This window comes from Leptopilina heterotoma, unplaced genomic scaffold, assembly GCF_015476425.1.
Source record: "Leptopilina heterotoma isolate Lh14 unplaced genomic scaffold, ASM1547642v1 Lhet_267, whole genome shotgun sequence".
Classification (NCBI taxonomy): domain Eukaryota; kingdom Metazoa; phylum Arthropoda; class Insecta; order Hymenoptera; family Figitidae; genus Leptopilina; species Leptopilina heterotoma.
In genome coordinates, this window is record NW_025110976.1 from 1,262,959 (window position 1) to 1,335,047 (window position 72,089).

General features: G+C 31.5%; 4 protein-coding genes across 4 annotated transcripts; all 4 read left to right on the plus strand.

Moving 5' to 3' along the window:
- Positions 1–12,586: 12,586 nt before the first annotated feature.
- On the plus strand, positions 12,587–13,282 carry LOC122503666. The gene has a single exon (XM_043614293.1). It carries the CDS (start codon positions 12,587–12,589, stop codon positions 13,280–13,282), a length of 696 nt encoding a protein of 231 aa, XP_043470228.1.
- An 11,111-nt stretch (positions 13,283–24,393) lies between these two features.
- On the plus strand, positions 24,394–25,614 carry LOC122503667. The gene has a single exon (XM_043614295.1). It carries the CDS (start codon positions 24,394–24,396, stop codon positions 25,612–25,614), a length of 1,221 nt encoding a protein of 406 aa, XP_043470230.1.
- A 276-nt stretch (positions 25,615–25,890) lies between these two features.
- LOC122503668 lies at positions 25,891–27,348 on the plus strand. Its single transcript, XM_043614296.1, has one exon. The coding sequence runs from the start codon at positions 25,891–25,893 to the stop codon at positions 27,346–27,348; it is 1,458 nt and encodes a 485-aa protein (XP_043470231.1).
- Positions 27,349–66,767: 39,419 nt separating this feature from the next.
- Positions 66,768–67,610, plus strand: LOC122503669. Its single transcript, XM_043614297.1, has one exon. It carries the CDS (start codon positions 66,768–66,770, stop codon positions 67,608–67,610), a length of 843 nt encoding a protein of 280 aa, XP_043470232.1.
- The last annotated feature ends 4,479 nt before the right edge of the window (positions 67,611–72,089 follow it).

Genomic DNA, 72,089 nt, shown 5'->3' on the forward strand with positions numbered 1-72,089 from the left:
GAATGGCCATCGAACAAAAACAAACCTATTTTCTCCAATTTCTAAAATTAAATTGTAATTCTTCACATATCAAACTGCTTTTATTGTTCAAAAATTATTGTTTATAAATATCTTTTATAAATAATTGAAGAGTAATAAAAAAAATTATTTTTATTGAATATTAAGTCGTTCAATGGTCTTCGATACGTATAAATCACCCTTCGAACACTCTCCAATGTATTTTCTTCAATTTCTAAAATTAAATTGTAATTCTTCACATATTTAACTGCTCTTATTGTTTAAAAATTATTGTTTATAAATATCTTTTATAAATAATTGAAGAGTAATAAAAAAAATTATTTTTATTGAATATTAAGTCGTTCGATAGTCTTCAATACGTATAAAACACCCTTCAAAAACTCTCCAATGTATTTTCTACAATTTCTAAAATTAAATTGTAATTCTTTACATATTCAACAGCTTTTATTCCTCAAAAATAATTGTTTATAAAAATCTTTTATAAATAATTGATGAGTAATAAAAAAAGATTTTTTTTATTGAATATTAAGTCGTTTGATGGTCTTCAATATCCATCGAATGGCCTTCGAACAGTCACAAAACTATTTTCTCCAATTCTTAACATTAAATTGTAATTCTTCAGAATATCACCTGCTTTTATTGTTAAAAAATAATTGTTTATAAATATCCTTTATAAGTACCTGAAGATTAATAATAAAAATTATTTTTATTGAATATTAAGTCGCTCGATGGTCTTGAAAAAGCATCTAAGATGCTTCGAACACTCTCCAATGTATTTTCTTCAATTTCTAAAATTAAATTGTAATTCTTCACATTTTTAACTGCTTTTATTGTTTAAAAATTATTGTTTATAAATATCTTTTATAAATAATTGAAGAGTAATAAAAAAAAATTATTTTTATTGAATATTAAGTCGATCGATGGTATTCGATACGTATAGAACACCCTTCAAACACTCTCCAATGTATTTTCTACAATTTCTAAAATTGAATAATAATTCTTCACATATTCAACAGCTTTAATTGTTCAAAAATAATTGTTTATAAATATCTTTTATAAATAATTGAAGAGTAATAAAGAAAGATTTTTTTATTAAATATTAAGTCGTTCGATGGTCTTCAATATGCATTGAATGGCCATTGAACAGTCACAAACCTATTTTCTCCATTTTCTGAAATTGAATTTTAATTCTTTACAGTTTTACCTGCCTTTGTTGTTCAAAAATAATTGTAATAATTAAAAAAAAATTAATAAAAAAAAAATTAATAAAAAAAAATTAATTTGAAAAAAAATTAATAATTTTTTTTTCGAACAGTCCTAAACTATTTTCTCCAATTTTTTACATTGAATTTTAATTCTTCACAATTTTACCTGCTTTTGTTGTTCAAAAATAATTGTTTATAAATATCTTTTATAAATAATTAAAGAGTAATAAAAAAAATATTTTTATTGAATTTTAAGTCGTTCGATGGTCTTCGATACGTATAGAACACACTTCGAACACTCTCCAATGTATTTTCTACAAATTCTAAAATTGAATATTAATTCTTCACATATTCAACAGCTTTTATTGTTCAAAAATAATTGTTTATAAATATCTTTTATAAATAATTGAAGAGTAATAAAGAAAGATTTTTTTTATTGAATATTAAGTCGTTCGATGGTCTTCAATATGCATTGAATGGCCATTGAACAGTCACAAACCTATTTTCTCCATTTTCTGAAATTGAATTTTAATTCTTCACAGTTTTACCTGCCTCTGTTGTTCCAAAAATAATTGTTTATAAATATTTTTTATGAATAATTGAAGAGAAATAAAAAAAAATATTTTTATTAAATATTAAGTCGTTCGATGGTCTTGAATACGCATCAAAGAGCCTTCGAACAGTCCTAAACTATTTTCTTCAATTTCTAAAATTGAATTTTAATTCTTGACAATTTCACCTGCTTTTATTGTTCAAAAATAATTGTTTATAAATATCTTTTATAAATAATTAAAGAGTAATAAAGAAAGATTTTTTTTATTGAATATTAAGTCGTTCGATGGTCTTCAATATGCATTGAATGGCCATTGAACAGTCACAAACCTATTTTCTCCATTTTCTGAAATTGAATTTTAATTCTTCACAGTTTTACCTGCCTCTGTTGTTCCAAAAATAATTGTTTATAAATATTTTTTATGAATAATTGAAGAGAAATAAAAAAAATATTTTTATTAAATATTAAGTCGTTCGATGGTCTTGAATACGCATCAAAGAGCCTTCGAACAGTCCTAAACTATTTTCTTCAATTTCTAAAATTAAATTGTAATTCTTCACATATTCAACTGCTTTTGTTTTTTAAAAATAATTGTTTATAAATATCTTTTATAAATAATTAAAGAGTAATAAAAAAAATTATTTTTATTGAATATTAAGTCGTTCGATGGTCTTCAATATGCATTGAATGGCCTTCGAACAGTCACTAAACTATTTTCTCAAATTTTTAAAATTAAATTTTAATTCTTGACATATCAAACTGCTTTTATTGTTCAAAAATAATTGTTTTTAAATATCTTTTATAAATAATTGAAGAGTAATAAAAAAAAATTATTTTTATTCAATAGTAATTTGTTTAATGGTCTTCAATATGCATCGAATGGCTATCGAACAAACACAAACCTATTTTCTCCAATTTCTAAAATTAAATTGTAATTCTTCACATATCAAACTGCTTTTATTGTTTAAAAATTATTGTTTATAAATATCTTTTATAAATAATTGAAGAGTAATAAAAAAAAATTATTTTTATTAAATATTAAGTCGTTCGATGGTCTTCATTACGTATAAAACACCCTTCAAACACTCTCCAATGTATTTTCTACAATTTCTAAAATTAAATTGTAATTCTTCACATATTCAACAGCTTTTATTGTTCAAAAATAATTGTTTATAAATATCTTTTATAAATAATTAGAGAGTGATAAAAAAATTATTTTTATTGAATATTAAGTCGTTCAATGGTCTTCGATACGTATAAATCACCCTTCGAACACTCTCCAATGTATTTTCTTCAATTTCTAAAATTAAATTGTAATTCTTCACATTTTTAACTGCTTTTATTGTTTAAAAATTATTGTTTATAAATATCTTTTATAAATAATTGAAGAGTAATAAAAAAAAATTATTTTTATTGAATATTAAGTCGTTCGATGGTCTTCATCACGTATAAAACACCCTTCAAACAATCTCCAATGTATTTTCTACAATTTCTAAAATTAAATTGTAATTCTTCACATATTCAACAGCTTTTATTGTTCAAAAATAATTGTTTATAAATATCTTTTATAAATAATTAAAGAGTGATAAAAAAATTATTTTTATTGAATATTAAGTCGTTCAATAGTCTTCATTACGTATAAAACACCCTTCAAACACTCTCCAATGTATTTTCTACAATTTCTAAAATTAAATTGTAATTCTTCACATATTCAACAGCTTTTATTGTTCAAAAATAATTGTTTATAAATATCTTTTATAAATAATTGAAGAGTAATAAAAAAAATTATTTTTATTGAATATTCAGTCGTTCGATGGTCTTCATCACGTATAAAACACCCTTCAAACAATCTCCAATGTATTTTCTACAATTTCTAAAATTAAATTGTAATTCTTCACATATTCAACAGCTTTTATTGTTCAAAAATAATTGTTTATAAATATCTTTTATAAATAATTAAAGAGTAATAAAAAAAAATATTTTTATTGAATATTAAGTCGTTCAATGGTCTTCAATATGCATCAAATGGCCTTTGAACAGTCAATAAACTTTTTTCTCCAATTCCTAAAATTAAATTGTTATTCTTTACATATTCAACAGCTTTTATTGTTCAAAAATAATTGTTTATAAATATCTTTTATAAATCATTAAAGAGTAATAAAAAAAATTATTTTTATTGAATATTAAGTCGTTCAATGGTCTTCGATACGTATAAATCACCCTTCGAACACTCTCCAATGTATTTTCTTCAATTTCTAAAATTAAATTGTAATTCTTCACATATTTAACTGCTTTTATTGTTTAAAAATTATTGTTTATAAATATCTTTTATAAATAATTGAAGAGTAATAAAAAAAAATTATTTTTATTAAATATTAAGTCGTTCGATGGTCTTCATTACGTATAAAACACCCTTCAAACACTCTCCAATGTATTTTCTACAATTTCTAAAATTAAATTGTAATTCTTCACATATTCAACAGCTTTTATTGTTCAAAAATAATTGTTTATAAATATCTTTTATAAATAATTAAAGAGTGATAAAAAAATTATTTTTATTGAATATTAAGTCGTTCAATGGTCTTCGATACGTATAAATCACCCTTCGAACACTCTCCAATGTATTTTCTTCAATTTCTAAAATTAAATTGTAATTCTTCACATTTTTAACTGCTTTTATTGTTTAAAAATTATTGTTTATAAATATCTTTTATAAATAATTGAAGAGTAATAAAAAAAATTATTTTTATTGAATATTAAGTCGTTCGATGGTCTTCATCACGTATAAAACACCCTTCAAACAATCTCCAATGTATTTTCTACAATTTCTAAAATTAAATTGTAATTCTTCACATATTCAACAGCTTTTATTGTTCAAAAATAATTGTTTATAAATATCTTTTATAAATAATTAAAGAGTAATAAAAAAAAATATTTTTATTGAATATTAAGTCGTTCAATGGTCTTCAATATGCATCAAATGGCCTTTGAACAGTCAATAAACTTTTTTCTCCAATTCCTAAAATTAAATTGTAATTCTTTACATATTCAACAGCTTTTATTGTTCAAAAATAATTGTTTATAAATATCTTTTATAAATCATTAAAGAGTAATAAAAAAAATTATTTTTATTGAATATTAAGTCGTTCAATGGTCTTCGATACGTATAAATCACCCTTCGAACACTCTCCAATGTATTTTCTTCAATTTCTAAAATTAAATTGTAATTCTTTACATATTTAACTGCTTTTATTGTTTAAAAATTATTGTTTATAAATATCTTTTATAAATAATTGAAGAGTAATAAAAAAAAATTATTTTTATTAAATATTAAGTCGTTCGATGGTCTTCATTACGTAGAAAACACCCTTCCAACACTCTCCAATGTATTTTCTACAATTTCTAAAATTAAATTGTAATTCTTCACATATTCAACAGCTTTTATTGTTCAAAAATAATTGTTTATAAATATCTTTTATAAATAATTGAAGAGTAATAAAAAAATTATTTTTATTGAGTATTAAGTCGTTCCATGGTCTTCGATACGTATAAATCACCCTTCGAACACTCTCCAATGTATTTTCTTCAATTTCTAAAATTAAATTGTAATTCTTCACATTTTTAACTGCTTTTATTTTTAAAAATTATTGTTTATAAATATCTTTTATAAATAATTGAAGAGTAGTAAAAAAAATTATTTTTATTGAATATTAAGTCGTTCGATGGTCTTCATCACGTATAAAACACCCTTCAAACACTCTCCAATGTATTTTCTACAATTTCTAAAATTAAATTGTAATTCTTCACATATTCAACAGCTTTTATTGTTCAAAAATAATTGTTTATAAATATCTTTTATAAATAATTGAAGAGTAATAAAAAAAATATTTTTATTGAATATTAAGTCGTTCAATGGTCTTCAATATGCATCAAATGGCCTTTGAACAGTCAATAAACTTTTTTCTCCAATTACTAAAATTAAATTGTAATTCTTTACATATTCAACAGCTTTTATTCCTCAAAAATAATTGTTTACAAAAATCTTTTATAAATAATTGAAGAGTAATAAAAAAATATTATTTTTATTGAATATTAAGTCGTTCGATGGTCTTCAATATCCATCGAATGGCTTTCGAACAGTCACAAAACTATTTTCTCCAATTCTTAACATTAAATTGTAATTCTTCACAATTTCACCTGCTTTTATTGTTCAAAAATAATTGTTTATAAATATCTTTTATAAATAATTGAAGATTAATAAAAAAAATTATTTTTATTGAATATTAAGTCGTTCGATGGTCTTCAATATGCATTGAATGGCCTTCGAACAGTCACTAAACTATTTTCTCAAATTTTTAAAATTAAATTTTAATTCTTGACATATCAAACTGCTTTTATTGTTCAAAAATAATTGTTTTTAAATATCTTTTATAAATAATTGAAGAGTAATAAAGAAAGATTTTTTTATTAAATATTAAGTCGTTCGATGGTCTTCAATATGCATTGAATGGCCATTGAACAGTCACAAACCTATTTTCTCCATTTTCTGAAATTGAATTTTAATTCTTTACAGTTTTACCTGCCTTTGTTGTTCAAAAATAATTGTAATAATTAAAAAAAAATTAATAAAAAAAAAATTAATAAGAAAAAATTAATTTGAAAAAAAATTAATAATTTTTTTTTCGAACAGTCCTAAACTATTTTCTCCAATTTTTTACATTGAATTTTAATTCTTCACAATTTTACCTGCTTTTGTTGTTCAAAAATAATTGTTTATAAATATCTTTTATAAATAATTAAAGAGTAATAAAAAAAATATTTTTATTGAATTTTAAGTCGTTCGATGGTCTTCGATACGTATAGAACACACTTCGAACACTCTCCAATGTATTTTCTACAAATTCTAAAATTGAATATTAATTCTTCACATATTCAACAGCTTTTATTGTTCAAAAATAATTGTTTATAAATATCTTTTATAAATAATTGAAGAGTAATAAAGAAAGATTTTTTTTATTGAATATTAAGTCGTTCGATGGTCTTCAATATGCATTGAATGGCCATTGAACAGTCACAAACCTATTTTCTCCATTTTCTGAAATTGAATTTTAATTCTTCACAGTTTTACCTGCCTCTGTTGTTCCAAAAATAATTGTTTATAAATATTTTTTATGAATAATTGAAGAGAAATAAAAAAAAATATTTTTATTAAATATTAAGTCGTTCGATGGTCTTGAATACGCATCAAAGAGCCTTCGAACAGTCCTAAACTATTTTCTTCAATTTCTAAAATTGAATTTTAATTCTTGACAATTTCACCTGCTTTTATTGTTCAAAAATAATTGTTTATAAATATCTTTTATAAATAATTAAAGAGTAATAAAGAAAGATTTTTTTTATTGAATATTAAGTCGTTCGATGGTCTTCAATATGCATTGAATGGCCATTGAACAGTCACAAACCTATTTTCTCCATTTTCTGAAATTGAATTTTAATTCTTCACAGTTTTACCTGCCTCTGTTGTTCCAAAAATAATTGTTTATAAATATTTTTTATGAATAATTGAAGAGAAATAAAAAAAAATATTTTTATTAAATATTAAGTCGTTCGATGGTCTTGAATACGCATCAAAGAGCCTTCGAACAGTCCTAAACTATTTTCTTCAATTTCTAAAATTAAATTGTAATTCTTCACATATTCAACTGCTTTTGTTTTTTAAAAATAATTGTTTATAAATATCTTTTATAAATAATTAAAGAGTAATAAAAAAAATTATTTTTATTGAATATTAAGTCGTTCGATGGTCTTCAATATGCATTGAATGGCCTTCGAACAGTCACTAAACTATTTTCTCAAATTTTTAAAATTAAATTTTAATTCTTGACATATCAAACTGCTTTTATTGTTCAAAAATAATTGTTTTTAAATATCTTTTATAAATAATTGAAGAGTAATAAAAAAAAATTATTTTTATTCAATAGTAATTTGTTTAATGGTCTTCAATATGCATCGAATGGCTATCGAACAAACACAAACCTATTTTCTCCAATTTCTAAAATTAAATTGTAATTCTTCACATATCAAACTGCTTTTATTGTTTAAAAATTATTGTTTATAAATATCTTTTATAAATAATTGAAGAGTAATAAAAAAAATTATTTTTATTGAATATTAAGTCGTTCGATGGTCTTCATCACGTATAAAACACCCTTCAAACACTCTCCAATGTATTTTCTACAATTTCTAAAATTAAATTGTAATTCTTCACATATTTAACAGCTTTTATTGTTCAAAAATAATTGTTTATAAATATCTTTTATAAATAATTGAAGAGTAATAAAAAAAAATATTTTTATTGAATATTAAGTCGTTCAATGGTCTTCAATATGCATCAAATGGCCTTTGAACAGTCAATAAACTTTTTTCTCCAATTCCTAAAATTAAATTGTAATTCTTTACATATTCAACAGCTTTTATTGTTCAAAAATAATTGTTTATAAATATCTTTTATAAATCATTAAAAAGTAATAAAAAAAATTATTTTTATTGAATATTAAGTCGTTCAATGGTCTTCGATACGTATAAATCACCCTTCGAACACTCTCCAATGTATTTTCTTCAATTTCTAAAATTAAATTGTAATTCTTCACATATTTAACTGCTTTTATTGTTTAAAAATTATTGTTTATAAATATCTTTTATAAATAATTGAAGAGTAATAAAAAAAAATTATTTTTATTAAATATTAAGTCGTTCGATGGTCTTGATTACGTATAAAACACCTTTCAAACACTCTCCAATGTATTTTCTACAATTTCTAAAATTAAATTGTAATTCTTCACATATTCAACAGCTTTTATTGTTCAAAAATAATTGTTTATAAATATCTTTTATAAATAATTAAAGAGTGATAAAAAAATTATTTTTATTGAATATTAAGTCGTTCAATGGTCTTCGATACGTATAAATCACCCTTCGAACACTCTCCAATGTATTTTCTTCAATTTCTAAAATTAAATTGTAATTCTTCACATTTTTAACTGCTTTTATTGTTTAAAAATTATTGTTTATAAATATCTTTTATAAATAATTGAAGAGTAATAAAAAAAAATTATTTTTATTGAATATTAAGTCGTTCGATGGTCTTCATCACGTATAAAACACCCTTCAAACAATCTCCAATGTATTTTCTACAATTTCTAAAATTAAATTGTAATTCTTCACATATTCAACAGCTTTTATTGTTCAAAAATAATTGTTTATAAATATCTTTTATAAATAATTAAAGAGTGATAAAAAAATTATTTTTATTGAATATTAAGTCGTTCAATAGTCTTCATTACGTATAAAACACCCTTCAAACACTCTCCAATGTATTTTCTACAATTTCTAAAATTAAATTGTAATTCTTCACATATTCAACAGCTTTTATTGTTCAAAAATAATTGTTTATAAATATCTTTTATAAATAATTGAAGAGTAATAAAAAAAAATTATTTTTATTGAATATTCAGTCGTTCGATGGTCTTCATCACGTATAAAACACCCTTCAAACAATCTCCAATGTATTTTCTACAATTTCTAAAATTAAATTGTAATTCTTTTCATATTCAACAGCTTTTATTGTTCAAAAATAATTGTTTACAAAAATCTTTTATAAATAATTGAAGAGTAATAAAAAAATATTATTTTTATTGAATATTAAGTCGTTCGATGGTCTTCAATATCCATCGAATGGCTTTCGAACAGTCACAAAACTATTTTCTCCAATTCTTAACATTAAATTGTAATTCTTCACAATTTCACCTGCTTTTATTGTTCAAAAATAATTGTTTATAAATATCTTTTATAAATAATTGAAGATTAATAAAAAAAATTATTTTTATTGAATATTAAGTCGTTCGATGGTCTTGAATATGCATCAAAGAGCCTTCGAACAGTCCTAAACGATTTTCTCCAATTTCTAAAATTGAATTTTAATTCTTTACAGTTTTATCTGCTTTTGTTGTTCAAAAATAATTGTTTATAAATATCTTTTATAAATACTTGAAGAGTAATAAAAAAAAAATATTTTTATTGAATTTTAAGTCGTTCGATGGTCTTTGATACGTATAGAACACCCTTCGAACACTCTCCAATGTATTTTCTACAATTTCTAAAATTGAATTTTAATTCTTCACAATTTCACCTGCTTTTACACTGAGAAAAAAGAGGGCGCGTTACAGCACATTTTCGATTCATGTTGCGCGACTCAACCCTGAATTCTTCTACACACTTTCTGGGGCGTGCAGCACGCCCCAAAGAGCGTGTAATACGCTTCAAATACAGCTCGCCTCGACTCAGGGGTCCGCTGCACGCCCCAGAAAAGTGTCTAGCAGAACACAGGTTGAGTCGCGCAACATGAATCGAAAATGTGCTGCAACGCGCCCTCTTTTTTCTCAGTGTATTGTTCAAAAATAATTGTTTATAAATATCTTTTATAAATAATTGAAGAGTAATAAAAAAAAAATATTTTTATTGTATATTAAGTCGTTCAATGGTTGTTTGGTTTCTCAAAATTTAAACTAAAATTGCTTTATGCCTTTTTGTATGATACATATATATTACAATAGTTACACACTTTCTACAAATTCCAAGAGAAAAAGGAAACATCTGCAAATCATAAAATTGTAATGATTTAAAAACTATATTACCTATGTACAAAAGTTTTGAAAAACATGTTATCTTAGGATTTTATACCTTCTTTACTTAAGCTGCTAAAACCCATTAAAGGCACGTAAACTTAAGATAAAAATCAACCTAATAAAAAGATTAACCACTCGAGACCCAGGTAATAACTGCAGGGTTTCGCATCCCCAAATGAAACTCGCCATTTTTACCTTTGTGGGTTTTTCCAAAATTTTCGGGTTGTTTCGGTACACATCGGAACTCTTGTAATTCCAATCTAGGTATATACCTCAACTTGCCTTCAGCAAAATATGAAAGACACTTACTTACTTTTCGACAATTGACTTGTACGGTTCGTGCACAAGTCTTCACAAAATGTATCACATAAACCTTTTAGTTAATTTTATTGTATAAATTACAGTATGCATTTTATTAAATAAATACAGTTGTTCAGTAATTTAACTTACTTTCAAGTCTTTTATTGAATTACAACCTTAATTCAATTTTAAAAACAACTACACACAACATGTTGGTCCTTCGAGCCGGATTTCTTACAGTGAAAAGTGAACTTGTGAATAATTGTTCCGGAAACTGCAAGATATTTCGTTGAAAATTATATCAATAATACTTCAAATGAAGTTATACATATATATGTATATAAGTTCACTAGTGATTTCAAAATTAGTGATCGAATAAGTGTTTAATGATTTCAAAATCTTGCACAAATACAAGTAAATACCAAGCTGTTTTAGTAATTCCAAAACTAAAATTCTGCAAATTAAAATAGACTTTCATATGAACACATGTTCCTTGTGAAATTGCAAGTATTTGAACATTAAAATTATAATGTTCAAATTGAGTACATATGAACTGTGACTTTTAAATAACTAATCAGTTATTCAGTGACAAAATTAAAGGAGTTTTTGATACCTTTAAACAACTGAAAATTTTTAGTGAACTTTTAATGACAATTAGTGAGTGGAACCCTGAACGTTTTTACGGTTTCTATAGGGACATTTAAAAAAGACAATTTCATAAGAATTACAATTTCTTGAAAATTGATTAACAAATTTTCATCGAAGAAACCAGCAGGATTCCAAGAGGAGGTGAACTTCACTACATCAGGTCATGAATCTTCAAATCAATTCCAATTGAAGAAATATTTCATTATCATCAATCGGCTGACTTCGAAGTAGTAGGGGAGTTTGCTGCGAGTTGGACATAGTTTTGTTTTTCGGTTATAACTTTTCACTAAATTAAGCTATCGACATGTTTAAAGTCTTGTTTAAAAGCCAGAGAGATTACCTATACTTCTGTAAAAGCGGCAATTTAATTTTTGAAAAAACTTTCAAAATGTAGCCAATTTTCTAAAAAGATGATTTTTGGACTTTTTTTTTTCTTTGCTGCAAGTTGGAAACCCTCACAAAATCCACTCAAAAAGCATAAAAATTAAATAAAACCTCTAGTAATAAAAAGTGTATGCAAAATTTGTATTTTATAAAATATATTGTATTTTACATATTATAAACTATAAATTTCGAATCAAATATTTTGCAATGTTTACAAACATAAAATAGGTTAAACTTGAAAACAAAAGAAATCTCCAGCATATAAATCATGACCAACTCGCAGCGAAAAGGTGTGTCCAACTCGCAGAATTAACAGGATTTTTTTAGACCACAAAAAATAGTTTTGGCAACAATATATGGAGCTAATTCTTTTTGCATCCTAAAGAGCATGAAAATTAATCCAAAAATACATGTACGAAATTTTTATGAACAATGAATAGTAGTCTTTTTATTAACACTTAAAAGACGTCGTTTCCACTTCTCAAAAAAATTCTTACACTAAAAAAATGTTTTTTTTATAAGAATCTTAAATAATGCAAGTATTTTTTTCAAAACAAATATAAATATATCTTATCAATAAGGCAAACATTTTACAATTTTAATTCTGGGATAAACTTTATGTATTCTCGAAATATCAAGGGGTGTCCAACTCGCAGTAGTGACCAACTCGCAGCAAACTCCCCTAAGTCTAGTGGTTGACCAATATTCCTAATCCTTTTTTACATTTTCATATGTTATCTCTATATGTCAAGTGTTAATGTTCTGAATTAAGAGTGAGATATAAATTTTCAATTATGGCGTTGACTCTTGAACAATTAAAAATTAAACGCGGTAGTATAAAAGCATCGGTGACGAAATTTGAAACTGCGTTGAGAAAAATAAACGATGATACTGATTTATTTTCATTAGATTTAGAAGGTCGCTTGAGCAGACATAACCCCTTATGGAAAGAATTTGATAATATTCAAAAACAAATAGAAGAGTTATTACCTGGTGAGGAAAACAAGCAAATTCATGAAACAGAACAATCTTCCTCGCGTACAAATTCAGTTCAAAATTTAGAATCCCATGAAATACCAACTCAAAGACGGACGCACTTCCCTTCTCATTTCCAACTGCTAAAAATTGAGACACCTGTTTTTCATGGTACATTTGACACATGGCTTGCATTTTATGATTCTTTTAAGTCGATGTGCCATGATAATCAGGATATTCCAAATATCAGTAAATTTATGTATTTAAGAGCATGTTTGAGAGATGAAGCATCCGAAGTCATTGCGTCGCTAGAAACAACTGCTGATAATTATTTGATTGCTTGGGAACTTTTAAAGAATCGTTATGATAATCGCAAGTTCATTGTAGAAAATCATATCAAAACTTTATTTGAACTTCCCGCACTTTCAAAGGAATTTACAGCACGCACATTGCTTGATAATTTACAAAAACATCTTAGAGCATTAAAGGCATTAAATCAACCTGTTAAACAATAGGACAGTTTAATTGTTTATTTAATCAAACTAAAGTTCAATAATTATATACGCGAAAGATGGGAAGAAGCCACGGGAACGACTCAACTTCCCACGGTTAAAGATTTAATTTCGTTTTTAGAAAAAAGATCAGTTATTGAGGCCAATCATTCCACATTCAAATCTGTTAATTCTTCGAAGACTAATTCCAAACACTCGTCTAACATTCGATCTAATTCAAAACCACCATCAACATGTTTATCAACTACAGTTTCAAATATGGAAAACTGTAAAGTATCGTGTTCTCTTTGTTCACAAAAACATCCTTTGTATTCATGTGCTCAATTTCTAAACATGTCTACCCAAGAACGTTATGATTTTGTTAAAAAGGCTGCAATTTGTCATAATTGTTTTTTACAAAATCATCGCACAATCGACTGTCGAAAACAGCCGTGTCAAAAATGTAAAAAAAGACATAATACACTTTTACACTTTGAACCCAAAATTCAAACAGAAACAAATTCTAACACCTGTGACAGCCCTGATCGCGAGATTAATTTTCTATTGATAAATCTGAATTAGATTCTACTTTAATAGTATGGGTTCGACTCGCGACGGAAAGCACAATGTACACTAACTTACTTCTCCGATAAAAAAATCCTCCGGGTACGACTACAGCATTTGCAGAGAGCGAGAGAAAGAACGTGTTGAAAGTACTATAGAGCAATGGCCATGTAGAAAGATGGACTTACCGGTGATGCTGGCTCTCTGCGACGAACAATAAATATCCAATAGTAGGAAATAAGAAGGACACTATGAAATAACTCACTACTTTCGCGAGGTTTATTTAATTTGAGAATTCAATTATTTATTCAATAAGAACCAACAGTAGACTAACAAATTACAAAGTAATAGTGAGTTCGCGAATGATACACTATTCGTGTGCCTTCAGGCGATGCTCGCAACAATCTGCCGGCTCGGCGTCTTTTTGCCTAGCACAAGGTTTTGTCGTCTGCTCTCTCGACTATGGGAAGTATCGCATCGATTCGTGCGTCGCGGTATCAATAATCGATAGTTAATAATCGAACATCGAAGACTGACATTTGAATTGTGAATGCAAAGTTACTGCGAATCCATTTCTAAAAAAATAAAAAGAAGATTAGTACTTGTTAACGTTCGTTCTCTTTTAAGAAAGTAAATCACTAATTTATCGAATTATAATGTTTTATTTAGCAAAATAGTAGAACATATAAATGTAACAAAACGTGTGTGAATTTTTTGAATTCTGGTTACATTAAACGCGAAAATGGAAGAAAATCTTATAAACTAAAATGCTATGTGATAGGTTTCTTTTTTTTTTTTTTAATTTAACGCGAAATACAAGATTTGAGAATTGGTATGTTATAAATAAACACTTAGTCTTAATCACAGCATATAATGTCCTTGTAAGGCACTAAAAAGTCTTTAAGCGATGTTATATTTTTTTTTGTTATTCGCGAACATTTTCAAGTCACTCTTTTTCTTTTTCGATGCCTAACTCATAAGCCTGAGATAGCGTCTTCCACAGTTCAATGTTATTGTCTTCCGAGTCGAATGGTGCGAGGACTTTGCAAATATCTCTAGGCTCATTTCCGGTGTCATTCTCTGAAGGTGGAGATGCTGGGGGTTGTTTTCGCGAGTTTGAACTTGCAAGTTCGCAAGCATTTTTGTCATCTCGAGAAATTGTTTTTCGCGAAGATTTCTGCTTTTGGGGCGGAGTTTGCGATGTAGTCTCTGCTCGTGGTGAAGATTCGTTTAAAGGCTCTTCAAGCTTGAGTTGGGAGACCAACTTGGGAATTGCGCCCTTCTCTTGCACGGGTAACGGTTTCGAGGTGATTTGTAGACTGCTTGTTTGCTTTATGACTTCAAGCATTTGCTGGTCGCGCTTCGCGATTCTGCGTTCCATTTCTCGTTTGCGACATTCACCGCAGTTAACGCCTGGTAGATTCTTTGGTCGTTTACAAGTCTTACAGCGTTGGTGATCTGGAATGTCGAATTTTCCTTCTGCAACATGTGGCCATGGGCATTCGTCGGTGCTAAAATCTGGGTTCGCGCACTTTTGACAGAAGCGTCCAGTGTACTCGCTTCGGCAGAATTTGAAGCTGTGTCCTGGCATACTGCAGTTGAGGCAGCCATCGGTAGCCTTGGGCCTTATTCGTATTTCGCGAAGTTCCGCTTGCATTTTAAAAACTTCGGAAATTTTATGCCGGAAGAGATTGCGGGTACGGAGTTGAAGCTTTTCCATATAGTTGTAATCGGCCAAAAGCGCGTTATAATCTGTTTCGTAGCTATCAACGATCTTCTTTAGTTTTGCGGCTTCAGCCTTGAAGTGGGCGGCTTCATCTTTGTGGTGGGCGACTTTATCTTCGTGCTGGGCGGCTTCATTTTCGTGTTTCGCAAGTTGCTCAGCGAGATTTTGCTTCTCGAGGAGTAGATCGGTAAGCAGCTTGTAGTGCGCTGCCATGTTTGGAACGCCGCTGTTGTTGGGTTTCTCGTTGATTGCAGAAATTTCTTCGCGAAGTGTGGCGATGATTTGGTTGGCTTCCACTAACTGGTTAGATAGCTCTTTACGTGAGTTAACTAAGTAGTCGAAGTTGTCTTTGTTCAACGCGATTAGACCAGTTGGCTGTTGATCGAACCCCAGTTGATTTCCATCTTCAGAGACCGTGGAAATCTGAGTCGATAAGATCTCGAAGGAGCTTGGTGAGTTGTCGATGTCGTTGCTGTTTGTTAAATCCATAACGAATCTGAAAAGAGATTTAGAAATTGTTTTGCGATCGAAGGCCCTTTTTTGCTGGTTTTAAATCGTTGACATGGTATTTGCCATTTCTTTTCTTTTGCAAATCGCTGATGACTACCACCATAGGAGATAATTTTTCTGTTATGGTAGCTGGGCCTTTATATCGAGGCGCTAATTTTAAACTGTAACCCCCAATTGCTTTGGATAATTTATTATTTGGGTAGAACACTAGATTGCCAATTTCAAAATGTAAATCATTTTTGCGGTTTTTGTTATAAACTTTCCTTTGTCTCTCACATGCTTTAGTCATTAACTTTTGAACTTTTTCACGAAGGTCATCTATGCGTTTTATCCGTTCTAACCAGTCATTGGTTGTATTGTCGATTGTCATTTTCGCGTTAGTTTCGAGTTTTTGTTCTCCCGTGCGTCTTGGTTCGCGTGCGAAGTTTAAGAAAGCAGGGGTTACACCTAAAGAGGAATGGACGGTAGTGTTGTAAGCGAATTGTATTTCTTCTAACAACAAATCCCATTCGCGTTGATCTTCGCCAAGAAGACTGGCGATCATCGTTTTTAGATTTCGATTTACGCGTTCGACGGGGTTTGATAATGGGTGGTAGACCGGAGTCGTGCGTTGGTCAGAACCAATTTCGTTTAAGAATTTTGTAATATTGCGATTAACGAATTCAGTTCCATTGTCTGTGACAAAAGTTCTGGGTATTCCCCCTTTGCTAATTAAAGTGTTTAATGACTTAACAATTTTTGGACTGTCGGCTTTTGACAGGGCGAAACATTCGATATACCGTGTGTAAATATCTTCGCAAACTAAAATGAAGGATTTTCCTGATTTAGATCGCGGAAGTGGTCCTACAATATCTACAGAAACATTGTCCCATGGTTCATTGAACTTACGCGGATACATAAGTCCTTAAGGGGAGGTTCTCATTGCAGAGGCCAAAATAAACACAAACTTTGACAATTTTTTGCAAAGAACGGCTATGACTTAGCGATTTAGTTTTTTTTCTAAATAAAGATACATTCTTGAACTTTTACAACATATATTTCATTTTCAAAAAAATGCAAAATGGCGGCCAATATGGCGCATCTAGAAAATAATGTTTTTTTAAATAAGGAAAACGGTGGGCATTCTACACTGCGCAATTTTTAGTCTAAAACAGAAACTCAAAATTTTTTATAAAGATGACATCCTAAAGAATAGGTTATACCTATAAAATAGTTAAAAAGTTAACAAAATGACAAAATGGCGGACACATTTTTAAAAAAACTGCGTTTTTGCATTATTTTTCCATATTTGACCTCTTGTAAAAATCTGTATTGTTAACAATTTTATCATATTATAGGTATAACCCCTGTAGAATTTAGTTACCTTTAATAAACCACAAACCCGAAGTTGATTGATTAAATAGTTTAGACGCTACGATGCCCACCAGTTTAAAAAATCTTGTTTCGAGAAAAACGCGTTTAGCTTGAAAAACATTTTGTGCAATAATTGTATTCTTTGCAATTCTTTGTTCAATTTGCGTATATGATAAATATCTATAGGTATTTAGGGTCTCTCTTTACGATTCTGAGGTCAGATTTGCAAAATTTTTAAAAATTGATGTGATTTGCCTGACATTTGTTACTTAGTGCTCGGGACGTCGGTTAGTTCAAGACTCTATAAAATCGAAAATATTCTTCGGATCAAAAAATCGGTATACACACATATTCTACATATATATAGCTTTCAAAAAATACAATAAAAAAGAAATCAATTTTTTTGACTCCCGCGATGGGAACCTCCCCTTAAGGAGGTTTGTTTTTAGGTTTGCATTTTAAACAAATTTCACATTCGTCGATATATCTTTTGATATCTTCGCGCATACCGGGCCAATAGTGGTGATTAATAATTGACAAGTAAGTTTTATTAATTCCTTTATGTGCGGATTGTGGGGTGTCATGATATTTATAAATAGTCTGGAGTATTTCACTTTCTTTTAACACTTTCTTCCATGCGTTGTTATCGCCTATGGTTTCTTTGAGTTGGTTTGGTTTGTAATAGTACAGTTCGCTGTTCGAGTCGAGTCTGTATCGTTCGTAACGAGTGGGGGTATTACGCACACGTGCAACCATCTCGTCGTACCAAGATACACTGTGGGTGTGACTTAGCTGTGAGGAGGGCGTGTCTTCCGAGACGTTCTCGTAAAGGCGCGATAGAGTGTCAGCTGCTTCGTTGGTTGTACCTTTGCGGTGCTCAATTTTCGCATTGTTCGCTGATAATTCTAATGCCCATCTCGCAAGTCTACCTCGCGAATCTTTTAAGTTTTGCAACCAAACTAAACTTGAATGATCGGTAATTACCGTAAATTCTGTGGCTTCGAGATAACATCGCAATTTCTTAATCGCAAAGATCACAGCCAAGCATTCCTTCTCGGTGGTAGTATAATTTAAATCTGCACCTCTCAAAGGTCTGCTTAGACATGTGATGAGATATTCAATATCTCCGTCTTTTTGAGTGAGAATTGCACCTATGACGGTGTCGCTTGCGTCTGTGTATAAGAAGAATGGTAAATTTGGTCGCGGCGGATTTAACGTTAAAGCATGTTTTAATAAATTTTTTACTTCTTGATAAGATTTTTCGTGTTCTTCCGTCCATTTCCACGGTTCAGTTAAATTGTTCGTGTGAATGTGTTCGACAAATTTTTCTTTCAGCCTATCAGTTAATTCTTGAAAAGTGGCTGGTGAGTTAGTGAGGCCAAAGGACATTCTAACCCATTCAAATTGTCCACGTCCGGGTACTACAAAACCGGTATATTCGCGTGAATCTGGGTGAATTGGAATATGATGAAATGCATCAGTAAGATCGATTGTACTGATTATACTTGCTTCGAATAACGCGTCGAGGATAGTATCCATGCGCGGTAAAGGATATGCAGATTTTTTAGTATTTTTATTTAATTTTCGGAAATCCATGCAAACTCTTGGTCTGCCATCTTTACGATAAGTTAAAACAATAGGACTCGCGAATCGGCCGAAGCTTCGAATTATAAATCTTTTTTCGATATATTTATCAATTTGATCATTTATTATTTTATTAGCTTCTAAACTGTAACGGTGAGGTTTGAGTTTAAACGGGGTTTGATCTGTCAATTCAATTACGTGAGTTGCTAAGTTCGTCATGCCGGTGTATTCTGCGAAATTTGATAATTTTTTATCTACAAATTCATCTAAAATTTTTCTTTGTTCGGGTGTTAATTCTAATAATTGCTCCGAATTTAGAAAATTACGCGAGTTATTTGCTGGGATAAAAGGATTCTGTGTTTTTGAATCTTCGATGGACCAATAACCTTTACTGGCGTCTATGACGACTTGCCATGCGGTTATGAAGTCCATGCCTAATATTATGGGCGTGGTTAGTCCATCGAGGACTGCGAACCATAATTCGCCAGTACAATCGTTAATTGTAACGTCAAATTTTGCGGAATAACGGGGCGCGGCTACGTGGTCGCGTTGAGCTAATTGTACGCCTGCACGAGTTATTGCATCTTGAATTGGGTCACGGTTCGCGAATTCTTTAATTTGGTCGTATAATTCTCCAAACATAAAGGTACGATCGCTACCTGTGTTGAGAAGACCGATAATTTGTTTATCGCCGATATTAATTGTTGTGGTTATCGTGTTCCGTTTTTGTGGCGGTAAGGGCAATGCAGGCCCTTTGTGTACTAAGCGCTTGAATTTACTGGCTGCTGCTAGTAAGCCAACAGCTGGTTGTGACAAGGGCTTCGACGTAAGTGAGTGTATGCTCGTCTCTACTGTGTCAGTATGTACGGTAGTGGGGATGAGCTCGTCGCTTGAGTCTGAGTACTCCGTCTCGGATTCCGAGTAGCAATTGTCATCGTATTCGCTTTCGGAGTCACTAGTGAAATTCCTACTGGCATGCGCTTGATTAAGCGCTGATGCATTTTGAGGAATACACGTTGAGTCCTTTGCGGTGTGACTGCAACTTGGTATTACACGGTTGTCAATAATATCGCGGTTATCTATTTTTACAGTTTTATCGTTGGGATTTTCCGAATTTTTATTTGAATTAGTTATTTGTTTGCCAGGGAGATTTAATCTCTCCTGGCATCTATCTCGTTTTTTGGCGAAAAAGGGTTAGGTGCGTTGAAACCGAGGGTGTTTGGAAAATCGCGATTGCTGAACCAAGGTGGTACTTGAGGTGGTAAGGGCATTTGCGGGGGTGTGAATGGTTGTTGCGCGTTGCCGGGTTGGCAGAATTGCGAAAGGTATTGGTAATAATCATAATTATTATTACCACGACCACGACCATTCCATCCGTTTTTATTTCCGCGTCCGCGATGGTTGCGATTTTCGTGTCTGCGTCCGTCACTGCGGTTTTTGTCTCGTTTCGAGTCGATACTGTGGTCACGAGTTCTACGCGTTGGCGATCTACGTTTTCCCCCCTTTCGTCGCGAAGACACGGAACGTGAGGAGCGAGAAGATCTAGAAGTGGATCAGCGACGTGACTTGCGGGCCGGTGGTGAGGAGGCAGGTGGCTTCTTAGCTCTCTGATCATTTTCAGATTTTTGTTTTTCGCTTGTTGGTAATTTTGCTTCTAATCTTTTAATTTGTTGTTTATAAATTTCTACTTTATTTAAACTAATTTCCGGTTCGCTTTTATTTGGTTTTTTGTTATTTTTGTGTGTTGTTGAAACGTTTTCTGCTTTTGGTTCTTTTTCCGATTTATTTTGTTGAGCGGGATCAGTTGTGGGCGAGGAAGTTTCAATTGCTTTTAATTGATTTTTACCGCGTGTGTTACGAGTTTTTTCGAGTCTTGTTCGCGAATTTTCGAGGTAAATTGCATTGTTGCAATTTTTTCTTCGTATTTGCGAATTTTGCGAATTAAACTGTCGTAATTTGTGAAACTGTCGCGATCAAATTGTAAAATTAAGTCAGAATGAAGGGCCGAGTAAATTTTGTCAAGTTGATTTTCTTCTGCAACTTTTTGTTGTAATTTATTATATAGTGACCTATTCTTATTACGAATTCTATTCCTGATTCGTCTTCGAGCTGGACGGCGCGTTGAATTTTATTCGTGATACGTTGATCGTCATTTGACTCACCAAATATCGATCGGAATTTGGTTGAAAATTCATTCCACGTGTTCCAAGAATTGCGGAATGTGGCGAACCAGGTGTACGCGGATTCGGCAAATGATTGGGACATCGTCGCGAGCGCGTCATCGGGATTAATATTTGAAACTTGTAGTTTGCGTTCAAATTCGTCGATGAATTCGTCTGCGTCGAGCGGTCCTGGGAATTTTAGGTCCCAAGATTTTATAATTTTATGCAAGTTGTGATTTTGCCTATAAAAAGTTGGTGGAGGTCTCGTGATAGGTTCCTGTGTGTTAATGTGAGATGTTTCGTAAGGATCACTGTCGGAAAGTGGAGGGAAAATGAGAATTTCTGGCGGCTCGGTGAATTGCAGTGTACGGTTGCGAAGAGTAGCGCGCACGGAAGGTGTTGTAGACAGTGGTGGGGGGAGAGCTGTTGCTATACCCGTACTAAGTGTCGCATGTGTCCCTGTGTTTGTAGTTGTCACTGTAGTAGTGGTACTTGTAGACGGTAGGGATGTAGGTTGTAATACCTGTTGTGTGCTAGCTTGATAACCGTTGTCGATTGATTCCCAGCGAGAATCATGCCAAGGAGATGGCGTGTGTCTCATCTGTAAGTCCGAAATTTTTTGCGAGAGAGATTCTATCATTTTGTTAACTTCCTTTCTATTTTCTTTAATTAAATTGTTTATTTCTAGGTGATTTGATTGGATTAATTGAAATGTTTCATTTTTAAGGGCTGTTATTTCTTTTCTATTGTGTTTTAGGTCTTCCAACCGAGCTTCTTGAATTACGCGGCGAGTTCCATTGTAAAAATGATTTAATTGATCACGAGATTCGTCCAAATTACGGTCGAGCATATGTTGCATGTGACGTTTAAATTCATTGTTTTGTGTTACTTGGGTCGCGTGAATGTTATCAAAACGTGTGAGAATTTGTTTGATTGCTGCGTTAGAGGTAGGCGTTTTATGTTTCGATTTCCGATCACGGCGTGTTGGAATTAAAATTTTTGGGGTGGTTCCCGTACCAGGTGCTGTAGAGGATGATTTATCCAGATCGCTAGTGCGATTTTCTGGATGATTTTGCGTTTCATTCATTACTGCGGGGTTTGTGTGTGGAGCCGGTGAAACGTTGTTTGTCGCTGTCTCTAATAACGCGGTATTATTTTCTACTGTGAGCACGTTTTGGTCACTTTGCGTTGAAGGATTCGGGTGGGGAGAATTCGTTTCCGAATTTTTGCTTTGATTCGACAGGGGGGGTGTCCTGTACATGTTGTTGTTTTTTGCACGCGATCTAGTTGTGATTCCTCTTTGTCTTGGCGTTTTATTTCTTTTCGTCATGTGAGAAAAGAAAATTTGCGTTTATTTGGTGATTGTGCAAAAAAGAGAAAAAAAAAAATGTTTGAGAGAAAAAAAAATAATTTTTTTTTATTTTTTATTGTATTTCGGAGAAATTATTTATTTAAGTTTGAATAATTTTTCTAATTTTTAAATAGTTTTAATTTTATACGAGTTTTTATTTTCTTATTTCTAATATTTTAATTTGGAGAAATTTTAATTTTGTAGGGAATGACCAAACATGTGAGGAACAATGGCAAGCTGTGGATGTAAACACAGCTGTGTTTTGATCGCGTTATCGAAAAACGAATCGAGTGTTCACTGAAAATAATTTGGCATGAAATATCTTACATTTGAAGAGGAATAAAATTTCCTATGGTAGTTTTCATCCGTAATTATACAAAAAATTAAGTTTCCAATTTATTAGGCGAGATTAAGCAAGAAAATTGCGTGCGTAAAAGCAGAAAATTGTAATTTTACATAAAAAAATAAGCAGTTTTATTACATAATTTTATGAAATAGAAGCCTTTTTACATTCTTTTTTTTTTTACAATTATAGCAAGCGTAGTTATTATTAAATAAAGCGGTTGATTTAGAAGCAATATATAAAAAATTGAGATTGTGCGAGCTATTTCGATTACAGTGGAGAACTTTTATCGGCAGTGTGTGCTTGTGGTTTTTGCATTTGCGATTTCGAATATGTTTATTAAAAAATTTCGATATTCACGTATTTTGTAAGAGAGAAAAAAAATGCAAAGAGGAATATTATTAATTTTGTAGTGATGATTAATATATGTCCATTTTTTGTCTCGTGAAAAAGCACTAGAGTGGTTAAGAGATTAATTTTGAATTTTAAAATTGAAAAAATTTGGACGTCATTTTGTGTGAAGCACGAAAATGGTGGTATAATTAATTTCACTATCAAAATTAACACACGTTGGGCGCTATTTTTGTGACAGCCCTGATCGCGAGATTAATTTTTTATTGATAAATCTGAATTAGATTCTACTTTAATAGTATGGGTTCGACTCGCGACGGAAAGCACAATGTACACTCACACACTTCTCCGATAAAAAAATCCTCCGGGTACGACTACAGCATTTGCAGAGAGCGAGAGAAAGAACGTGTTGAAAGTACTATAGAGCAATGGCCATGTAGAAAGATGGACTTACCGGTGATGCTGGCTCTCTGCGACGAACAATAAATATCCAATAGTAGGAAATAAGAAGGACACTATGAAATAACTCACTACTTTCGCGAGGTTTATTTAATTTGAGAATTCAATTATTTATTCAATAAGAACCAACAGTAGACTAACAAATTACAAAGTAATAGTGAGTTCGCGAATGATACACTATTCGTGTGCCTTCAGGCGATGCTCGCAACAATCTGCCGGCTCGGCGTCTTTTTGCCTAGCACGCGGTTTTGTTGTCTGCTCTCTCGACTATGGGAAGTATCGCATCGATTCGTGCGTCGCGGTATCAATAATCGATAGTTAATAATCGAACATCGAAGACTGACATTTGAATTGTGAATGCAAAGTTACTGCGAATATAATAATTAATTCGGTTCGTTACACACCACAGAGTCAAGTACAACAGCTGTTACATTTCATCCTAAAAGTCCATCTCATGTAATTTTAGGAACAGCAGTAGTTGAAATTTGAGATAAAAACGGTAAATATCATAAATGTAAGGCTCTTCTCGATTGTTGCTCACAATGTAATTCAATTACTGATAAATTTGCTACAATTCTCGGACTGCGTAAAAAACCAGTCAATTTTCAACTCAATGGTGTAGAGAATTTACAAACAAAAATTAAATACTCTACATCAACCACGATTAAATCTCGTTTCAGCAACATCAAGCGTGAAATGTCATTTCTTGTTTTCTCAGAGTTTTCTAGTCAAATGCCTTCCATATCAATTGAAAAGAAATCATTCCAAATTCCATGCCATGTTTCTCTTGCCAATCCAGAATTTCATATGCCAGCCGAAATAGATATTTTAATAGGAGCTGAATTTTATTATGAACTTTTAGGTTCCGGTCAAATTAAAGTGCCAGGACAAACGGCTATTTTGCAAGAAACTATGTTAGGTTGGATTGTCGCAGGTCGCTACACAAATCCAAATGTTAGTAACTCCAATCCTATTCAAACTTCATGTAATTTAATTAAATTCCAAGATTTACCAATTTTGTGGGAATTAGAACCAGACGATTCTTCAAAAATACGTTCGAAAGAAGAAGAAATGTGTGAAGCACATTATTCTCAGAACGTTTCGCGAGATGAAAAGGGGTATACAGTAAAACTTCCTTTTAATGGAAAAGAAAATGATCTGGGAAATTCTCGTAATTCAGCCCTATATAGATTCCAAGCATTAGAGAAAAAGTTTGCGAAAAAGCCAGAATTTAAAAAACAATACGTTGAATGTATTGAAAGTTATTTCGATGAAGGACATATCGAAGAAATTATTGGCGATGAAAATAGTGAGGGGGGATATTATTTACCACATCACGCGGTATTCAAAGAAAATAGCCTTTCTTCTAGCACAAGAGTAGTTTTTGATGGTTCAACAGAAACGTCAACCGGACTCTCTTTAAATGACACACTATTTGTTGGACCCGTTATACAGGATAATCTTGTATCTATTTTAACTAGATTTCGTTCATTTAAATATGTGCTTACAGCAGATATTCAGCAGATGTATAGACAAATTCGAGTAAGTCCCGAAGATTCCCTGTTTCAAAAAATTCTGTTGCGTTCGGATCCATCCGAACCCATAAAAATATTTGCATTAAATAGAGTAACATTTGGTACAGCCTGTGCTCCATTTTTAGCAATTCGTACATTAGCTCAACTCGCTTCAGATGAAAGTGAATCATATCCTGAAGCGGCAAGGGTATTAAAAAATGATTTTTATGTCGACGATATGTTGTCAGGATCTCAAACATTTGAAGATGCTATGAAACTTAGAGATGAATTAATACAACTTCTTTCCAAGGATGGGTTTAATTTACGCAAATGGGCGTCAAATGATCCGAATTTGATCAAAGATCTGTCCTCTGAATCTTCTGATTCCCTACAAACGTTAGATCATTCAGAAATAGTAAAAACGTTAGGATTACATTAGGATGCAAAGTCCGATTCTATTTTGTATACCACGAAGTTGTCAGAGTTAAAGGGACCCATAACACGACGTAGTATTTTAGCCGAAATCGCAAAATTATTCGATCCTCTCGGTTTAGTACAACCAGTTATTATAATTGGCAAAATTTTAATTCTAGAATTATGGAAAACAAAACTTGCATGGGATGATCCTGTTTCACCTGAAATTCAAAAGGCGTGGCTCCAATACACTAATGACCTCCCATTGTTACATAAATTTCAATTTAACAGATGTATTGTAATGACAGGTGCAACAGAATTTCAACTCCATGGATTTTGTGATGCCAGTGAAAAGGCATATGGAGCTTGTCTATATCTTCGATCATCCGATAATAAAGGCAATCATGAATCTGCTCTTATTTGCTCAAAATCACGTGTTGCTCCAATAAAAACTGAAACTCTTGCAAGATTAAAATTGTGCGGTGCCACAGTGTTAATCGATTTAGTTAATGCTACAAGCCATGCATTACAAATGCAATTTTCTAAAATTTGTTTATGGTCAGATTCGACAATTGTTTTGAATTGGATAAACACTTCTCCCCATACACTCAAAACATTTGTCGCTAATCGGGTTTCTAAAATACAAAAAAATACAGAACCTACACAATGGCGTCACGTTCCTACATCTGACAATCCAGCTGACCTTATTTCACGAGGTCAACGACCTCACGACCTTTTAAACAACAATTTCTGGTCCCAAGGTCCCTCTTGGTTGAGTGAAGATAAGAATATGTGGCCGCAATTGCATGTTGAGAATTGCAATATTCCAGAAGTTCGGAAAAGTAAGCCAATTTGTTCATTGAAAATTACACAAGGACAATTTAACATTTTGGATAAATTTAGCACATTTCACAAATTGCAGGTTGTAATAGCTCTTTGTTTTCGTTTCTTTAACAATTCAAAAAAATCGAATAAAGTAGAAAGAGATGTTGGACAATTAACTATTGCAGAACTCAATAAAGCAAAACATACAATTTTAAAAATGACACAAGCTCAAACCTTTCCCGACGAATTAATATCTTTAAAACGTAACGGGACAGTCGACTCGAAAAGTAGTCTCTTTAAATTGAATCCTTTCCTAGACCAGGATCTTATTAAGGTGGGGGGAAGACTCGAACACGCAAACATACCTGATACACAAAAACATCCTACCGTTTTACCAAAACATCACAACGTCACAAGAATAATCATTCGCGATGAACATTTAAAACGACACCATGCTGGTGCTCAATCAACCTTATACGGGGTTCGCGAATTTTACTGGATTATTAATGGACGCAATACTACGAGACATATTATCAGACAATGTGTTAAATGTTTTCGAGCGAAACCTCCAGAGACAAGGTATTTGATGGGAAATTTACCAAAAGATCGTGTGTCTTTTACGACACCTTTTACTCACGTAGGGGTGGATTACTGCGGACCTTTTTTTATAAAAGAACACCGTCATAGAAATAGAACTAAAGTAAAAACTTATGTTTCAGTATTTGTTTGTTTGGCCACAAAGGCTGTCCATTTAGAACTTGCAAGTGATTCAACAACAGATGCGTTTATTGCATGCTTAACGCGTTTCTTTTCTCGTCGCGGTGTTGCAAATTCAATTTCATCTGATAATGCTACCAATTTTGTTGGAGCAAATAATGAAATAAAAGATCTTTTTAATGTTCTTCGTGCTCATGAAGAAAGTAAAGAAGTTTAAAATTATTTGTCAAAAAGGAAGTTATTTGGCATTTTATACCACCTCGAGCCCCACATTTCGGTGGTCTCTGGGAAGCTGCAGTAAAATCTTTTAAGGTTAACTTTGTACGCACTGCAGGCAACTCACTCTTAACGTATGAACAACTTCACACGTATGTAGTACAGATTGAATCAATCCTGAATTCCCGTCCTCTTACTCCTTTATCATCAGATCCAAACGATTTTCTCCCTTTAACACCTGGTCATATTTAATTGGTAGACCAATGACTAGCTTACCACAATCAGACTTGCGCAACGTTCCAGCACATAGGTTAAATTGTTGGCAGAACGCTCAACAAATGAGACAACATTTTTGGAACCGATGGTATAAGGAATACCTTAACGAACTAACTTCCAGGAGTAAGTGGCGAGCTGTCACAGATCAAAGTACCATTAAACTTGGTACACTGGTGGTCATCAAGGAAGACAATATGCCCCCAATGGCATGGAAGTTGGCGCGTATAATCGCGACCCACCCAGGAAAGGATGGTGTTATTCGTACAGTTACTGTGCAAAGTGCAAATAGTGCTTACAAACGACCATTAACATCAGTTTTTCCACTTCCAATAGACAAGAAAATTTAAATGAATGTGAACTGATATCTACAGACTTTAATATTTTAATTTGTTAAATTTTAAATTGTTTTAAAGATTACAATTATTATCCCTTTTATTGAACGTAGGCAGTTCAAGGGGGCCGGCATGTTTAATTTCTCAAAATTTAAACTAAAATTGCCTTATGCCTTTTTGTATGATACATATATATTACAATAGTTACACACTTTCTACAAATTCCAAGAGAAAAAGGAAACATCTGCAAATCATAAAATTGTAATGATTTAAAAACTATATTACCTATGTACAAAAGTTTTGAAAAACATGTTATCTTAGGATTTTATACCTTCTTTACTTAAGCTGCTAAAACCCATTAAAGGCACGTAAACTTAAGATAAAAATCAACATAATAAAAAGATTAACCACTCGAGACCCAGGTAATAACTACAGGGTTTTGCATCCGCAAATGAAACTCGCCATTTTTACCTTCGTGGGTTTTTCCAAAATTTTCGGGTTGTTTTTGGTACACATCGGTACTCTTGTAATTCCGATCTAGGTATATACCTTAACTTGCCATCAGCAAAATATGAAAGACACTTACTTACTTTTCGACAATTGACTTGTACGGTTCGTGCACAAGTCTTCACAAAATGTATCACATAAACCTTTTGGTTAATTTTTATGTATAAATTACAGTATGCATTTTATTTAATAAATACAGTTGTTCAGTAATTTAAATTACTTCCAAGTCTTTTTTTGAATTACAACCTTAATTCAATTTTAAAAACAACTACACGCAACAATGGTCTTCAATATGCATCGAATGGCCTTCGAACAAACACAAACCTATTTTCTCCAATTTCTAGAATTAAATTGTAATTCTTAACATATCAAACTGCTTTTATTGTTTAAAAATTATTGTTTAAAAAATATCTTTTATAAATAATTGAAGAGTAATAAAAAAAATTATTTTCATTTAATATTAAGTAGTTCAATGGTCTTCAATACGTATAGAACACCCTTCGAACAATCTCAAATGTATTTTCTACAATTTCTAAAAATAAATTTTAATTCTTCACATATTCAACAGCTTTTATTGTTCAAAAATAATTGTTTATAAATATCTTTTATAATTAATTAAAGAGTAATAAAAAAAATTATTTTTATTGAATATTAAGTCGTTCGATGGTCTTGAATACGCATCAATTACTTGCTTACAGAGTTCGGATTGGTTCGGACATTTTACGAATTAAGTTTTTTTAACTATATTAAATTCGGATTATTGCGGACTGATTCCGAGTTCTTTACATATTGATTTCTAATAATTCCGTACTTATTTTAGAAGATTTCTTTACTGATCATAAATTTAGATTTTTGCGGACTAATTACGGACTCAATTCTTAGACATTTGGGATTACATCGGAGTGTTTTCGGATTCAGGTTTTCGTTTATTACTCTTCAATTATTTATAAAAGATATTTATAAACAATTATTTTTGAACAACAAAAGCAGGTAAAACCATGAAGAATTAAAATTCAATTTCAGAAATTGGAGAAAATAGTTTAGGACATTTCGAAGGCCATTCGATGCATATTGAAGAACATCAAACGACTTAATATTCAATAAAAAAAATCTTTTTTTAATTCTCTTCAATTATTTATAAAAGATATTTATAAACAATTATTTTTGAACAATAAAAGCAGTTGAATATGTGAAGAATTACAATTTAATTTTAGAAATTGGAGAAAATAGTTTAGTCACTGTTCGAAGGCCATTCGATGCGTATTGGAGACCATTGAACGACTTAATATTCAATAAAAATAATTTTTTTTATTACTCTTCAATTATTTATAAAATATATTTTTTAAACAATAATTTTTGAACAATGAAAGCAGTTTAATTTGTGAAGAATTACAATTTAATTTTAGAAATTGGAGAAAATAGTTATGTGACTGTTCGAAGGCTCTTCAATGCGTATCAAAGACCATCCAAGGACTTAAAATTCAATAAAAATAATTTTTTTCATTACTCTTCAATTATTTATAAAAGATATTTGTGGCATTCCAGGAGAAATTTACTACTTTTCGGAGCACCCTCACCGATTTCTTTCAAACTTGGTAGTATTACATTTGTTGGTCTAAAGTTTCAGAAAATCAATTTTTTAAGTAAAATCAATTGTTTATTTAAAAGTTACAACAATTGCTCAAAATTTTTTAAATGCCCATATCTTTTAAACGGTACAAGATAATTGAGTTTTCTTTTTTGCTAAAAATTCATAAAGACGAGACGCTTCAAAATGTTATTAACATTTTTTCTTATTTTGTTAATTAAAAAAGTTATTTAAATAAATAAAATTAACTTTTGAGCAAGAATTCAAAATTAAATGACTTACGAACCAAAAAATTCCTTGTTTTTCACACTTTTATATTCCGAAGAAAAAAAGTTGATCGAGTTTTTCAATCACTTATAATTTAAACAATTATTCGCTTGTATACAATTATTTTGCAACTAAATGATCATCTGTTCTCACCTGCGCGCGACTACTGCTTCATCACGTCCGTCTGTCGGCATATAATATATTTGACAAGCGTGGAAAAATTGAGGTTATGTTTAATCAAAACAACGCATTTCAATCTTTTTAAAGTTTTAGGATATCAGAATATTAATATCCTGATTTAACTTTTTTTTCCATGACTGCTAAAAACTTTAAAAAGATTGAAATGTGTTGTTTTGATTAAACATAACCTCAATTTTTCCACGCTTGTCAAATATATTATATGCCGACAGACGGACGTGACGTAGCAGTAGTCGCGCGCAGGTGAGAACAGATGATCATTTAGTTGCAAAATAATTGTAAACAAGCGAATAATTGTTTAAATTATAAGTGATTGAAAAACTCGATCAACTTTTTTTCTTCGGAATATAAAAGTGTGAAAAACAAGGAATTTTTTGGTTCGTAAGTCATTTAATTTTGAATTCTTGCTCAAAAGTTAATTTTATTTATTTAAATAACTTTTTTAATTAACAAAATAAGAAAAAATGTTAATAACATTTTGAAGCGTCTCGTCTTTATAAATTTTTAGCAAAAAAGAAAACTCAATTATCTTGTACCGTTTAAAAGATATGGGCATTTAAAAAATTTTGAGCAATTGTAACTTTTAAATAAACAATTGATTTTACTTAAAAAATTGATTTTCTGAAACTATAGACCAACAAATGCAAGTTTGAAAGAAATCGGTGAGTGTGCTCCGAAAAGTAGTAAATTTCTCCTGGAATGCCACAAATATCTTTTATAAATAATTGAAGAGTAATGAAAAAAATTATTTTTATTGAATTTTAAGTCGTTGGATGGTCTTTGATACGCATTGAAGAGCCTTTGAACAGTCACATAACTATTTTCTCCAATTTCTAAAATTAAATTGTAATTCTTCACATATTAAACTGCTTTCATCGTTCAAAAATTATTGGTTAAAAAATATCTTTTATAAATAATAAAAGAGTAATAAAAAAAATTATTTTTATTGAATATTAAGTCGTTCAATGGTCTTCAATACGCATCGAATGGCCTTCGAACTATAATAACTTAACTATTTTCTCCAATTTTTGAAATTGAATTTTAATTCTTCACAGCATCACCTGCTTTTATTGTTCAAAAATAATTGTTTATAAATATCTTTTATAAATAATTGAAAAGTAATAAAAACAATTATTTTTATTGAATTTTCAGTCGTTGGATGGTCTTTGATACGCATCAAAGAGCCTTTGAACAGTCACTAAACTATTTTCTCTAATTTCTAAAATTAAATTGTAATTCTTCACATATTCAACAGCTTTTATTGTTCAAAAATAATTGTTTATAAATATCTTTTATAAATAATTGAAGAGTAATAAAAAAAGATTTTTTTTATTGAATATTAAGTCGTTTGATGTTCTTCAATATGCATCGAATGGCCTTCGAACAGTCCTAAACTATTTTCTCCAATTTCTGAAATTGAATTTTTATTTTTCATGGTTTTACCTGCTTTTGTTGTTCAAAAATAATTGTTTATAAATATCTTTTATAAATAATTGAAGAGTAATAAAAAGAAATTTTTTTATTGAATATTAAGTCGTTCAATGGTCTTCAATACGTATATAGAATATTACGAATTAGTCCGAAAATTGTACGAAAATGGTCCGAAAATGATCCGCGTTAGTCTGATATTAATCTGAACGAAAACCTGAATCCGAAAACACTCTGATGTAATCCTAAATGTCTACGAATTGAGTCCGTAATTAGTCCGCAACAATCCGAATTTATGATCGGTAAAGAATTCTTCTAAAATAAGTACGGAATCATCAGAAATCAATATGTTAAGAACTCGGAATTAGTCCGCAATAATCCGAATTTAATATAGTTAAAAAAACTTAATTTGTAAAATGTCCGAAGCAATCCGAACTCTGTAAGCAAGAAATCCGATCCAACGAATTAGGATTAGATTTAATCCAATAAAATGGCATAATCCAAAACAAATACTAATCAATTCGAAATATGTATGCAAAGAATCCAGTAATAGTCAGCGGCAATGCGAATAATATCCGATCAAAACACTCCAGTCTGAAAAGAAGTCTTATAATAATATGGAATTTGTAAATATATACAATCCACAGACAGTCAAAAACAATACATATTTAATCCAATTCAAATACTTAATCCGGAGTGATTTTGGTTAGATATATTCAAACTATAATTATAATTTCGTATGACAAATACCTGACCATAACCCAAGCGTTTGAAATTTTAAGTTAATGTGAATAAAAATTGCGATAGGTAAATCGAAAAATATGTTGAATGTACAATAAAGTAATAATAATTAATATGTGTAACTTGTATAATTATTTTTTTATTAACATTCACTAAATTGTCAGGACTAAATTTTGACTGTTTCGCACTAATTCCAGATTCACTAGTTAAAATTAACTAATTAATGTCGTACTTCATCGGACCAACTCCGGTTTACTAGTTGTTCACAAACCGTTTAGAGTTCGGATTTATACGGATTAATTTCTAATGACAAAAACCTGACCATAAACCGGACTGTTTCGGACAAATTTCGGATTAGTCTGAAATCTGTCCGGTTTTTTAACCAGGGTTATCGCTGTTTCAAGTAAAACTTTTTTCAATGTGTAATAAGAGTCTATTGTTTCTTTAAAAAGTATTTAAATGAAAATGGCTTTATATTGTTTAAAATAAGCAATGCAAAAGATATAATTATCTAAAAAAATAATTTTTCACTTTCTGCTGATTATCGGCTGTGGCTAATTTTTTTATTGATTGTGAATTAAATTCATTAATTATTGTTTTTATATTTAATTATTGCTTATTATTGTCTATTTTTTTTAATTCCCTGTATAAGATCTTGTACAAGAAAATGCACACGTTCAGCAGCTGAACTTGTAACAACAAAATGTACAATTTCTTGTACAAGGATTTAAAACAAGTTCTTATATTAGAACTTGTACAAGAAAATGTACAAGTATATACTTGTACAAGAAAAGAAACTAGTACAAGAAAATGTATATGATCTTGTACGGGTTCATGTACAAGTACTTGTATACATGAACACGTTCATGTTCTTGTACAAGTAAATTTATAAATAATTTTTTTTAGAAAATTGGATTAAGCAAATTTAGTAGTATAGCTAGGCCGGTTCTGCCCCAGGTTCTGATATCGGCTAAGTGCCCTCGGTCGGTAATGCAGATTTCTACTTTATCAGTGGTTGGTAGGGATGTTCTATCTTACCGACCGAGCGTAGTTCCGGCTGCCACCGCTAGGTGGCGCCACTTGCAAATTCCAAGCCCCTTTGCGGGAAATTTGAAAATTTAATTTCAAACTTTCAAGTGGCTTAGAAGGGGCTCTCTGTTTTACCAACCGATTTTTTTTAGTTCTGGCTGCCGCCGACAGATGGCGCCACCATCAATTTCAAACCTGCTTGGCGGGAAATTTAAAAATTTAATTTCAAACTTTCGAGTGGCTTAGAAGGGGTTCTTTGTTTTACCGACCGATTTTTTAGTGCCGGCTGCCGCCGATGGATGGCGCCACTAGCGAATTCAAACTTGCTTGGCGGGAAATTAAAAAATTTATTTGATAAATTCAAACCGCTTGAACAGAGAGCCGCCATTTTGTTTTACCGACCGAGTGAGGTTTGAGTGTTGTCCCGAGAGATGGCGCCACAACTTAGTCGTTTGAATTTTTGTATTTCGCGGGCAAAGATGACGCCATATTGTTTTATTAACAAATAATTTAATTATTTCTAATTCCTACATTACACTTTATATTTAAGGTAAGTTTAATAATTTAAACATTATTTTACTATATTTGTTTCATGCTAAATATTGATAGCCTACATAAGATTAATTATTACTACATATCGTTTTTAAATATTTTTAACTATTTTCTTATATATATATATATATATATATATATATATATATATATATATATATTATATACTTATATGTAAATTAGTTAATTAATTAATTTAATATTTATTCTATAATATATTACTCAACACTATAATAAACAATTTTAAAGTCAAATTAAGTTTTTACACAAAGAGAATCCTATTCGCAATACACTCGAATCGACATATTCTCATGGTTCGAAAAGAATTGAATGTCTCTCATTGGTTAATTTTTTTAATCAAAATTAAACGACTTCAACATAAAAATTATAACAAAACTATAGATTGGTTAAAATGTAGAGTATAAATATATAATAAAATAAGTATTATCAATCATTTTAATACTTAATAAATATTTATTTTAATTAAAATTTGAAATTTAAGTTTGTACTTTACTAATTTTCAAATTATTTTGTGTAAGGCGGGAATTTTCAAACATTTATTTACACACAATCCTTTAAATTGATTTTTTAAATTAATAAAGTAATTTTGAACATAATAGTCATTAAAAATCATTTTTTAAATTTTATCTTCATTGAGAAACTTACTTTTCAATTAAAAATTGTGGAAATTGTAGAAAATAGTAACAAAAATTTTATTGTGGCATCCCTGAATCACCTCGTTTTCATGCAACCCAACCTTCATTACAAACAAACCGGCTTCCAACTTGCACGTGGTGACTTGATATACGGTTATAATATAATTAATAATAAATATTGTTTTTATTTTATACATCTATATTTAAATTAAATAAACGTATTACTTAATATTTAATATTAGAATTTAATACTAATACAAACTTTCTAATATTGCAGAAAACGTTCCTAGAAGATTAGAAGCATGGAGAGAAACGTAAGTTTTTCTCCCTTTATCATAATATGAAATATCCAATAATTATTACTTTTTCCATTCTTTTTTCTGTAAATTATTCTTATTTTCTTTTTCTGTAAATTATTCTCATGTTCTTATTCTGTAAATAATTCTCATTTTCTTTTTATAACCTCCAATAATTATTACTTTTTCCATTCTTTTTCTGGAAATAATTCTCATTCTTTTTTCTGTAAATAATTCTCATTTTCTTTTTATAACCTCCAATAATTATTACTTTTTCCATTCTTTTTCCGGAAATAATTCTCATTCATTTTTTCTGTAAATTATTCTCATTTTCTTTTTCTGTAAATAATTCTCATTTTCTTTTTATAACCTTCAATAATTATTACTTTTTCCATTTTTTTTTCTATAAATTATTCTTATTTTCTTTTTCTATAAGTTATTCTCATCTTCTTATTCTGTAAATAATTCTCATTTTCTTTTTATAACCTCCAATAATTATTACTTTTTCCATTCTTTTTTCGGAAATAATTCTCATTCTTTTTTTCTGTAAATTTCTGTAAATTATTCTCATTTTCTTTTTCTGTAAATAATTCTCATCTTCTTTTTCTGTAAATTATTCTCATTTTCTTTTTATAACCTCCAATAATTATTACTTTTTCCATTCTTTTTTCTGTAAATTATTCTTATTTTCTTTTTCTGTAAATTATTCTCATCTTCTTATTCTGTAAATAATTCTCATTTTCTTTTTATAACCTCCAATAATTATTACTTTTTCCATTCTTTTTCCGGAAATAATTCTCATTCTTTTTTTCTGTAAATTATTCTCATTTTCTTTTTCTGTAAATAATTCTCATTTTCTTTTTATAACCTCCAATAATTATTACTTTCTCCATTCTTTTTCCGGAAATAATTCTCATTCTTTTTTTTCTATAAATTATTCTCATTTTCTTTTTCTGTAAATAATTCTCATTTTCTTTTTATAACCTCCAATAATTATTTCTTTTTTTTCAATTCAATTTTATTTTTAATTAAAAATTTTACAGGTGGACTTAAATGCACAGCTCGAAGCAATTCAAGATTTGCAATATGATCCGGAGAATCCAGCATTATTTGCGGTAAATCGTTGGGACCAGCGGCCGGATATATTACCTATTATTCCAAATAATATTGTGGAGGATATATTAGGTATGGAAGAAAATGTAGAAGCTAGTCGGAATGAAGGCGAACGTCCTAATATTATACCAATTATCCCGATTAATATTGTGGAGGATAAAAATATGGCAGATATGCAAAATGAAGCAGCACAGGCGTTGTTGCTTCTGAAAGAAGCGCCTCAGAATCCAGCTCAATGGATTAGATGTAGGACTGTCGCAAATAGTAACAACACAACGCTCTCAGGTGGCACCCCTACATCAACCAGAGCCAGCCCCACGTCGTGCTGTTGTGGAAGCACCTGTGCCAGCTGAGGTAGTTTCTGTTCTTCATCGTCGTCGTATAGCTCATGTCCCTCGTCACCAGAATCCAAGACCAGTGCCAACGCAACGTCACGAAAGACTTAAAGCTTATGTTCAAAGACGTAGAGCAATCTTGATACCTCCTGTTCCTCTTAGAGTCGTTTCTCCAATGGGCACGGAACGGAGTACGTGAACGCTCGACGCGCACGTGCTGACGTCACGAACGCAACTGTTGCCAACTGTCAGTTAGTAAAACTTGTTGTTCAAGTTTCAGAAAGTACAGTAATTGTATATAAATATCATAAATAATTATAAACTGTATAATATATATATCCTCCAGTTCATATTTATTATTATTATATGATATTATCATTATTTTTTTGGTAAATCATAATATTTTAATAATAATTATGAAATATGAATTTATCTGAATATTGTTTTTAAAAATTTTGTCTTAATACTGTTAAACCTTTTTTTGCTTATAACCCGCATATTTTTTGGTAAATTTTTTTTTAATTCTTAATAAACTTGAAAAATATTAAATAAATTACTGAAAAATGAGAAAAATTATCATTGTTGAAACCCTTGTGAGGTTTAAGTATTAAAGTTTGATATACATTTTTAAATATTTTATAAAAGTAAAAACAAAATTTCTATGTGGGTACACAGGCGAATTTGTTCTCCATTTCTATACAAAAATTTACAAAGATTTTTTCAGAAGTGTTTTGAAAAACCAATCAAGTTATCAAATAAACACTTTTTATGTTCGATTTATAATCTCGATTTTCACTGCTTTTCACAAGGTAATGGAAATTCACCTTTAGGTTTTCCATTTACATGTGTAATTTTGAGGTTATATTACTTCCAGCAGTTTTTTTTACATCTGTGCGCTCAAAGTTTAATAATAAAGTAAATTATTATTTTTGGTTTTTTAACATCATGATCATGATTATTGTGTATCTGTTCGCTATTGCTAATGAGTGGTTAAATGTGGTAAATTTTTTCAACCGATTGTGTAGAAGAAGGCCTCAATTTCGTAGGTGGTGGGTTAAGCCACACATAAGACAACAAATGCGAGATTTGTTTGGTTCATACCGCACTCTTTTTTTGTACTTCATGTACAATGATCATGAAGAATTTCATAAAATGACTAGAATGTCACCGGATCAATTCAACACTCTGTATGGTCTTATTGCACATAGACTTCAAAAAACAAGCATCAGAAAACCGCTTCCAAAGAAACTTCGTTTAGCTGTCACTTTAAAGTAAGTAAAGTTCAGAGTTTGTTTAATACTGTCAACTATAGTGTATTTCTGTTTATGTTTTTTGTCAATTTTCAGTCAATTAAAAATGTAAGCTTAAATGAAAATGTAAAGTATATAAAAATTGTGACGTTGTAAAAATTCTTTTGAATTTCACAATTCACAATTTTTTTTTAATATATAATAATAAACTAACTAATTGATAACAACAATCGTCGCATAAATTAATTTGAATAAATATAATTTTTTTATTTATTTTAAGTTTATTAACAATTGATTTTCTTTAATTTTGATCAAAAATGATCTGGCGCCCGTGGATTATTTAATTTTGGTGCGACGTAAGTGTAATCTTTAATTTATTTCTATAATTAAATTATAAAAACAAAACATATTTTTCAATTTTTAATTGTTTTCAAATTAGAGGTTACAAAATATAAAGTATAAACTTTATATAAAGATATATAATAATTATGGCTTTTTTAAAAAGAATTTCTTTTCGACTTTAAAATGCTTAAGTTTGGATTCATTTTCTTTCCAATAAAAATAACTATTATTTTAATATTCAAGTTAATAATTTGAAAATTTCTCAATGTTTTGAAAAATTAATGTCATTTCTAAAAGAAATACTTCTGTTATCCAATATTTCTTATATTTTAAGTATGAATTATAAAATAATTTTTTTTGCAGCTACTTGGCAAATGGCGACAGCAACTGAACAACAGCGAATTTTTTCCGCATTGGCCATTCTACGACATACAAAATAATTATTGAAGTTTCAAATGTTATTTGGGATTGTTTGTCACCTTTGTATGTCGCCAGAAAAGATGCTTTCGATTGGGAAATTGTTTCCCGTGCATTTTTAAATAAATGGAACTTTCCAAATTGTCTAGAGCCCATTGATGGGAAAGAAATAAGAATAAAAAAACCTCCTCATTCTGGATCTATGTTTTTTAATTACAAAAAATTCTTTAGTTTTAAATTACTAGCTGCTTGTGATGCTCATTATCGCTTCATTTGGGTTGACGTAGGAGATTATGGTAATTTGTTCTTCAATATTTTTGATAATAGTAAAGATACTAATATATTTAATGTGTATTTACCAAAATGTTTAATTTGTAATTGCAGGATCTGTGAGTGACGTTTCAGCGTTCACTCATACTGACTTTAGTATAGCATTGGAAAATAATGAAGCAAATTTACCAGCCGATGCTGCAATTCCTGGAACCAATATTAAACTGCCTTATTCTTTTATTGGAGACGCAATTTTTCCTCTAAAACGCTATTTAATGAAGCCATTTGACAGGAATATGGGACTTAATGATAGACAAAAAGTCTATAATTACAGGTAACAGTTGCTGTTCCTAAGTTGAAGTATGAAATTTTTGTATTCGTTAGTTATTATTCACTAACATCAATAACTTCGTAATATTTTATTGTAAAAGGTTCCTAAACAGATCAATAGATTCGATTTTAAATATGTACTCTCTAAATTTTTAACAATAGTTAAAAAATGATATAAAAGTTTTTAAACCAATTTAGTAAAATATAAAATTTCTCTAAAAGTTTTAATTTTTAAACTTCAAATGTCTTAAGATAGAATATGAGTAGAATATTCACCAATAACTCAAAAGATGAGCATAAAAAGCATTTCAAAAATTTTTTAATTGCAAAAAAACAGTTATTCTTGACAAGTGTTGCTCAAAATACTCTCATTTCATTTTTCCCACGTGAGTACTATAATGTAAAAATTTTTTGCCTATAAGTATTTAATAATTTGAAATATTTATTAAATTGTGCTGTTTACACAACGGAAAAGACATTTTCTAAACATGTGATTTTTTTATTCTTGAGCTAAAAAATTATAAAGATAAATCGAAAAATTTTATTATTAAAAAATGTTAATGCCAAGGATAGTAATCAATTTAAATCATGTTGTTTGGTTTATTTCGCTTAAAATTTCCTGCCTTTTAAAGAATTTTTAAAAATCCTCCGACTTTTCCCTGATTTTTAGCTTTTTTCTTATATGCGGCCACTCTTAATAATAACATTTCATATAACTTTAGTTAATGTTTAATCAAATTGTCTGCAATCATTCTCTTACATTTTTTTAGATTAGCCAGAGCTAGAAACACCATAGAAGATGCCTTTGGTCTACTATCAAATAAATGGACCATTTTGAAGAGCAGAATGGATTTCAAACTGGAAACGTCAATATCAATTGTGTTAGCTTTAGTCTGTCTCCATAATTTTCTTATAACACACGAATTATTATTAGACGAAGAAGATAGAATGTATGTTGAAAATAACCTAGGTAATAGACAAAATGTAGACAATGATGAAAACAATCATGATGAAGATGAAGATGAAAACGTCGATGTTCCCCAAAATGTATTTCAACAAAGAGAAATGCTGACAGATTATTTTAATTCGGAGGAGGGAGCATTGTAATATATTTATTACTTTCTATAAATATAAACTTAAAAAGTAATTCATTTTTTTATACTTACATAATAAAAATGTAGTTAAAAAATTTTTACAACACTTTGGTAGAAAATAATAAACCAACCCATTAGTTTTATTCCTTTTTTGTAACTACTACATACTGCCAATTTAAAATCGAAAACATTAACGAGCAGTTAGTATTATATATATTATATGTTATTATTTAGACACTTACAAAATTACTGTACATGGAATATATTTTTTATATATTGTAACAGCTATCACTTTTTTTTATACATTAATAAAAATTTTCAATTTTTCACAACATGTTTATAAATATTATTACTTGTATATTTAAGATTGAAGCAAAACAAATAAAATAAACATTTACAAGAATAATACTGAATTTTTTAAAAGTGTCGTTGCTCTCTAAGAGTTTTAAATAACATAAAAAATTAATAATCAAATGTAATGAGATAAAATAAAATACAATGAAAATGAACTGAAAATAGTGAAAATTGAAATCAAGCTTCAAAAGATTCTATAGTGTCGAGAATTTTTGGAAGTATCTCTCTTTGTCCTTTTATAGAGAAATTTATAAAGCTTCTCTTTATTAAATTATAAAACCCATCGTTAGTTTCAACATTGTTTTTATCAGAACTATCAGTAACCACTGTTTTTCCAGATGATTGTTTCCATTCCACATATTTTTTAATTTCAATTGTGGCATCAGACAAATTTGAGGATGCTTCAATCACTGATTTCGATGCCTCTTGAATTAACGAATCATCCTTCTTTTTTTTTCTTAGTGCAAAGTCATCCCAAGGGGGTACAATTTTTTGCGTAACTTTCGTACTAATTGGAACTTTGCTACTTAAATGTGATGTTGTTGGCGCATTTCGCTCTTTCTTCTTTTTTGTCGAAGAGAAACTATCAGAAGACGACGATGATGGTGGTCTTGATAATGGTGGTGATAATATCCTGTTTGATGGTGATTGGTAATTGGCCATTTTCAACGATGACAATGGTAGTGGTGTTTTTGAAAAGCCAGCGACAGTCATAGTAGAATCCTTCGTCGAAGATATTGATTGAGAAATTGGTAATGATTGAAATTCGACAGACATTGATGGCAAAGTTTGAAAATGTTCAATAAATAAGGATGTTGGTGGAATTTCAGGTGGAAAAATTGATGACGGTGTTTCAAAAATATCGGAAGTTCCAACAGCAAGAGTAAAGAAATTAGTAGAATCCTGGGATTTCGACTGAGAAAGTGGTAATGAGTTAAATGTAGAAGGCATTGAGGACGAAGATTCAGATGTTGCGATAAATTTCGAAGACGTTGCAACTGCAGATAAAGCTGGTAGCGAAACTAAAAAGTAACAAACAGAATTTAATAATCTTTGCTTTCTATTCTCTTTTGTAGAACTGAGAAATATTTATATTACATATACTGTATGTAACAAAACATTTTGGAATTAAACACACTTGGAAATATACATAAACTACTAATGAATTATAATTTATTTTCAAACAAATAAAGTAATATTTTTTATTATTATTCTCTTCAATTTAAGAATGTTCAAAAACAAAAGAGAATTTCTAGTTCTAAGTAAAATTGAATATTCTTAGGAAATATAACATAATTCAATTCTTCTTACCAGTACTATCATTTTGCATTTCTTGTTGAACTCGTGCAGGTATCGTATAATGTTGAGAAGAAACTTTATCAGTTTTTATAATCTGACTTCGTGGACTACTAAAATTAAAATAAAGAAATTCTTGATTAATTATACACAATTTCTGCATGTAGTTGTATAATATAGGTATTTAAATTACTTTTTGTGCTTAATAAATGGAATTAGGAATTCCATTTCATTATAAAACGTCCAATTTAATTGGTTATATTTGTGTTTCCTAACAAATGTATCTCTCAATTGTTGCCATTTTTCCTTAGGATCTGTAGAGAAACAAGAAGTAGTAAATGAATTAATTTTGAAAATAAGTATATTTGTGCATACAAATAAAAGACAAAAATATAGTTTCTTTCTAAATAATAACAAAAAACGAAAGTATAATTATTAACTTAACTCTTTGACATAACCTTAAACAAAAAATTATTTCTAACGTAAATATAATTATAAACAGAACTTATATCACAAAATTTAAAAAATTTTAATAATAGTTTCATTTTTCGTAAAAACTTTTTTTTAGGTTATGTTAAAAATCAAACATCTGTAATTTAGATTCTTTTCAGCAAGGGTCTCTGTTTGAGATAAAAAATAATGCATTTTTTAGTTGTCAGTGAATAATGATATGGTATTAATTTTGTAAATAATTATTTATATTCTTTTGAACAATAACCAAATACGTACCAATGTCAATTTTGTTGATTTGTAGTGTGAAACGTATTTCTTCCCACAATTTTGTTCTTTTATCGTGGTCATTAATTTTTTTTGGATTGTATATCCATTCCGCAGATTTAACAACAGTTATCAAAAATTGAGTAGCAGCTATCTCATCATTATCCACATCCATTTTTCTTTAAACAGCAAAATAAATAACTTTATAATTAAGAACACAAACTACAAAATACCAAACAAGGCATATAAGTACCACAGTAACAAGATTAATGTCTTATAATATGTGACACCAGATGTCGCACAATTATATACTTTAAAGGTAGTTTACAACATCAAAAAAATATTTATCTTAAAAAGAGAGATTAATCTTAGGTGAAAATTTTTTAATAAGTTATAAATATACTTACGTTTTACATTTTAGTTGATTAAAATTTAAAGAAATAAAACATTTAACCTTACCGCAAAAATTAAGGATAAAGGGCTAGTCACAACTTGGTTTTCTGCACAAGTATCAATTATATTGAGAGAGACAGACAATTAAGCTGCAGGTTGTCATGGTAACATTCAAGAGTAAGAAAGAGAGAGAGAGAGAGAGAGAGAGAGAGAGAGAATTAAAATTTAATACAGTTTCTCTCTTACTCTTATTGCTCCTTCTAGCAGAGGTGTGACCACAGCTTTAGTGACAAATTTCAATTTATAGTGCAAAGGTGTAAATGTACCATAATATATGTAATTCAATATCATTATCATTCTATATTTCTTATTTCTTCTTTCTATTAGTAAAATTGTGACTAGAGGTATCTAATAACTATCAGTAATATTTTATTCTGCTATAATTACATATACGTATATCTATAATGGAATTTGATATAAACGAAATTGTAATACAATTGGTACAAGGAAATGCATGTATTCATGAAAAGTATTCTGATAGTTTTGTAGATAATTTAAGAAAAAAGAATGCGTGGAGAAAAATTACTGAAGAATTTGAAAACATTACTGGATACTCTATGGAGGGTACGTATTTTGTTAATACTTTTATTAATGAAATTAATTATCAGAAAATATTTTTATAATGCAAATATAATTTTAAAAACATAACCTCTACAATGCATTCTCTGCATTCATTTGTTTATTTTGAAAATTAATTTTTGTGGATTATTGTCATTTTTTTAATGTCAAAAAACCAAAAAGCTCGTTTTATTCACTTCACAAAATTGACAAAAATTTCATTCAATATTTTTTATTATCCTGACTTTTTCATAATTAAATAATTGAATTCTGTTTGGAAATTTTATAAAAATAGTAGATATTGAAAGTCATTTAATTGCGAAAAGTTTTCCAAGATAATTAAATTTTACAATGAATTCTATTAAAAATTTTGTCAATAATTAAATGTCTGTGGGAAATTATATTCAATTTTTTTTTAAATAATTGGATTTTCCTAAAAATATTTTATTATTTATGAAAATAACTGAATTCTTGCGAACGATTTATTAGAATTTTTTAAAATAATGGAATTTCTAAGAAGAAATTTATTACTTTTAAAAGTAATTGAATTATTGTGATAAATATTGTAATTTATAAAAATAATTGAATTTTTAAAATAATTTTATTAAAATACCCCAATATTATTTTTGAAAGGAATTGAATTCTTTATAACAATTTTACGAACATTTTTTTAAATAATGAATTTTCAAATATTATGAAAATTTTATCAGTTTAAATAATTGAATTCTTTTAGAAAACTTGTTTGTGAAAATAACTGTCTTGTACAATTATGAAAATAATTAAATTCATGCTTAGAATTTAATAAAAAATTTGTTAAAAAAATAAATTTTAATGAAAAATTTGGTTAGTTTTAAATTAATAAATAAATAAGGTAATATATTATTTTATAAATATAATAAAACTGTGCTAATAATTAATAAAATGTACTATAATTTAATTTTTTTAGAAAAAGAAATCATAAACACTTGGAAAAATTTAAGAAAAAAGTACGTTCAAGAGCGCAAAAAAATTGTAACTTACAGACCATCGGGTTCAGCTGCATCGACAATTACGAGCGATTGGGAGTACTACTCGTTAATGGATTTTTTGAAACCATCTGTTGACCACATGATGTAATAATATACAATTCTTCATAATAAATAATATAGACACTAAAGAGGAGGATGTTTTCCATTGTATTTTTTTATTTCTAGGAAATTATTACTATAATAATTATAAACATTTTTTTGTTTCGAACAGAACAAGAAGCAATATCAAATATCCAACCCAAGAAAATACAAATGCAACTGAATATATAAGCAGCGATGATTCTGAGAACGATGTTTTGGAGTATGATGAAAGTAATGCAATTATCACTGTTATTAATATTTTATTTACCTGTTATATGACAAAATTTTATAACCTTTAAGAGTAATATTTTTTCAATTTAATACTATTGTTCAAATTAACTATTCTTAAAAATTATGTACATATATTCAACTCAATTTGCATTTCAACCGAAAAAATTATTTTTTAATGATTTTTCCAAATTTAGTTTTTTATTCTTACTATCTGATTTCAGTTGATGAAGATTCTTTAAATGAAAAAACACAAGAAACACCACTTGATTGCAGAACAATTGATTATTTATCAATTATAAAAGAAGCATGGGGAAGAGTTCCCCATAAAAACAAACGAAAATGTTTCTATGAGATAGAAAAAATATTTAATGAAAAATTGGATTTATAAATAATTCTGTAGTTCAGCAGTAAAAATTCCAAAACCTCAACTGTCTCTATTTTCAGCGTTTCAATAAAAATAATTTTTACCAAACCTAACAATCTATCAATACATTCTTTTCCCGATTAAAATTAATGCTAATAAATTTTTCTAATCTTGTTCTCAGTGTTAAATCTCAGTAAATCAAGAATAATTGATTCCAAAATAATTCTTTCCAAAAAATAGAAAAATATAATTTATTGTACGTTACTAATGAGATTATAAAATTGTTAAAACATAAGTTTTTTGCTTTATTAATAATAAATATTATTTCAATGTGATTAGAACTTATTTCAGGAAATGTAAAATAAAAAATTTAATTTAACATACTTTTTGTAAACAAAAATAATAAAAAAAGGTACTCCTACTTACATGATATTAATTAGGTATCCGTACAAAAAGTCCAAACCAAAAAATGCAAAGTAAATGTAATCCAGAAAAGTAAAAAAATAGTATCATTTTTCGACTTATTTTTTGGATTTTTTGTCTTGGTCAAAAAGTTCAAAGGATTTAAAAAATCCCTTTAAAAAATTGAGATATAAAAATTCAAATGGTTGCCTGGAATGAAATTGTTCTTTTTTTGAGTTGTTAGTTAAACTTAACATTTTAAAATTCTGAAAATAATTAAATTAATCGAGTAATTGAATTGAAATTATATTTAAAAAATAATTGAATTTACGTAATGAATTTTATCAAAATCGTTAAAAATAATTGTAGTTCTTGAAATAATTGTTTTAAAAATTTTATAGAATAATTAAGATTTTTATTTACCAAAATAATTAAATTTTTGTTTGATTTTAAAAAATTAATATTTTAAATTTTAATTTTATGGCGTAAAATATAAAAAAACTTGGTTCTTTCAAATGTTTCATTATTTATTTTGGACTTTCTTGACTTTGGATATTCTTATTTTGGATTTTTTGTACAGTGGCCTTTTGTCTTGGATTTTTTTGGTCTGAATTCTTTGTCCTGTAATCTATTAATTATATTATGTTATAAAATTGCATTACACAATACATAATACAATATTTAATATTATTATTGTACATGTATCATAATATAATTATAATGTAATTGTTTAATTATGTAATAATAGTTACATATTATTACATAAAAATACAATTACTGTACTTTCTGAAACTTGAACAACAAGTTTTACTAACTGACAGTTGGCAACAGTTGCGTTCGTGACGTCAGCACGTGCGCGTCGAGCGTTCACGTACTCCGTTCCGTGCCCATTGGAGAAACGACTTAGAGGAACCGTACGACAGCGCCTAAGAAAATCCATGCAAATGATGAGATAATTTTATCGCACCATTCACACTATTTTTTTAATATTACTTCCTTTTATTTTTATTATTTACTTTATTTTTGACATGACATGTTCTTTTTTTTTGCAAATGTGAAGATATACAGTTGTATATTTCTTTAAGCGCTGTCATGTAACTGTATTTTTTTTTAGTTTTTTAGTATAGTTCTAAACATGGAATTATCTACAGTTTCTAAACATTGAACAAGCTAACATGTACATTTTTTTTTCAGTAACCACTTTTTTTGTGTGTTGTATTAACACTTTTTTTATATTTTATTTTCCTTCTATACTTTTAGTTTTATTGTTACACTTTCTATTGCAAACATCACATCGAATAAATGTATTTTTTTTAGTTTTCTTCTATGATGTACATGTTTACTTTACATTTACTTTGCTTAGATATGACACGTTTTTTTTACAAATTTAAAGTCATGTAGTTGTGTATTTCCATAAAAGTTGTCATGTAAATGCATTTTTTTAGTTTTTTAGATTTGTTATATGATGTACATGTACATTTTTTCAATAATTATTTTTTCTTGCACGTCTTTTTTTATATATTTATAAATTACTTGTAAATCCTGTTTTTTTACTGTTTAGTTTTTTTTCTAGTTCAGCATGTGCGTTTTTTTTCAGTAATCATGTTTAGTTATTTTGTAATCTCATATGTTTAATAACAGATATGTACTGTACATATGTAAAAAAAAAGTTTTTTTAGTTTATATATAAATTTTATATATCTTATACATATGTACATAATATTTTTATATACAAATATATTTCATTATTTCCTTATTTTATGTGTTGTTAATTATTTTACAAATATTATATTTTTTATTTATACATATTTTATATTTATTTTTATATCCGTATTATATTTTACTTTATTTTACTTCATATTGAAATAACCTTAATTCAAATTTAAATTAATTTAACTTACAATTTAAAAAAAAATAAAACACTAAAATATATTATAATAATTAATTATTTATCATAATAAATAAATAAGTAAATAATAATAATAATAATAATAATAATAATAATAATAATAATAATAATAAATGAATGAAATGGACAAAATTTTAAATGAAATACTCCAAGTGGGTACCTCGATAGAGGGTAATCCTACCACCGATTCTGATCGGGTGCAAGCCCCGATAGTCGGTGCAGATGGCTCCAAGGATTTTGGAGGGAGCCAAATAGATAGCCAGCTGACATGCTACGAATCAAATGTCGCAAATCAGTTCCTGGCTATTCCCGGGACTTTTAAGAGCGTGCACCAGGCATTCAAGCGCCAAAAGAACGTCAGTCGCGACATCCAGGATGGCGTGGTGGTTTTGGAGAGTTCGTTCTTAACAATTTGTAGGAATCTGCGTTTTATCCCTGAACCGTTCAGGGATCAGGAGCCACGGACTTCAACTGTGGGAACTCCAAAGCAAAAGAGGAGTGCTGCTGCAACTCTTGATAGTGCAGCAGCTACAGATTCTAATAAGGGAAAGAACGTAAATAAGCGCCCCAGAGAAGGTATTAACCCGGATAAGAGTCCGCAACAAGTGACTCGGAGCGAAAAGAGGATTAAGCGAAAGGATGCTCCACCGCTTAATTCTAAGTCGCTAGTTGGAGAAAAAAAGGCGTCCTTAAGTAGTCCTAGCCAGACGTATGCTAAGACCGTCTTAAAAGAAGGAGCAGACAATAAGGACGGCTTAAAGGTTGTTGGAAAAAGAAGGGAACGGGCTCCAAGAAAGAAGCCCCCAGGCGAGAAAACAGAGCTCTCAAAACGCCCTTTGAAGCTTAGAACCACGGAAGCGGTAAAGATCACGGCAAAAGACCCAAAATCTTACGAGGGTATCTTGCCGCTGATAAAATCAAAGGTTAAACCAGAAGACACTGGTACCGTGATTCAAAAAATCAGGAGAACCTTTAAACAGGAGGTTCTTGTGATAGTGAAAAAGGATGGAGATACCTTGAAGTTTGCGGAAGCACTGTCCTCGGCTCTGCATGGCGCCTTGCCATGCGAGGTCACTGCTCTCGTAAATAAAAGGTCTCTTGAGATCAAGGAGCTGGATGAAACCACGACGGAGGATGAGGTGATTTCAGTTCTGAGAGATAAGCTGGGCAAACCTGATCTGAAGATAGAGTGCCACCTATTGACGCGCTTTAGAAGTACTAAGGTGGCTCTAATCCGCTTAGCAGAAGCAGAAAGTGACATTCTGCTTAATCTTGGCCGAATCAAAATCGGCTGGATAAATGCTTAAATTCGCGAGCATGTTGAAGCAGCTAGGTGCCAAAAGTGCCTAGGTTACGGACACAGAACCCTATTCTGCAAAGGCCCCGACAGAAGTAAAAACTGTCGGAGATGCGGCGGAGAGGGACACTTCGCGAAGAGCTGTAACGTTAAGCCGAAGTGCCTTACATGCTTGGACTTGGGAAAGCCAGAAACAAATCATGAGTCCGGAAAAAGAGCCTGCCCGGTTTACTGGGAAGAACTGTAAAAGATTAAAAGGGCAAATCCTTAAAATTTTTGCAGGTCAACCTGCATACAAGTAAGGATGCACAGTTGCTCCTAATGCAAACGGCAAGGGAAAATGAGGTCGATATCCTGTTCTGCAGTGAGCAGTATCAAGGAAGCGACCTCGCCCCTTGGTATCAGGATAAGGCGAAGAGAGCCGCCATAAAGCTGTGCAACCCAGAATTGCGGGTTGACAAGTTTCTGGAGACGAGCAGTGGGTTCGTGTGGATAGAGGTAGCTAATATACGTATGTATAGCTGCTACTTCTCACCCAACGACCCACTGACAAACTTCGAAGCCAATATCGAAGACCTAGAAGCGAGCCTCACAGAATCCAGGCTGGATGTCATCATCACTGGCGATCTTAACGCAAAGTCGCCAGAGTGGGGTAAGACGAGACTCGACAAGAGAGGAATTCGTATTGGAGAAATGATCTCCAGAAACGACTTATTAGCTGTGAACCGAGGCAATACATGGACTTTTAGACGAGGTGCGATCGGATCAATTATAGATCTAACGATCGCATCGTCTAAACTATTTAGCCGCTGTAACGTGACGTTACAAATTCTCCCGCGTCTGCCGTGAATGAGGCGATTGAACCCGGAAACGGCCGAAGGGCCTCGAGGGTGTCAATCGCCGAATTCGCGAACAGACGCGACACTTGTTGTTAGACCACGACACTTATCTCGTCATTTCCCTCAATTATATATCTCGCTCGTGATTCCGTGTGTGATTTTCCTTCGCTGTAAGTTCGACTGCCGTCCAGTGTTTTGGATTATCGACATTCGTAAGTTCAATAAATATTTTTAATAATATTAACTCTATTTATTTACAATTCTCCCTTCCTTCACACCTTTTCCTTCACAACATAATTGGAGATCCGGGCAACCAATTATAAATTGGCGCCCAACGAAAAAACCCATCTTTCCATTCCTTTTTCTGAAAGAAAATCCTTCAGAAATACCTTTTTTCAACATCTTTGTTTTGTTGAAAATTCCCAAAGTAATTTTTTCATAATTTTGTTTATGGAAAACCCCAGAAAATTCATTTATTTTTTCATCATTTTTTAATTGTTGAAAATTCCACCTGTCACCTCATGGCCACCTAACCCCCAAATCAAATCTTTTTTCCTGTTTCCCATATTTATTTAAACATTTTTCTATTTTGTGCATGAAGATTATTGATATTTATTATTGTTATATTGTATATTTTGACAAATATGACAAATTTTTCATGTGACTGACACAGACAACGACGAAAATTGTGTGAAAATAAGTGCGCGAAAAAGCCGGTAAAAAATTAATCGTGAAAATTCTTTAAAATCGTGACTAAATTCGTGAAAATCAACGAAAACTAGTGAAAATTAATGAAAATTACGGAATATAAAATCGAAAATTAAAAAGAAAAAGTGAATTTATCGATTATTTTTGGAAATATTTCGCAATAGATAGACGCCGGTAGCATTATTTTCATTGTCAAGGTCGTGTATAGTGTAGCGCAAGTAACAACAGAAAAAACACAAACACGACATAGTCGCGAATAAATTGAAAAATAATTTCGTCAAAATTCAGAAATAGAATTTGTATACGCGGTGTCAAATTAAATTTAATCGAAAATTTAGAAAATAAAACTTTGTGAAAAATCGATGCGTATACCGGGTGACTCAAAAATTTAATATCGAGAAAAACTTAGAATATAAAGACACAGTGACCAACTTATACCGGGTGACACATTTGAACAGTCGTTTAATAGGAAGTAGATCCAAATAGTGATAACAATTAATAAATAAATTTAATTCCGGATAATAAATGAAAATTAATTGTTGAAAATACGTGGAAAAATTTTCTTTTATTTTTTTTTCTTTCGGTTTTCGATATTAACCAGTTAGAAAGATAATAAAATTTTTTTTTTGCGACTTATACCGGGTGTGTCAAAAGTGTCAATTTATTTTTTTTCTTTTTCTTTTTCTTTTCGAATTTTTCGAAATAGAACGTGTAATTAATTTTTGTTTTCGGAAAAACACATAGATAGAAAATAAAGTTCAGAAAAATGGTTGAAAAATAGTTCGAACATTTGTGATTGAAGTCAAAGAGCAATAGAAACTTTTTTCTCACATAGAATCCATAACGATGGATATAAATTAGCAGAAAATTTTTTCTTTTTTTGCTTTTTGGCGTGAATTGAAATTTGTAGAATAGATTAAATAACGATTTGAATTTAACTCTAACTTTTCGATAATTAATCACAGATGACTTCGAGACGTATTTTGAGATCAACAACGAGAAAAATGCGGGAAGACAAGGAAACAGAAAATTTTGCGGACAGCGAAACGGAAACGGCGAGCGAAACTGACTCCCCCCCCAAACAAAATACTCCCGGCCAAAAGGATGCGCAAAACAAGTCGCATATTTTGGAAGCCACTATCCAGAGGCAAGAAGCAATGCTTCGTGCCTTCATGGAAATCACACCTCCAGAAAAATTGAAATTATTAAATTTCGATTCATCGTTGCCACTCCCCCCTAAATCACAACAAGGCACAGCGAACGCATCTCTGCCCTTGTCCAAGCAGAGTGACCGAGAAAATGCACCCAGTGCAAATTCAATATTGCAGCAGTATTATAAAACGGTAAAGAAAACTGTTGGCAATTCGGAAAAATTAACGGAAAATTTTTCGGAAAAATCAAAAGACGGAACTTTTGATATTAATTCGTTTATAGGGACAAACAGCCAAATGATTAAAGATCGAAACGAATTAACAGCATACGACGAAATGCTTAGAATAGAAAGGGAAAAATTGCGTGAAAAAGAAAAGCGATTAGAAATCGAACATAGGAAAATTGTGCAGAAAAAATACAAACCGTCAGCACATAGTTCGGTAAACAAAAATAATCATAATAACATTGATTCGGAAGATAGTTTTCGAACAAAATTAGATAATTATTTCGAGTCAGACAAACGCAAAATGAGGGAAAAAAGACAAAATGTCCAATTTAAAAATAAAAGTAAAAATCAAGAATTTAACTACGAATGGCCGAACGATAGTGAAATAGGAATCGTAGACGAACCCAAAAGTTTAGGAACTATTTCGAAAGAGAAAAACATTAATTTTCATCAGGAATTAAAAGAAAAATCAGCAGAGCTAGATCAATTCAAAAATGAAATATCGATACGCGATAAGGAATTAGATCAACTTAGATTAGAATTAGACCGAATGAAAATTACGATGGAAAATGTAATAAAAAATAAAAATCCAAATTTTGAAGAAAATAGCACGGAAAATTCGGAAATTGAAAATCCAAATGCCCAAGTAGACAACAATCGACATTTTGGAAACTTCAATAATCATTTTCCTTTTGGCATGTTACAAACACCTTTTCAAATCATGTCAAATTGGCCAGTTAAATTTCATAATAATAAAACGGACAACCCAGTTCAATTTTTAGAAGAATTATTTAGATTTATGCGAGGTTACGAAATCCCGGAAAATCGTGTGTTAGAAAATATCGACGCAGTGTTAGCGGACGAAGCCCTGGAATGGTGTAGAACGGTTCGACACAATTGGTTTTCTTTACAAGATTTTCGTGAAGAATTCGAAAGAACATTTCTGGACGAAAAGTTTTACGAAGAAATCAACACGAAAATAAAATATTGCAATCAGAAAGAGGGAGAAGAAATTCAAACTTTTCTGATTGGGATAAGAAAACTTTTTGCAAGAATTTACCCGCGAAAAGGTCTACAGTGGGAATTACGTCGTGCTTATGAAAACATGCGAATAGAATATAAAATGTACATTCAAAGAAACGATTTTAAAAATTTCGAGGAATTAGAAAGTTTAGGTAAAGAATTCGAAATTGAAAGAAATAAATCGAAAATTCGCGGACAAACGTTAACAATCACAACAGACAAAAAAGAAAACTCGACTAGTGATAAACCGAAACAAAACTCAAATCAGGGAAATTCTAGAGGATTTGGTGGAAGTTCGAAATTCCATTCAAAGTCTTCTGGAAACTATCATAGAAAATGGTCAAATGGCCAACCGAAAGTAACTTTTCCACCGGACACAACTACAAACGGTAGTAACGGTCAGAAAATGTTGGAAAATTCTTCTGAAAACCCAAATCCAGAAAATAGTCTTCAAGTAATAATACCAAACCATTCTTCTGCAGGGAATGGAATTAACAATGCCAAGACGAATCCAAACGGAAAAAATAACCAGAAAATTTTTTCTAATTCACCAAAAAAATGTTACGGATGCGGAAAAGTAGGTCATTTTCGTAGAGATTGTAGGTCGGAAAATCAGGGAAACGAGTAGAGGGGGTACTGAAAAATCCAGTATCCCCAAGAAATGTCGAAATACCAGAAAATTGTGATACGTTAATTAAAGACTTAAGATTCTTTACGAATATCAAATACAAAGAAGTAACTTTTAAAACTTTAATCGATACAGGTGCTACTAGTTCATTTTTCGGTCATAAAAATTGGGTATACTTACAAATGTATGGTATTAAATTAGAACCGGTGAAGAATAAACTTGTAACAGCAGCAAACGGTGAAAGTTTACAGATAATAGGTAAAGTTACAATACCTGTAGAAATTGGTAATGTTTCGAAAAATCTAACGTTTAGAATAGTTCCAGCATTAAAAGGTTACGGAATTTTAGGAATAGATATGTTACGCGAACTAGGAATGAAATTAGATTTCGAAACAGACACATGGTCACTGAAAGATTTACCTAACGTACTTTACAAAATCGGGAATAAATCAGATAACGAAATAGAAAAAATGAACAAAATCGAAACCAAAATACGTGAAGTAGGATCGCAAACAGGATGGTCCAGTTCACAACGAGAAAATCGGAAAAATTTCGCGCAAAAATCCCAAGAAAATAGGTCAAAATCAGGAAAAAATTTTGGACCAAAATTCGAGAATAAAAAAGAAAATTCAGGAAAATTCGAGAAAAAATTCGAATTCGGAAAATCGGAAAATATAGATACGAAAAATAGTAGGAAAAATACGAAAATTTTTCCAAGGGTCGACCCGAGAAATGATAGAAAAATTCCAGAAATTATACCAAGACAATCCTTACAACAGTCGAAAATTCCTACCCAAAACCCAATCCCAAAACCCCGGAAAATTCCTCCAAGGTTAATGGACATTCCCTTATCAAACAGATTTGATAACTTAGAATTGGACTCTAGTCTTGACGAGACAGACGAACCATATCTCTTTCCAATCGACAACCCACGTAAAAAACAGTGGTATAAAAAAGCGGAATTGAATAGGAAAATTAGCGAACGCGAAAAATGTTCGGAAAATTGGCGAAAACGAGAAAATTCGCGAAAAGTAGAAAAAGAAAATGAATCGGAAAAATTGAAAGCCGAAAATTTAGGATCGAAAAATTGTATGACAACTGGAAATAAATTTCGTAAATCGTTAAATACGAAATGGATAAACTTTAAAAACAACGCGATAATTAACAACAATATTCAGGAAAAAATATTGCGAGAACCGAGTTGTTTAGAGGAAACAGAATTTTGTTCAGGACTTGTTGAATTGTCCGAGGAAGAACAAGAATTCTTAAATAAATTTTTAAAAGTTAGATTACCACCCCCCGAGGAAATTTTAAAAGCTACTCATTTGACAGAACACGTTATTGACACGCAGGGTACAGCTCCAATAAAACAGAGATATTATTATGTATCGCCGAAAATTAAAGAGGAAATTATTAAGGAAATTAAGAGAATGTTACGCGAAGGTATTATTGAGCCGAGTAATAGCAATTGGTCGAATCCAATTGTTATGATCAAAAAAGCGAACGGTACATATAGATTATGCCTTGACTTCAGAAAAGTCAATGCAGTGACAAAAAAGGACCTATATCCGGTTCCGTTAATGGCCGAAATTTTAGATATGCTCAGAGCCGCGAAATACATTTCTAAAGTCGATTTGAAGTGGGCGTATAATCAAATCCCGTTGAGCGAAGAGTCCAAGGAAAAAACGGCTTTCGTAATTCCTGGTTTTGGAATGTTCCAATACAAGCGAATGCCGTTTGGACTTTGCAATGCTCCCGCAACGTTCCAACGATTAATGGACAAAATTATTACGCCTGACCTCAAACCGAAAGTTTTCTGTTATCTCGACGACATAATTATAGTTTCTCAAACGTTTGACGAACACATGAAATATCTGGAAATAGTATTAGGAAAATTAAAAGAAGCAGGGTTGACAGTTAATTTCGAAAAAAGTGAATTCGGTTGTGCGGAGGTAAAATACCTAGGTTTCGTAGTTAACGAAAGAGGACTGCAAATCGATGACGACAAAGTCAAACCCATTCGAGAATTTCCGACTCCTAAAACTATTAAACAGTTACAACGTTTTATAGGAATGGTTAGCTGGTACCGACGATTTATCCCACATTTCGCTGAAATAATTGAACCGTTACAAAAATTACTACGAAAAAATGTAAAATGGACTTGGACCGAAAATCAGGAAACAGCAAAATTAAAACTGATCGAGTTGTTGACGACAGCTCCGATCTTGAATCCCCCTGATTTTCAACACACTTTCATACTAGAAACTGACGCAAGTGACACGGGTCTAGGCGCAGTTTTGACGCAAGACATTGACGGTAAAAACGTAGTAGTTGCTTACGGAAGTAAAAATTTAAGCGAAACAGAGAGAAAATATTCGACAACAGAAAAGGAGTGTCTCGCGGTGAAAACGTTTATAGGAAAATTTCGACAATATTTAGAAGGTAGTCATTTTAAAGTAATAACTGATCACATTGCTTTAAAATGGCTACACAATTTGAAAAATCCTACAGGACGCTTGGCGAGATGGGCGTTGGAACTATCGGAACATGATTTCGAAATAATATATCGAAAAGGTTCAGCGAACGTAGTTCCAGATGCGTTGTCGAGAGTTTTCGAAGAAAAACAAGAAAATCCCGAGATACTAAAAATCGAATTAAGCGAAAGTCAAACTGAAAATACGTGGTACGAAACGAAAATGAGAATAATAAAATCAAAACCTCACGAACATGAAAACTGGCGAATTCGAGATAATCAATTATATTTTTATAGACCCGATCCGTTAAAATCTCCCCTCCTTAAAGATGAAAATCCGTGGAAATTAGTTATTCCGGAAAATTTGCGAAAACAAGTCTTAACAGAAAATCACGATAATGTACAGGCAGGACACTTAGGTGTAGAAAAAACTTTTCATAGAATTTGCGAAAATTTTTTCTGGCCAGGAATGTACACTGATATCGTGAAATATATAAGAAAATGTAAAATTTGTCAACAAACAAAAGCGAATAATAAACCGAAAATAGGACCAATGGGAAAAAGAATAGTTGAGGAGCCATGGACGATGGTTGCCTCAGACATTATAGGCCCGTTACCTCTTTCGAAAAATCGCAATAAATACATTTTAGTTTTCACCGATTTATTCACGAAATGGATAGAAATTATACCAATCAAGAAAGCGGATGGAAAAACTATCGAGACCGAATTTCACAAGAAAATTATTTCGAGATGGGGAACTCCCAGAATTTTAATTTCGGATAATGGCACCGAATATGCCAACAAAGTTATCAGGGAAATGTCGGAAAAATTCGGAATCAGGCATTCGTTTACTCCTAAGTACTACCCACAAGCGAACCCCACCGAAAGAACGAACAGATCAATCAAAACGGCCATAAAAGCTTACCTAGACAAAGAGCAAAATCTTTGGGATAAAGATATCGAAGATTTGCAATTTGCTCTAAATACAGCCAAACATTCATCAACAAAATTCACCCCAGCTTTTCTAAACTTAGGTCGTGAACTTCAACCTTTCCAAACACTGAAAAAAGATTTCGAAAATCCAGACGAAATTGAATTTCAGGAAGTTGACAAATGGACAGAAAGACTAAGACGATTACAAATTATTAAGGACGAAGTTCAACGAAATTTAGATAAAGCGAACGATAACCAAGCGAAATATTACAATTTGCGTAGGAGAAAATTAGAATTCGAAGTAGGAGATCTTGTATGGAAGAAAGACAAATCTCTTTCTAGCAAAGATCTAGGAATTGCGCGAAAATTGAAAAAAGATTTCGAAGGCCCATATAAAATAATTCGAAAAATTTCCCCCACAATGTATGAATTAGGGAAAATTCGTGGAAAACCGATAGGATCGTGGAATATAAACGATTTGCGAAAATTCGTGGAAAAAAAAAATTAGAGAAAATGTTCAGCAAAATATAGAAACTTACTCAAAATCAGTAAAAATTCATAGGAAAATTAAATAGAAACATAAGAAAATTAGTTTAAAATTAGAAAAATATTACACGAAAATCGAAGGAAAATTGTAGGAAAATAAGACAAAACAAACAATTATTTTTATTTTTTTTTACATTAACGAATGTGAACTAAAAATGAAAATTCATCTTTGCAGAAAATGAACCGAATCCACTTGAACGCAGAAGGAACAAAAAAAACTACGTTAGAAGGAATTACCACAGAGATAAATAAAATGCAAGAGAAAATTAACAAAATTACAACAAAAATGAACAAATACAAGAACAAATATAACGAGCTGGAGGATAAACGACAAGAATTAAAAAATCAAATTAATAGATTAAACATTTGGAAAATAAATATAAATAAACCTCTAAACAACAACAGCAGCGAAGAAGAATCGAGTTCAGAACCGGAGACGGTAGTAGAAAATATAATCAACCAAGAAAGCCACAAGGAGAAAATCGACTACGAAATAAGGGAGGAGGAAACAAAGGAAGAAGATAACATGGAGATGATCGACTTCAGCAAACACGAATACTCAAAAGAAAAGGAAAAAGAAGTATTCCTCGGCAAGCTTCGCTGGCGCTGCGACCGCCGTAAAAAATTAGAGGAAAATGTAGAAGAGAGGAGGCTACAGGAAGAAGAATGGACGAGATTAAGAGAAGATAACAAGATAGAAATCGAAAACTATTTGAAATCTCAACAACAAAAATAATAAGAAAGATAATATCACACGAATTTAATTTTTCTTTATCATACTTTTTCTTTTCTCTTCGTATTTCTAATAAAAATAATAATGATCTCAAAGTTCGTGACCAAAACAACAATTCAATTTTGTTCTCCACAATCAAAAAATTTCTGTTCTCTCGTATACACCTTTACAAACTTTTTGTTCTCTTTTGCTTCCACATAAAATGCGCTTTTATTTTTCTTACTTAAACAACATACGAGATAATCATTAGAGATCAACAATGTAAAACTATTGTACCTACAAAGAAATAAAATAAAACAATATACAAAATAACAAGACAATCACAAATTTTTGAAAATTAATTAAAAAAAAAAAAAAAAAAAAAAAAATAAGAATAACACGAATAAAAATTTTTTTTTTTCATTTCTTCTAACAAATCTTTATTTTTAATTTTTTTTCTCTCAGTACAAATAAAAGGAAGATTCTTTTTTTGTGGATTGTTACAGGAAATAATGGAAAATAAGGAGATTTGGCCATGCCGATTTTGCAGGAAAAACATAAGAAAATCACATTATCTACTTCACGACGAGTTTTGCCAAAAAAGGAACCTAAAGGCAAGAGCAGGTTACTGTGAGCCATCAGCCAACGGAAAGAAATATATACGAGCCAACTGGGACAAACGTCGAGAGGAATTGAAGGAATTTTTGGAGAATAGCCTAGTAGAAAATTCAAAAAAATTAGCGGAAAACAATAGTAAAGAAATAGTTGAATTTATAAACTTCGATACAAATTATGAAGAATTATTAGAAAATTAGCCGAAAATTTTTTTGTCTGTAAGGGGTTACACTTCGTCCCGTTTAGGGGTAGGGGGGTGTAACGTGACGTTACAAATTCTCCCGCGTCTGCCGTGAATGAGGCGATTGAACCCGGAAACGGCCGAAGGGCCTCGAGGGTGTCAATCGCCGAATTCGCGAACAGACGCGACACTTGTTGTTAGACCACGACACTTATCTCGTCATTTCCCTCAATTATATATCTCGCTCGTGATTCCGTGTGTGATTTTCCTTCGCTGTAAGTTCGACTGCCGTCCAGTGTTTTGGATTATCGACATTCGTAAGTTCAATAAATATTTTTAATAATATTAACTCTATTTATTTACAATTCTCCCTTCCTTCACACCTTTTCCTTCACAACATAATTGGAGATCCGGGCAACCAATTATACCGCATAAGCGACTGGCGGGTCTCAGAGGAATATACCGCAAGTGACCACCAGTACATTGAGTTCTCAGTCTCGATGGGAGACACACGAGGAGAAAAAAGTCAGGATGTTCCTAGTCGCAAAACCTCCTCGTGGAATATGAAAAGACTCGACAAGGAAAAGTTCGGCCGGTCCCTAAGAGAAGCCCTTTTGATTGAGGACTTGGGCTGGGTGAAGAGGCAATGCCACGCAAAGGCGCCATTCCCAGATTCTGCTTCGATGCTTCAATCTTTGCCTTGAGAGAGGAGAGTTCTTCCGCGACTGGAATCGACAGAGGTTAGTCCTCCTAAGGAAAGGTGAAAAACCTCTAGATAAGGTTTCATCGTGCAGGCCTATATGCCTGTTGGATACGATGGGTAAACTTCTAGAGGATATGGTTCTGCAGAGAATGCAAAGCCACTTGACCGGAGAGAATAGTCTATCTGATCACCAATTTGGTTTTCGTAAAGGCAAGTCCACAGTTGATGCCATCCAGGCAGTTGTGGACATAGCCAAAGCAGGGAAAAACAAGTTGGGACCTGGAAAAAAGAAGAGCTTCTGCGCGTTGGTAGCAATTGACATACGCAACGCGTTTAATTCCGCAAGATGGAAAGATATCATCGAGTCGATGAAAAAGAAAAACATGCCGCCCTACTTGTTGCGGATAATGGATAATTATCTTAGCGACAGGTGGGTTATATATGAGGGAGACACCTGCACTCTCAGGGAAGAGATGCAGCGTGGGGCTCCTCAAGGCTCGAGGGTGGGTCCATTTGTATGGAATGTATCTTATGATGATTTTCTGCGAATGGATCTGCCCGAAGGTGCGGTGATCATCGGCTTTGCGGACGACGCGTTGTTCGTGTGCACTGCCGAAAGTGAGGAGGCTCTTGGGACATTGGTGAACGAATGTCTGCGACTTGCAAAAGGCTGGCTGGATACCAGAGGTCTTGAAATGGCCCTGGAAAAGACCGAGGCACTGCTAGTCACAGACAGACGTGGTTATAAGCTTCTACGAATCGTGATAGACGGATTCGAGGTCAAGTGGAGTCAAAAAATTAAATATCTTGGTGTGGAGTTGAATGAAAGGTTAAACTTCCACCACCACATGGCTACGGCGTCAAATAAGGCGATCGAGTGTGCGGCTAATCTTTCACGGCTAATGCCAAATGTTGGCGGACCCCGTGAACAAAAACGGAGACTGGTGGCGAGTGTCGCCCACGCTAAAATGCTCTATGCAGCACCAGCGTGGGTCTCATCCCTAAGGAGTAAAAGATGTGTAACAATCTGTGAAAAGGTACTGTCTGCGCAGAGATCAATATTAACGCGTATCATCTCTGCATATAAGACGGTATCTACGAGTGCTGTGCAGGTCCTTGCAAGTGTCCCGCCAGCAGATCTTTTGGCGAGGGAAAGGGAAGAAATGTTTCTCTTTTCTAAAGAAAGCAGTTCCTTAGATGAGGAAATAAGACCAAGCAAGGGCCTGATCCGCAAAGAAGCGAGGCACAGGCTCATAGAAAGATGGCAGGAAAGATGGGACGGTAAGGAAAAAGGTCGATGGACTTATCGCCTTATCCCGGCACTCGCCACCTGGATAAATAGGAAACACGGTCAGGTTTCCTATTACTTGACTCAGGCGTTCACAGGTCACGGGTGTTTTAACTCGTACCTGTGTCGCTTTAAATTACGCGAGAACAAGGTGTGTGCATATTGCCAGTTCCCTGAGGACAACACGGAGCACACTTTCTTCTCATGCAAGAAATGGGACTTGGAGAGGCGGGCCATGTTCGAAGGCAAGTCGAGAACTTCATAATCTCGGTTATGTCGAGGAAAGATCTCGACGGCCGCCAAAAAAGCGTAATTTAAACAGCTTTTAATTTGTTTTGTTTGTTTTTTATTAATTTATTTTGTGATTTATTTGTCCTTATACATTTTTGAATTGTTTTGTGCTTTTTATTCATCTTTGTACAGTTTTGTCTTTTCAACATTATATACGTGTTTACTTTTTTTTTCTTTTCTTTTTTTATATCCGTTTGCGATTTTATCTTTTGACTTTTTAAACTTCTTAAAAAAATTTTGTTTTTTTTAAATTATTGTTGTGCTGTAAATTCCGCTTAGACTATGAAATAGTTTTAATAATTTTTTTTAACTATGGACGCAGGAAAACTGCAGAGAGAAGAAGAAAGTCGCATGAGCGACAGAGTTGGAGCTCCACCCTCGAAGGCTAAAGTCTTACGACAGTTCCGAGGGAGGGTAAAGGGCTCCAGAAGAAGGGTTACGGGTTTTAGTGGGTCGGGCTGGTAGTAGGTCGCCAGTTTATTAAATTTATTATAACATTTATTTATCTTTTTTTTAATATTTCCTTTTGTTTTATTTTACCAACCCCACATAACCTTGGAGTGCGGAATCCAAGGTATCTGTAGGCAGATTTCCCAAAAGTCCCTAAGCAAAAAAAAATAATAATAATAATAATAATAATAATAAATAGTAAATTTATTTATTTACAAATTAAATATCTATTCATTTATTAATAATTTTTTCATCATGCTAATTAAATTTTTTTTATTATTAAACATAATTAATAAATATTTGTTTGTATTTGTGAAGCAATTTGATAATATTCAAATTCAAATTTCGCGCGTTACCGACAGTGTGTTGACTTGAAGAAGCTTCACTCAACCACCACACATACAGGGTAAGGAGAGTGCATGGTGTGGTGAGCGCGCGTGGTGGGGATAGGCCTATAAGAGTTGGAGCTACACAGTCAATCAGCATATTCTGTTCACAGCGTTCTCGTGAGCAGTCAACAATGGAGTACTTGTGTAACTGCTACCATTGTTACCTGATGAAGGTGTCCGTTCATAATGTAAGTATAATATAATATAATATAATATAATATAATATAATATAATATAATATAATATAATATAATATAATATAATATAATATAATATAATATAATATAATATAATATAATATAATATAATATAATATAATATAATATAATATAATATAATATAATATAATATAATATAATATAATATGTGACACGGACAGTTAAAAGGGACCTACGATCCGAAAAAATCGATTTTCACTTTTTTATATGTTCTTATAGTAAATAAACCGCTCTTTCCAACGCAATAAACTGCAGCTTTCTAGCTGCATTAGTTTTCTCACAATTTCACTTCAAAGTTAGGTACTTTGACAAAAAACAGTGCAAAAAAACTAACTTGGTAAACTTCAAAGTCGTTTTTCTCGAAATCTTTTTTTCGGACCGTAGGTCCCTTTTAACTGCCCGTGTCACATATAATATAATATAATATATTTTTAGTTACAGAATCCTGGCAATGAAATACCGCTACCTCCAACGCCACCTCCTGCGTCACCCCCCACAAACCCACGGTATAGGTCAGAGACGCCATCTTACGTGGAGCTGAGGTCTCCATCGCCGATACCCAGGGCGCAGTCAACCCCACAAGCCAGGTCGATGACACCGCTACAATGGCTACCTACAACCCCGCCAGGAAGTCCGCCACAATGTAGGTCACCGATACCCAGGGCGCAGTCTCCCGAGCCCAGGGTAGAGGAGAGAGAGCCGGCGGGACCTCCACCAGAGGCACAGCCGCCGCCTGCTCACGGTCGGCGTCGCTGCCATCGACGGAGGCGCGTAATTTTAAATTTAACTTTAAATTTTATTTTTAAAAATCAATAAATTTTTATTTTTTTTTGTAAATTAGTATATTTATTTTGCGTATCCTGTATAGAAATTATACTGCGTTAGAGTTAGAGTATTGCGCATGCGTTAATAGGTGGGGGGAAATTTAAGAGTTGGGATGCGTGATAGGTTGGAGTGAGGGTAAATGGTCTAGTGCGCATGCGTGAAAGGTAGGAGTGGGGATTTCGGGGTATATATTCAGAGATTTTGGCAAGCTTAGTCAGTAGCTGTTCTGTTCACAGATTCAGCGGTTCCAACAGCAGCAGCAGCAGCATCAGCAGATTCCCCTTGCCATCACTAATTGTCTTTTTTGTTATATTTACTGTCTTTTTTGTTACATTTACTGTGTTTATTGCATTTACTTTGTATTTGTTTGTAGGTTAAGTTCTTTAGTTTGTAAGTTTGTTTTGTTTAGTATAAGTATTTTAGTTTTTAAGTTCGTTCTTTTGTTAGTTTGTAAGTGTGTTCTTTTTTAGTTTGTAAGCGTGTTCTTTTGTTAGCTTGTAAGTGTGTTCTTTATTCTTTTTGTTAGTTTATAAGTGTAATTTCAGGTGCAGAGATGAAGCGTAAGGCGAAGACCACCGATGGACCACGTAATCATCCAAATTACGGTAGAATCCTTGATGAGAGTGACGTAACTGTTACTCTCATCAAGGAGGCTCTAGAGTTGATTCCTCTTTTAGACGACGTCAATTTAAGACGTTCATTCGTTGAGAGATGGATTGTAGAATGCTCACAACATGAAAACGTGTTATCGAGCATTCTCAAGTCGATGTACTTCACATATCAAAAGCAAAGATGTGTGAGCATTCTACAATCCATCATTAGATTTCGCGCGTTGTTCGAGTCTCATATTGTAGACGGCGCTGGAATTAGTGATCCAGACATAAATAAAAGTGTCAAATGGGAAGAGTGTGAGAGTGCCTTTGCATGTAGATTGTACACTAATGTGATCCTGAATCTTGTACATATTGATGTAAGCGCATTCTTGGACGATGCGTCCACGCTTTTCCAAGATCACATTAGAAGTGCCTTAAATAAGAATGGGCCTATTCTTGTGTATGGTGTTCTCATCGCACACTTCAAAAGAGTTGAAAATGATGTGGAGGTTGTTAAACCTATTCCTTTCGGGTGTAAGGCTAAGAGTATTTTCTTCACCACGCTGTTAGATGATTGGTTTGATCAGAATATGAAACATCCGATTTTGCATAGTGTTGAAGAGTTTTACTCGAAAGGTTCGAATTGGAACCTTCAATCGATTATAAGGCTTGAAATCAATGTAAATAAATATAATCCAATGCGTGCAAGCTCTTACATCGGTTTACCTCCACAAATAAAAAACAAGCATGCATGCATTAATGTTGAAAAAAAGATAATCAATGTTTCAAGTGGGCAGTATTGTCAGCCCTACATCCAAATGTATCACATCCTGAGCGCGTTACCAGTTATAAAGAATTTAAAGATGAATTGAACTTTGACGGAATTGAATTTCCAGTGACGCTTAAAAATATCCCGAAATTTGAAAAGCTTAATGATGTTTCGATTAATGTCTACGGTCTATCAAAGAGCTATGGTAACTTTACGGTACACCCTCTCCATCTCACAGCGGAAAAAAGAGATAAGCATGTAAATCTCTTGTATGTTGCCGACATGTATGCGGATGAAAATAATGATGATAATACTGTATTGTATGACAACTTCCATTATGTATGGATTAAAGATTTGTCACGCCTAGTGTCTAAACAATTATCGAAGAAGGCACATCGAAAACATATCTGTGACCGCTGTTTACACTACTTTTCAGGTGTTGAAAGATTGAACGCACACATTGAAAATTGTAAAAAAATGAATGAGTGTAAAATTAAGTTACCGACGCCTGACAAGAGTCTGATCACATTTAAAAATTTTAAGAACAAAGAAGAGGTGCCATATGTAATTTACGCCGACTGTGAAAGTCTACTTCTTCCAGCGGATGAAGATGTAGACAATTTAAGTAAGACTGAAGTCTTCCAGCGTCACAAATTGTTAAGCATCGGAAGTTATATAAAATGTAGCTACGATGAATCATTATGTAAATATGTGCCGTGTCCGAAAAATGAATCTGACCCTGCGAAATGGTTTGCTGAGGAGTTAAAGCAGATTGCAGAGAAAATGAATAAAGTTTTTAAAAATCCGTTACCGATGACTGCATTAACTCCTTAATAAATTAATGATTTTAAGCGAGCGACAATATGTCACATTTGTCATGAGAAAATACCGGCAAGTGAGAAGAAAGTCCGCGATCACTGTCACCTTACTGGCAAATATAGGGGTGCTGCCCATGAATCATGCAATTTAAACTATCAAGATTGTCAAACGATCACTGTAGTCTTCCACAATTTAAACGGTTACGACGCCTATTTTATAATTCACGCGATCTCGACGAGTTTTGAAGGAAAAATTGACCTCCTCCCCATTAACAAAGAGAAGTATATCTCTTTTACTAAACATGTTAATGGGAGTGAGGTCAAATTCAGATTCATTGACTCATTGCGATTCATGGCAGCATCCCTGGAAAAACTCGCATCATACTTAGACGAGTATAAAATTGTAAACTCCGTTTTTGCCAGTACGGTGACAGATCCGGATAAAATCAAATTATTAACGCGCAAGGGTGTTTTCCCCTATGAGTACTTTGACTCAAAAAGCAAGCTCGACGATACCGAATTACCCCCCATAGAGAAATTCTATAGTACGCTTTATGATGCCGGTATTTCTGATGATGAGTATACACATGCGCAGAATGTATGGACCGAGTTTGACTGTCAAAATCTCTACGACTATGTACATTTGTATATGAAAACAGATGTATTGTTACTTGCGGATGTCTTTGAAAATTTTCGAGAAGAATGTGTTAAAGCGTACGGGTTAGATCCTGCTCACTATTATACGACCCCCGGTTTAACTTGGGATGCTATGCTCAAGTACACGAGAATAGGATTGCAACTAATAACCGATATCGATATTATTATGTTTGTTGAGTCTGGTATTAGAGGTGGCATAAGTCAATGCTGCAACCGATATACTATAGCGAATAATCCATATATGGAAAATTTCGATGATAGCAAAGATACTAGCTACATCATGTACTTTGACGCCAACAATTTATATGGCTGGGCAATGGCTCAAGCGCTCCCTTATGGCGGCTTCAAATGGGTTGAAAATGTCGACAACTCTTTCAATTTTAATGTATCCGACGATTCACCTGTTGGATACATACTCGAAGTTGACTTGGAGTATCCTGAAAGTATTCACGATACCCACAAAGACATGCCATTTTGCGCAGAAAATTCGAAACCCCCCCCCTCTCGAAACAGGAGAAATTATTAACAACTCTCCTACCCAAAGAAAAATATGTGATCCACTATCGAACTCTCAAACAAGTTGTTGATAATGGCATTAAACTTGTAAAAATTCACCGAGTCTTACAGTTTAATTAATCAACATGGCTTAAACCATACATCGATTATAATACGATGATGCGAACCAACGCCAAGAATGAGTTCGAGAAAAATTTGTTCAAGCTCATGAACAACGCTGTGTACGGCAAAACAATGGAAAATGTACGTAAACATGTCGACATTAAGCTTGACACCCAATGGTTTGGCCGCTATGGAGCTGAAGCCCTTATTTCTCGCCCGAATTTCCATAGTCGAGCGATATTCGACGAAAATCTGGTTGCCATTGAACTGCGTAAAACCGAGGTACTACTCAACAAACCAATCTATGTGGGGTTAAGTGTGCTTGATGTATCCAAGACGTTAATTTACGATTATCACTACGGGTATATGTTAAAAAAATACGGCGACAATTGTAAACTGATGTATACCGATACAGACCGTCTAATCTACGAAATTAAATGTAAAGATGTCTACAATGACATGAAAAATGACATTCAAAAGTTCGATACGTCAGACTATCCCGCAAACAACGTGTACGGCATTCCGCAAGCCAACAAAAAGATTCTCGGTCTAATGAAAGACGAATGTAACGGCAAGATCGTTACCGAATTTGTTGGCTTGCGGAGTAAGATGTACAGCGTACGGGTTGAAGGTCAAGATTTTATTAAAAAAGCTAAAGGTATTAAATCCGGCGTTGTGAAAAAATTGATTCACTTTGATGATTATGTAAAATGTCTGCGAGATTTCGACATTCAAACTCGAACACAGTATAATATAAGATCGCGACTACACAACCTTGAGACTGTAAAACAAATTAAAGTAGCTTTAAGTCCGCAAGACGACAAACGGTATTTGTTACCGGGGAGTACCGACACTCTACCGTGGGGACATTATGCGATCCCTAAAATCGACGAATGATTTTTAAAATATGATTGTAAAAAAGTAAAAGCTTTGTTAATAAATAATGCAATTATATACAATTACCATGTGTTTTTATTTAAAAAATCCTTCCATATATATATAATAACATGATTAAAACTTATATTAATGTAATATAATTTAAATGTGCAAATCGCCCCCAGTAACTTAACGCAAATGCTAATCAACCAGCAAAGCAATCAAAGATTAATGTTAGCGTAGAACCTCTTTATAAATCAAAACTACTTCCAACAACAGACCTTTACAATGCCAGTGCCAACTGATTCATTATTGATTCATTATTGATTTATTGTTGATTCATTGTTGATTCATTATTGATTCATTATTGATTCATTGTTGATTCATTATTGATTCATTGTTGATTCATTATTGATTCATTGTTGATTCATTAATGATTCATTGTTTATTCATTAATGATTCATTGTTGATTTAATGTTAATTAAATTTAGCACTGGTAGTGTAAAGGTCTGTTGTTGGAAGCAGTTTTGATTTATAGAGATGTTCTACGCTAACATTAATCTTTGATTGATTTGCTGGTTGATTGACATTTGCGTTAAGTTGCTGGGGACGATTTGCGAATAATAGATTATACATTTGCTTTATCTTCCCACGAATTGTGAGAATTATCAAAGCCAAGCCATTTGACAAGAACATTATTTCCACGTGTCTTGAGAATTTTTTCCACAAGACAAATATCTGAATATTTTACTTTAAGAAGTTCCTCTTCATAAAATCCTCCGCTGATGGGTTGATCCTGGTAATCCTTGAGCTTGTAAGTCACTGGTTCAGTTGATACAACTTGATCCACGGTGAATATTTCTGTTGTCCAATTGGGTGTATATCCTTTCTCGAAAACGTTTTTATATTTGCTTACTCGAACTTTGTCACCAATTTTATACTTTGGTCGTCTTAAAGGAATTTTTCTCAGTTTAGAGATCCTTTCTTTTAAAATTGCAACGTCTTCTGAAGTAACATCTTTAGGCTTCATTACAATTGTTCTATGTTTTGTATCATTATAGTTGGAAATAAGAGTAGGCAATATATTATACCACTTGTAATTTCCTCGTAAACTAAATTGCATCCACATTTTTCTTTTTAGTGTTCGATTAAACCGTTCAACAATGGAAGCTTTTATATTACTGTATGTTGAGTAAAAATTTATTTTATGCTTTTTCATTAATGCTTCAAATTGTGAGTTATAGAATTCTTTTCCTTTGTCACTATGCAAGTTTTTTTGTATACGTTTTTTAGCAAATATAGATTGCATTGCATGAGAAACAACTTTTCCATTTCTACTTTTTACTGGAACAGCCCAAGCATATTTCGAAAATATGTATATAACTGTTAGTAAAGATTTGAAACCTTCATTTATTCTTGAATAAGGTATCATTTCTACTAAATCTGCTTACCATGTCTCATCAATATCACGCATTTCAACTCGCCGTCGAGGATAATTTTTTCTAGCCTGAGTATGAAGTTCATTCACTACTGTTAATTTTTTGTTGTTCATTCTCGAGAGCACTTAACCGAGTATCCAATTCACTAATAATTTCAGCTGTTCGATAAGATAAGTCTTGATTTATATCTTTTTCAAAATTTTTTATTTTTTCTGTAATAGAGTCTTCAAGAACTTTTAGAAATAAGTTGTTATTATCCACCTCTGATCTAAGTGAGGCACTAGCTTAATACAATAAACGCACTTCGTGTTTTATCATATGTCGTACAAGTTTTAAATTGACAGCGTCGTTTTCTTCTTCAGCGTTAGCAAGATTAGAGAGTTTTCTTCCTCCAACGTCAAAGTTACCTTGAGAATTAAGTTTAAAACCAACTCCAGGAGGCCCTCGTCTTGCTGTTCCTCTTTGATTGAGAGGATGTCCGAAAACGTCAATGCTCATTGTTGAAATGAATGATATTTGTTAAAACACATCTTAATATATAATTTTAGCTTCACGTATTTCTTCAATGATAGACATGATTTCATTATTGTGACTAGGATTTCCAGCAGCTTGAGAAGCCATTAATAGTCTAAGACGGTCAACCAACTCATTTGGATCATCCCAATAGATATATTCTCGTTGAAAATTTTTGTTTGTAATCATAAATTTAGGTAATGAACTACCACTTACAGATGGCTGTTTTTTAGGTGTTCGAGGGAAGAATTGAGATATAAAATTCAAATACTTGTAACTCTTATCCGTGCGTTTAGATTCAGAGAAACTGTACTTCCTTTTGTGTGCATTAGCAGCAATCAGAATCTCTTTATAGTTTTTTTCATCATCTTCACTTATAAGCGATGTAGTAGGTTTACTTTTAAATAGAAGTTCAAGTAATCCAAACTTTGAAGATATCGTTTATTACCAATTTTTACATGCTGATCTTCAAGAGTTATTGGTGAATCACCAATCATAAGTGATCCATCACTTAGCTTACGTATGCCGTATGTTGAATCTAAACATTGCTTTCTATTATCATTTAATAAGTATAGAAATTTATTACTTATTTTATCATCATCTGGAGATTTTTCAGTTTCACTTTCATAGTTTATGCTATCATCTATCTTCTGCTCCTTCTTTTCAATCTTGACATTTTCATATTCAGTGTCTGTCAAGTTAATAATTTTTTGTAAGGGTTGAACTATCGGTTTAAAAGTTTCAGTCAGCACATTTTCAGCTTCTTCTTTTCCTAATTTTAACATACGATGTTTTCGCCTAATTGCCTCGCTAGCTTTAGCAATTTGATGGAGATATTCTTTTTCTTTATGAAACATGTTATTATTACAAGGTTTCATATTGAACTAACCATATTTTAAGAATGATCTTATTTTTATAGTGTTACAAAGCTATCAAAACCTTTTCTATACCTTCCATCATTTAAATCAGAATCCTTATCAATTACTACAAATCCATATTTGTCTGAATTCCAACAAGTTGAACATAGTTTTCGAAATTGATTTAATGTCATGTCAGTATTAACATGATCATCATAAACATGCCTTAAATTTTTCTCATCTTGACGAAAAAGAACTAGTAAATTAACATTATCACGTACTAAATGTTAAGGAACGCGGGCATATGTTTGACAAAGATAAAAAGAATCAACATCAACATGTCTACCCATGCAAAAAAATGCCCTTACATTATCTTGCTTCTCACAAGCAATATCATCAAATATAAATGTTGAATTCCGTTTTGCATCTTTAGGAGTATAGACTTCTTCATGCTCACTAAATGGTAAATACTCTACTCTTTCAACATTACTTACAACTTGTTCCAAGAATTTATACTTGTTCCAAGAATTTATACTTGGGTTGATGTAAAGACTTTGAGTATAAGTAAATATTATCAAATCTAAGACCATTAGGATGTAAAATTAAAGAAAGGAGTACATTTGTCTTTTCACAATTTGTTGGTCCACAAAAAATAGCTCGAATACTACTGGAAAATAAACTACTATGACGCTTCACTTTCTTCTCTTGTTGTTTAACAATCGAGTCTAGATTGACGACTGGCTTGTAAAGAGCACGATATTGCTTACTCGAAAAATCGAGAAAACGTTAAAGAAAGAAACGCTGCTGATAGAGTATTAGCTGACAAAGCGTGGCAACGTGTATTTGCTCCAGACGCACAATATAGTGAAAGAGCTGCAGCTTACGCAATAACAAACGCTATGAAAGCAAAATCAAAATTTGGAATGGGAGTAAAGAAGAAAAAGACAAAGTCAAAGAAACGAGTAAAGAAGATAAAATTAAAAAAACGAGTAAATCTTAGAAAAATTGTTGATGTTGCAAGAAAATCAATAATTCCTGGTAATGATGATCGTTTAACAATAAAGTCAACTATTGAAACAGCTCAAAAAGCTGTAAGGAAAGCAGGTGGTAGAGAAAAGGTTTTAACACCTCGTATTCTACCTGTTCCGTCAAAAGTTGGTGGTCTGTTACCATTAATTCCAATTTTTGCTGGTCTAAGTGCACTTGGAGCGCTTACTGGGGGAGCTGCTGGTGTAGCAAAAGCTGTTAATGATGCAAGTGCAGCAAAAGAGCAGTTGAAGGAAGCTCAGCGTCATAATAGAGAGTTGGAAGCAGTGGCACTTGGCAAAGGTCTACATTTAAAACCATACCGACAAGGTTTGGGACTTTATTTGAAACCATACGTTAAAGGACAAGGTATTAAAAGACGATGTAGAAAAAAAAAGTTTAAAGCTGCCTCAACGAGCACTTACAGATCTAGATTTACTTAAATATGCTAAAGAAATGAAAATTTCCCATTTTCGAGGAGTTTTTATGCGAAATGAACTACCTATAAGAGGTCCTCGAAAAAATGAATCCGCCATTATTAATTTAGATGATAAAGATGGTTCTGAAACTCATTGGGTTGCATATAAAAAAGTTAATAATAAAGCAGTATACTTTGATAGTTTTGGTAATCTTCAACCACCCTATGAACTTGTCAATTACTTAGG

Bases quoted from the DNA above. Each gene is read 5' to 3' on its own strand.
- LOC122503669 (XM_043614297.1), top strand. From the start codon at position 66,768: ATGATGCGAACCAACGCCAAGAATGAGTTCGAGAAAAATTTGTTCAAG.
- LOC122503668 (XM_043614296.1), top strand. From the start codon at position 25,891: ATGACAGGTGCAACAGAATTTCAACTCCATGGATTTTGTGATGCCAGT.
- LOC122503666 (XM_043614293.1), top strand. From the start codon at position 12,587: ATGGCGTTGACTCTTGAACAATTAAAAATTAAACGCGGTAGTATAAAA.
- LOC122503667 (XM_043614295.1), top strand. From the start codon at position 24,394: ATGCCTTCCATATCAATTGAAAAGAAATCATTCCAAATTCCATGCCAT.